This window comes from Aythya marila, assembly GCF_965140915.1.
Source record: "Aythya marila genome assembly, chromosome: 2".
Classification (NCBI taxonomy): Eukaryota; Metazoa; Chordata; class Aves; order Anseriformes; family Anatidae; genus Aythya; species Aythya marila.
This window is the reverse complement of record NC_139043.1, coordinates 80392171-80453118: the sequence shown is the minus strand read 5'-3', so window position 1 is coordinate 80453118 and position 60948 is coordinate 80392171. Positions and strand designations below refer to the sequence as shown.

Genomic DNA, 60948 nt, shown 5'->3' with positions numbered 1-60948 from the left:
TTATGTGCTTTACCAGCTTTTTGTTCATGTATAAGTATGTAAAAGATTTAATAATGAAAGTCTGACTAAACATGCTCTGTATAAATTTATCTCTAAGGTAAGGGGACTTAAAACCGAGATGTAGCTCTCTACTTTATCCAGGATACGATATTTACTTTAAAAGAAGAGCAACTTAGATTCTATGAATCAGATAGCAGCCCAATGGTAGAGGGGTTTTGTTTTTATCTTTTTTAATTACTGAGATTAAAGGGTTATCATAAAGAGTCTATGTGAACAGTAATACAAGTCAGTCTTACTCATCACATCGCAGTGAACATATATTGCTCTGAATTTTGAATTGGTATAAAGCACACTGTGCTTAGGGAGAGAACAAAATGGAGAGTGCAGTTTACCTTTTGTAATTCTCTTTTCCGTTGGAGAAGAAACTTGTATGTTGTCTTCATAAATTAGTAGCCCCTTGCAAATTGGTTTTGAACAGGGAAGTTCTTTCCTATGTATTTATCAATCCCCTCCTAGGAAATTCATCTGCAGTCAGTCTGATTTTTTCCTCTTGAATATTACATTTCCTTGGGTTAATATAAAGAAACTTCATATGGAAGTTGTTCTTGTATATTATGCATGCAGAGTTATGACTGCTACTGAAAAACTATAGTTAGGTTCCTGGTTTTTGTGTGGAGACTTATGATATGGCATTTATCTTTTATGTTTTATCTCTGTTTTATCTTTAGCTCATTAAAGTTACAATTTATTCTTTAGCCTTCAGTTAAAGCATACTGAAAGTTACCAGGCTTTGAATGCAGTGAAGCCTGAGTTCATTCAGTAGTTCTAAAGCTAAAGTGCATTGTGTGAGCTAGTTGTAGCAGCATTTTTCAATTTATTTTTTGGCCATGTGAATATAATTGATATTCCACTTTTCCCTTATACAGTCAGTCCTTGTCACTTGTTCTGAGGAGCATGTAAAAACACCCACCACTCTGTTATTGTGGGGCATAAAATACAGGAGGAAATTACCAGTTCATAGATTTGCTGGCTCTTTTAAAAATGGCCACATGTGAAGAAAAATGTACTGACATTTATTGAAATTCTTATTGCTGTGATTTGATTTTCTGTATCCTGCCTGTAGAAAGCCAAATTTGTCTCTGTGTAATACTTCAGCTACTGAATTCTGAAACCAAAGTAATAAATTAAGGTCTCTACATAAAACCTTGCGTGATAGTACGAAGCGGTGTAACTTTGTCTACTTTAATCTCCTGGTACACTCACCTTCAGAGGTCATGTGCTGACTGAGTTGACTGGGTTTAAACAGATTAAGATAAGGATGTAATATAAGTGAGTTTATGGTCCGTCCTTGATCAAAAATCTGTCTGTGGCAGTAGAATCTTTATTTGCCTGGCGGCTACAACCAAAGGCCCAGAAACCTAGAACTAATGCAACACCAAACAGTTTCAAATTTTTACATGGGTTTTGAGCTGGTGTTTTTACCCACTTACAAGACTTTTTACAGGCTTGGTGCAGAGTGGCTTGAAAACTGTGCGGAGGAAAAGGATCTGGGGATGTTGATTGATGCTCACCTGAACATGAGCCAGCAGTGTGCCCAGGTGGCCAAGAAGGCCAATGGCATCCTGGCTTGTATCAGGAATCAGGAACAGGGATTGAGCCCTGTACTCAGCTCTGCTGAGGCTGCACCTTGAGTGTTGTGTTCAGCTTTGGGCCCCTCACTACAAGAAGGACATGGAGGCCCTGGAGCATGTCCAGAGAAGGGCTACGAAGCTGGTGAAGGGCCTGGGACACAAGTCCTGTGAGGAGCAGCTGAGGGAGCTGGGGGTGTTTGGTCTGGAGAAGGAGGCTCAGGGGAGGCCTTATTGCTCTCTACAGCTACCTGAAAGGAAGCTGTGGGGAGCTGGGGGTTAACCTCTTCTCACAAGTAACGAGCAACAGGACTAGAGGGAATGGCCATGTTTACCAATGTGCTCATGTCATTTCACATAAACTGTTATTTTCTTCCTGTTCCTTGTGCTAGCAGATGGTCATTACAATTACAGGGGAAGCAAATGCTTCAGTTATTAATCTATTTTCCAGAGCCAAGGTTGTTTTTTCAATATTTCCACCTACTCTGAACAGGCCAAAAACTTCATATAGCTAAACATGCCTACTGGGCCAGCAATCTTCTTTGGAGCTAGCCTTCCAGCCACATAGATGGTTACTTTTGTACTCTGAAATAATAAGCTGTGTACAAAAATTTCCATTTTGAACACACACTTATAAAGTCTTTATTGGTTACTTAAAGACAAAATTATTATGCAGTTTGCAATTATGTAAGTGATTGTGTGCGCCCCACTTAGAGCTGAGGTTGTAAAGGTAAACATTAGAAACGGTACCCAGCATATACACGAAACAGGTAAATAATATCCAGAAATAAACACAATGTTAACAGTGTAATTACAGTGGTTACCCAGCAAAAGGCTGTTGCACAGTATAAAGAATTAATTAATAAAGAGGTAGTGGAATTGAGAGCTCAATAACTGTTGAATCCTTGTACATAAAGAATAAATGAAGTAACATCGGGTATGTGCTGCAGATTATTGGTAGTCATCCTCTGGAAAGCTGAGGAAGAGTTTTTTCTTTTGGAGATCACACAGGTTCTGGAGAGAAGCTATACTGTACTGAAAGCTTGCAGGAAGGTACCCTTTACCTCCAAGCATTTAAAGCTTCCTAACCCTGACAGGTGTTCACACGTCTTTCAATAACAAAAATGGCACCAAACTATGTATTTGAAAAATTGCCTTTATGTCGCCTGAAGCTATTACTTGTTTCTCCTCCTCCTCCACATTCAAAAGCTGTATTTATAAGTTTTCTGGGTAATGTCTGAAAGGGGTTGCTTTTGTTTAAATAGCTTAATCCTTTCTCTATTAATAGATGTCTCCAAACAAATGTTATCTGACCTTCTACTCCGTGACAGAACTGGGTAAACTCAGCTGTTCACGAGCATGCCTTTTGGTGCCTAGAAGTATTTTATTAATGCATCTCTGAAAAGCAAGACTTTAGGCAAGACATAGCTTTTCATGTACATGTGCATAAAGAATGACTGGACAAGTCAACAATGAAGTCAGGGGTTTGTCAGCCTTAAGAGCAAACACAGAAAAACCCATGGAAAGAGAGAGACAGGGTGAATGGGTGTCTTAAAAGTCACAAATTTCTTCTAATAATATTTCTATTTCTCATCCGATTTCAAAAGAAGATTTCTTCTGCCTATGGTTAAGTTTGTCTCAGTTATTTCCTAGTGACTAATGATGTTCTGAATCTCCAGAAGAAGAAAAAAGAAAAAAAAATTACGAATCAGGTTCTCTGGGATTGTTTTCACAGGAAATGCAGAACCTCTATGACAGTTACTAAAAACAAGATAGGAGCCTCAACTTTCTGTGTCAAAATCCAGCTCATTCATGAGCAAAGTATCTGTCAATTGCTGCAGGAATGACTCTGCAAATGATAGGTTATCTTTCACGGAGAAGCATATTTGCCAAAGAAAAGTATGCTTCGAGTTGGGTTGTGGCGAATAAAGAAAAGGAAAGGATGGTCAGCATTGAAATCCTCTTCCATAACCATGCAGAGCATAGCAATGCCAGCAGTGGCAGCTGCAGCTTCTGTGCCTTCCTCATTCACTTCTACAAAAGCCTTGTGGACGATTTTAGAGAGGAAAAGGTCACGTGCCCCTGACATTCCTGACAAGTCAGCCTTGGCACTCTCAAATACATCCAACAAACCCATAGCAACTAAATCCGATCTAAGGTCGTAGCTTTCTTCTAGCTTAAATTTTGGCAAGTGGACGTGAACATCAGTTGAATATAGATGCTCTGGACGCGTCCATTCTTGGAGCTTCTCTAAGGTGAGCTCCTTTTCCAGCTAGAATTAAGAACACAGAAATCATTACCTATCACCAGGGTAGAAATGTGTCACTTTCATTTAAAGCATTTAAAGGGCTTTATATAGTACTATACAACTACAAAATAACTATATAAAAATGACCATACCCTCATTTTTGATAGCTCCACATAGATCAAATGAATGCTAATAAAATTAAGTGGAGTCAGTGCGGTTTTTAGTTGATAAAGTAAAACAAATATTTGCTTCTTGCTGCTATGCAGAGAAGGGAAAAGCATAAAGCATACACTGATGGCAACCAAAACTAATCATTCTTCCTGTTTAATCTAACTGAGTGGAATTACATAGCTAAAATCAGTAACAAAACTAATCATCAGAGAGATTGAAGATGCTGATATGTTACTGGTTATTTAATGGAAAACAGCTTAACTGTCATAAGGCTAAGAAAATAAAGACTTTCAAAGGTAGCAAAAGGAGGGTTCTGTCAGAACAAAACAAACAAACAAACAAACAAACAAAAAGCAAAGCAAGTTAATTTTGTTTTCATAATCTCCCTTGTGGTTCTGTTCAGCAAGCTAAAGGACACAGAAACACAAGCTACAAAACCAGACCACAATTTCTCTCCCTGATTCAGTGTGTGCATGTGTTCCATATTGCAGTGTTAGCAGAGCATTATCTAAACAAAAATGCTTGATAGATTTGGGGCTCTAAGAACTCATTAAGGCTTTAATTTTGAATGGCTGACCTTATCCATTAAATAACTTTAGCTTAGCTTAGGTGGGTCACCTTTTGCAGTCCAGTGGAGTCATCTTCAATATCATCAGGTAACAGGATGATCATACTAAGTTCTCTTCCCTCATAAGGCAGCTCCAAAACACGGATCTTCACGTCAGAGATGTACCCAAAACGAAATTTCTTTTTCTGATACATCATTTTCACTGTTTTTCTTTCATTCTGGATTGTTAAAAGGTACAGAAAATGTTAAAATACTAATTTAAAGATCTGATAGGATACTGACAAGAATTGCATGCTTGCAAAAACCCTCCCTCAAAAAACGCCTCAAAAACCCAACCCCTCCCTCTTCCACCATATCAGGCAATTATAAAACAACCTTCATCAGACTCCTGGCTGCATGTTTAATAACATTTTTTTTCTAAAGATGTAATGAATTTTTGGTTTTCCTTTGGCTTTTATGCCATAGTCATTGCAGAAACTGAAAAAATAAATAAATAAATAAAAGAAAAAAAAAAGATTTCTTCAAGTTGCTGGACCTTTACATTGCTCTAGCAGCAAAAATGACTGGGGAGAGTGTTAAAAGTCAAAAAAGATCAACCCCGTTCAACATAAATCAGCTGATAGTATCTTGTAGATATAGCATCTATAGCATCTTGTAAAGCTGTTAACATAAGCAGAACATAGAACAAGAAAATGGGGCTCAAACAATATGTGCAATGACTTGAATGCCAGGCACAGTCAGGGTCCTAGCCTACACATAAGAATCACTTCTAATTTTATTCCAATAAGTGATAGAACAAAAAGTTTGCTGAATACAGAAAAATGCTAAAATCCACAAAGAACCTCTTTCAGGTAAACTGAAAACAATCACTATTTGCATTCTTTTATTAAATTACTTGTGAGTAAATCTTGTAAAGCTTCAATTTGAGACCTATATTTTTGGACCGTGTCATTAGATATATAATGCTAAAATGCATCTGTTTTACCTTATTCAATCGAAATGGCATCTCAACGGTGTTGGCTTCTTCGAATTTCTCTGCCCAATTTCCCTTGAAATAAATAGCATTCACCAGAACAAGCTTGGTTGTGCTATCAACTGAGCCTTCAGACAGCAGATCAGGGATTTTACCTTCAGAGGGGACAACAAAAGGAAAGTCACAATAAAACCTCGTAATACATTGATTGCGTACAAATCATCCATAAAATTACAGATGCTATAGAAATACTACAAGTATAAAACTCTAGCCCATTCCCATGATAAACCATTTTTTATTTCAGCACCTGTTGCTTTACTTCACACCATGCTTGTTACTAGTACACACTACTATAACTTTTGATATACCGTTACAAGAAAATGTAATATTTTAGCTTAAACCGTCACATATGACTCAGTATATCTCTCATGATTTGATTCTAGCTACCTAGATGAAAAGAACCCGAAGCAAACCAAGCCACAGAGAGCTCCAGCACATTGCTTCAGAGTCAAATTCCTCTGCAGTACCTGCAGTCAATTCTGCAAGGACTAGAAAATACACAGATTTACCCTTATTGGATTTAGAAATATAGAAGATATGGACTACGGTGTCATTTTAGTCAAATTTAGACTAATTCACCAATTCATTATTACAAATTTATGTTTATACAACTATCCAGCACCTGCCTGAACACAAAAAATGAAAATTACTTTGGATTTATGTAACTGTCGAAGTACCCTGCTTAGGTATTCTCTGGTTCTGTCAATGAATCAACTGAATACCCTGGGGCAAAACTAATTTACTCCGTAGGTGGCAGGAAACAAAGCCTACTCCTGCTCCTAAAGTATGAAAAAAAAATGTTTGTTACTTTATTAATGAAAGTAGTTTACCTTCAGTTTTCTCCTCTACCCACTGGTTAATTTCCTTCCGGGCTTCATCACATGCCTGAAGAAAATCAACTGTAGCCAGATCAGCTCCATATAATTTCTGAACATTATTCAGGAAATCCTAGATTTTGGAATGATAAGGACAGCTTTTATTTCATGTAGATAAGAAAACATCTCTTTATGATATAGACAACATGCAAATTGAACGTTATCACCTGCTCTGAGGTGGGGCTCTGACAGTGCACTGTCTGTTTTTTTTTATTTGTTTGTTTTTTATTGCCATTTCTGATTGAAACACCACTGAGTAAGCCTCGTGGAACATCCGCCACGTATACATCTGTAGTGCTTACTACAGGTGTTCCAGTATTCGTCTGTCATTCTCTTGAAACAGGCTCAAGCATGACTGGGGTGGGAAAAAAAAAAAAAAAAAAGTCCCAGAAAGGGATAAAAATAGCAATACCTGGCTATACACGAAGAGGCGTGTTGTTTAGACACACAGGGAATCCCCGTTAAATGTTTTCAAAAATATTTTAAGTAATGTGGTTCTCCTGAACAATGAAAATCCTAAAAAGCTGGTAGCAAAAGACATAGGAGAGGGATGTTGTTATAATTACTGTAAACAACCTAGACTTTTTGACTTTTTGCCTTGAGCCCAAAATGCAGCAGAAGTGAACAAGCAAACAAAAGGCTTGGCTGCCTAATGTCCTGTAGGCGCATCCTTCAGATTGTGCAGATGCCGACATATATGAAAATGCATACACATGTATGCAACACTTTCATTGACTGCCCAGTAACTTTTAGAAATATGCCAAGAAATATTTTTACCCCAAATTCTCAACTGGCTACATTTTCAGTGAAGACAGCAATGCCTACGTTGCACTGCTTACTAAAGCAGAAAGTCACAGGTTTTACATTTGGACTTACTCTAGTGGTGTTTTTGCCATAGGGCATTCTGAAAAGACAGGAAAGCAACTGATGACTGAGTTTCCACCACACAGTTATGATCTGCATAAACGTACCGGCAAAAAGCTGTAGGACTTCTCTCCAAAAAGCCGATTGGCAATCCGTAGGAGATAGAAAGCATCCCTTCTGTTTATATCTGCGGTCAGTCTCCGAAATCCGGAGTGAATGTCTTCAACTTCATCAAAATGAAGTGTCTGAAATAAAAGACACCAACTGCTGCTAATACTGTCTCTAAACAATATGCAAAGTATCTGTACAGTCTGCCTGGTTTGTTGAATTGAAGAAAGAAAGCAAAAGAAGCTTGAAGCTGCTTAAGAGACTTCTGTAGACTCCAAAGAATGAATGAAACTATTGCCTTGGGGCTATGTTGGCCGTGTCAGTCACTTGTGTTAAGCTACTGCTTTATATTTAGCCCCAGATGAAGCTGTTGACTGTAATCCAGAGTCCTACTCAAGTGATGTCTGTGTATTTCCCCTCCCTGGGCCACTGGGTGATAGGCCTTATTCCCAGGTGGGAAACTGAAAAGAAAAATGATGCCACAAAGACACTTTAGGTTTCTTGCCTCTGTCTTTGGCCATAGGGAGCTTGGGTTTTTGGTTTTCAAAAGATATAGTGAAAACTAGGACAGGGCTCATATGAACTCTTGAGGAAGGCGAGGTCTGGAGAAAATTTAGAACAATTATTTTTGATGGTTTCATGAAAATATAAGCACTTTCAAAAAATAACTATCATATTTAAATTAAAAGCAGTTATACTTTATATTATATATATAAACATATACACACACATGTGCATATATGTGTGTGTACGCACATACAGCTACCCCATATGCAAGTATATACCATATTATACACCAGTACATCCTTTCCTAGAGGGAAGCTGGCTAGCCAAGTCTTATAACAGGATCACAAGAGCTACCAGACCTCACTGACAGCAAAGACTAGACCAAAGCAGGGACATCTCACCCGCACTTAAATCAAGTATTTCTCAGTAGGGAAGACTACTGTGGAACAGCCACTGAATCCAAAGCAAAGCCTTATTTCACTTCACTGGGTTTTGGGTCAGGCCTTGCTGCCCGCATGAATTCAAGCTGCATTGCACATACAGACAGATCAGGAAGACCAGTACAAAGACAAATCACAATAGGATTATGACCACAGAAGCAAATTCCTATATGCTTGTAAACCGCCCTTCGTGCTTATCAGTCACTGTCTCCTTAATTAGCTGTGTTTTGATAAATAAAGCATTATGCTATGGGAACATGCATTACTGAAGGTTAGTGTGCCGAAACACACACAAGCTTCTTTTGCGTTATTTCTGATCTCAGTAGATTTATCCTGGGTGGGGCCGACAGTTGAATCATAAGAAATATATGTTCAAAGTCTGTTTGTACAAGTAGTGATTCAATTTTACTGTCTTATTCAGTAAGCACAGCACTGGTTAATAGTATAAAACAGTTCTTCCTAAAGTTCAGAATACAAAGGTGAAATTAATCATAAGCAAATACGTTACGAGGACTGCAGCGGCAATTCTCATACGCCCATTTGCACTAGCAGACATTTGCCTAACAAAGAGAGAAACAGCAGCAACCGAATCCCTTTTGTGCAGGAGACACAGGGGAAGTTGGTACACTCCTACCTACACCAGCTTTTGTAACTTGCACTCAGAGTTGTGAAACCACCAGCTCTGGAAGACTAACTTAAAATGCAGAAGCTGCTTGCCCCAGCTTTCATGGGGCAGGCTGTCCGACGTGGAAGGGCTGATGAGCTGGGTCTGCAGCAAAACCCAAGGTGAACATGCCAGACCACTGTCTTTTGAGCTCTCCTACCTAACCTAAGGTTACGGTACAAGTAGGCACATGGCCTCAGCTCCTCACAGATATCTGGGTGTCTAGCTGCTACTACGATATTGATGTTTAGGTAGCAGTGTCATGCATTATCATAGTTGTCATGCTTGAAATATAAAACTATATTATTATGTCTTACTTACAAAATACACTTGGTATTATTAAGCATGCTGTTAGTAGCCATGTATTACAAAGCAGTAGTTCTTGTGGAAATGTCTCATGAAAACTAGCAAGTACTTGCTGCTGGAAACTCCAGTCAATTTAAATGATGACTGATAAATTAGTGCAATTAGTTTACCACCTCAACAATTAACTTAAGTGGAATTAAGTGAGAGAAAGGGGTGATGGCAAAGATGGAAAGACAGCGCTGGAAAAGGACAGACAGATAGCAGAAAGAGACCCAATGAGTGTGACAAAAATTTTGCCCCACGCTCATAAAAATAACGCCCTCCTTTAATTTTTCCTGCCTTTAAAACTTAATGACTTTTGACGTTAATAAAATATAAAACAAGAGAGAAAATGTTGCTAACCTTCAGCACCTGTGCCTCTGTATTACCTTTGGCCCCTAAAAGGACCATAGCCAGGGCTGCAGAAACACTGACGGGTGAGAAGAAAACATTTGCTGTTGGGTTGGTCTCATTAACCCTCCTGAAGAGATCGAGTGCGAATCTGCTGTTTGCATTACTCAGGCTCTCCATGGCTATAGCTGAAAAATAAAGCATTTGGTAAGGGCTCCAGGAAGCACTCCTGAAGGACCTAACGCGACTCGGTGAGTCACAAAGGCTGGATTCATCTGGGTGCATCTGGGTGCAGAACCAGCAAAAAGTTCACTCTCAATTCACCTTAATAAAAAAAAAAAAAAAGAAAAAAAAGAAAAAAAAAAAAAAAAAAAAAAAGAAATGGAATCTGTCACATTGAAAAAGCATTTTTTTCTCCCCTATTTGCATTTGTACACCCCACCCTTCCTCAGCATGCCAACTTTAAGGACACTATTTAACAACGTGAGAAGAGCTGCATGCCTCGGTAGCACAAATTACGCTGCAAAAAGGTGCCGAGCCCACCAGAGGCATACTCACGCTTACCTCCTGGGACGTGTACAGCACCACTGCTTTCACCTGCTGGCTCTGCCGAGGCCAAGCTCGCACCGGGGCACAGAAGTACCTGAGCAGCCCCACGGGTGCAGGCGGGGAGCCCGGGACTGCTGTGAGCTGCTGAGAGCAGGAGCAACCCACAGAAGAGGTGCAGCTCCAGGGCGGGCACTGCACGGCCGGAGCCGTGACTCGTTTTAGCTACATCCCCACCAGGAGCCCTTAGGAAGCGGGGTGAAAGGTGTGAGGGCTGGGTCAGGTGTGAAAACGTGTTGAAAGGCAGGTGGTGGTACCGGTTAGTACTGTAAAACCTTCCTGCTGGAGCAGGAAGACTTCTCCTTCTCTTTGATTTTAGATTTGGTGGTTTCTAGCTTCTCTTTTCTATCAGGTTTCACTTCGCCGTGAGCATGTTGTGCTCCTTCCCCCCCACATCCAGGGCAGCAGCGCTACCGCCCAGACCCAGCTACGTGGAAAAGCTCGAGCTGAAATCTGGGGATTTCTAGCCCAGGTTTTCTGTACAAATTCTAAAAAAAAAAAAAAAGAAAAAAAAGAAAATACTGCTTCAGCTGCCAGACAGTCATGATTTTATTTTATTTTTTTTTAAGAAAAAGCCTAGATAAAAGGCAGACGGAAAAGCGTACTTTTACTTTCACTTAACAGCACCACACAGCGACCGTGCTTCAGTGGCGCCGAGTGTCTGCAGCCCACCAGCAGCACCCTACAGGGCGAAGCAAAAATTCCTCTTTTCCTTCCGTTATGGCCCTGTTCCTGCAGAAAACACCCTGGGGTGGGGGCTGCCCCATCCCCCTCCTGCTGCCTGCCCACCTACCTGCGCCGAAGCCCCGCTGTGGTCCAGCAGCCTCAGGGCGGGGAGAGAGCAAAGGCCAGGGCTGCAAGCAGCGATGTGCAGCCCACGCCTGCTGGTGGCTGCTGCTTCCCCCAGACACTAAATTATGGTTTCGTCCTCATCACCTGGCATGGCTGACGCACTGTGCCCACCCTGACAAGCAAGCACCCTTTAAATGCACTCCAAGGTACACGCAGCACTAGTATCCTGGCCAGAAATGACTGCTTGGCTTCGGAGCCCCTGCCTTAAAAGCTCTTTATAATGAATCCCAAGGCTGACCCCAAACTTGGCAGTAATTCCAGTCAGCACCTAGGGTTTGCAGCATTTGGCAAAGCCCAGGGTAAGGAATGAGTTCCTAATGTTAGGTGAAAGCTGATTGCCCTCCATCAAGCAGTATTTGTTTTCTTCCTACTACAGGTGAAAAGAATTGCATAACTTATGGTCACAAAAGAAAGGAACTCCCACGGCACTCACAAATTCATTTATTATTTCAGGAATAGCAAAACAAATCACTGTTAGCAAAGTCACTTCAGTTTTTGTCTTTGGCATTCAGTTAAAGTAAGAGGTTTAACAAACCACGAAGAGGAAAAATATATAGATAGAAAAAAATAAAACTTTAGCATTTAAATACCACAGAGGAACCATATGCTTTTTTATTACATTCTTTGTTAAAGGACTGATAAACTAGGTGATAGCTAATATACCCATCTGTCACATAGTGGTAAGACAACAATCTTTACCCCATGAAAACTTGCAAGGTCACTTGTTACAGAGACATACTTTTATTCCCACTCTTGTATAAGAGATATCCAGTTATCATCCAAAAAAACAAATCTAGTCAGGATGCTTAACAACATATAAAAGGTTGCCAAAGCCTCCTTTCACCTCCCTTCACCTTTATGAAAGTGTTAAATGTTCTGGAAGAATGATAAAAGACAAAAAATACTGGGGATTGGAAAAAAAAAAAAAAACAGAACACACACAACAGGGAACACAGCATGAGATGTCTTCCAACCTGTCAAACAAAATCTACTTCTTCCTTTTCTATGAGATGTCACTATCTGATTACTGTCTGGTGGCCACAAAAAGGAAAGTGTGATGGGAACTGTAAGCACAGATTCAAGTGTTCACTGAGCTTATTTCTTGTCAGTAAGAAGTTACAAAACTCTCTACTCAGGTGCACAGGATAGCAAACCTGTTTTAAACAGCAGCTGCTGTGTATGTCTAAGTGTCTCTGGTACTCTATTGAAGCTCAAATGAATGACCAGAGAAGCAGATTCAGGCACAGTTGAAAGAGGCAGTTAGTGCAAAAGAGTAATCCTATCCTAAAGGAACAAAGTTACTGTGTTAATGGCAGCACTTCTGTCGAGACATCTTTTTAGGGAGAGCAGTATCTGCCACAAAACAGAATGCTGGAAGTTTTGTTGTGCCGGATGAAGAAGAGGAATGGATGATCAGCAGTGAAATCTGGAACGATCATAGCACAGCGCATTAACATCACTCCTGCTGTGGCAGCTGCTGCTTCAGTGCCTTCTTCATTGACTTCCACAAAGGACTTGTGAACCACTTCAGAAAGCACTAGCTCGTTACCAGCTGAGATGGCTGAGAAGTTTGCCTTCCTTACGTCAAACGCATCAGGCATTCCCATGTTGCTCAAAAGAGGTTTGAGAGTGTAGTTTTCTTCCAATTTAAATCTGGGTAAAGACACTCTCACCTCTGTTATATCCATCATTTCTGGATTAATCCACTCTGTCAGCTTCTCAGATGTAAGTTCTCTTTCCAGCTAAAAAACAAACAAACAAGTTACATAATTAAAATAAGAAGAATCACAATTTTATGCAGGCATAAGTGATGATTACTCTATCTGTTTATATAATGCATAACATGCATCTTTTTCTGGAGCTTACAGGGTCTTAAACCAAAATACAAGCTTTATTACCTACCAGAGACTATGGCTTCAGCTGAGATCAATCCTGTATGCTCTCTGTGGTAGATACATTACTATGAGATAGTATCTCAAAGTTTACTTTTATAAAACACATTAGACTGTAAAAAACATTTTTACATATGAGAAGTAAAAGCACAGAAGAACTGACGACAAGGTCCCAAAGAAACCAAACCCAGTTCTTCCTTTTAACCAAAAGATCCTATTTCAGTATCTTCCAGCTGACAGGCTGGTGAAAAAGCCTGCTTACAACACACTTTGTAGTCAGTGTTAGAAAAACTTATTAATTGCTTGGCTAGAGCAAGAAGCAACCAAAACTTGTATCTCTACAACAGAAGAGACCACAGACTTCCCTGTGAGCATGCTTCTAAGTAGAGGGCCAGTGACAATGTGCCAGCTGTTCAGTAAGGAAGACCTATGGGACAAGCTATAGGAAGTCATAATTGCTCCCCCAAATCTCTCATCCGCTGCTTCCCCTACTAGGGCTTCACCATAACCACAGCTAACTCCTGCTCCTGATGAGGGCTACATCTTCTTCCAGAGCCTCTGACTTCGGGGGCAGGTGAAAAGAATACATGCCACTTTGGGGGCAGGGAGATATGGGACGTATTTCAGCCAATCCTGAGCACCAGTGGTATCCTAGCTTTGGGACTGAACTGCAGGTTCGCATGCAGTACCAAGCTCGCTTCCCTGGCCAGATACAAACTGTCTGGATTTAGCTCAACAGCTTACCTTTTCCAAGCCAGTAGATTCATCCTGGATTGCATCAGGGAGCAGGATGATCATGCTGAGTTCATTGCCAACATATGGGAGCTCAAGGACTTTGGTCTCCAGGTCTCCAATATAGGTCATTGGAAATTTATCTTTTTTGAACATCATCTGCACAGGTTTGGTCTCATTCTGAAATAAAGACATCAACGGTTACTACTGAGCTAGTATGCTGGTCTTAAAATACAAAACAGGTAACCAGTTACTTAAAGCTTTTTAGAATTTGACTGTACAGAAACCTGAGCACACTGCAGTGTACAGCCTTGTCACTCTTCCATAAAGAGAAAGATAAAAATTAAATCTCAGGACTCCTTAGTTTCTAATGGGGAAATATATGTGAAATTTGCTTTAAGGCAAAGAAGCAAGAACACATATTTGTTCACTAAGCAGAGCTGGCAAGAAGCAGGACCTAGGTTCCTTGCTTTAAATTAATAAAAAATAATTTCCATTTAGGTATTTTCATTTCACTCCATGTGGCTCTAGGCACTATAACAAAACAACTGAAATATCTTAATATGCTACTAAAATGCTAAGGCACTGAGAACATCGTTTTGAATTCTTAAAAGTCACAGGGGTAGTAAGAAGGTGTAAGATTTTTCTGTTTTATTTTTCACCATCTCCATTTACATACGGAGCAGCTACTTTTGCTTACATTTTCCTCCTTTTTAGTTAAATTTAATCACTTTTCCCCTTGCCTTCACAAGATAACCATGCAATGTGTTGCTTTCTTTTTTTTTTTTTTTTAAAAAAAAGGAAAGTCCATTGAAACAATGCCCTTAGATTATGCCAGAAGTGATTTTGCAACAGCAATCAATGACGCATGAAAAGGATGAATAAGCAAAGAAAAGGCCACACAGCATGCCAAAAATGATCCAGCAAGTCATAAGAAGTGCAAAAGTCCAAGATTTACTATCATAGGATTCTGAGAAGACTACTGGGATGTTAAAGTAACTCTAATCCTGGACAGACTGTAAAATAACTAGCTTAAAGCTTCAGGTTAGCACCTGGGATTTCCAACTGCTCATTTGAGCCTACTCATTGACTTCTGCAGACCATCAGCAGCAAGTCATTATCAGGATGAAATTATAAATTTAAGCCATTTGTTTGTAAGAAGGGAAGAGGTTTGCAGTTGTTTGCATATCTAAAAGTGAGTTCCTTGTCTGAGCCAAGGCAGCAATACTCAATCTCACGGTTACTTGGAAAAAGTTGTATCTCGATCTCAAAGACTAGAATCTTCAAAAACAAGCAAATAAAACTGTTTGCAAAGAAAAAGGTAATCTAAGAGCTAGGCTGGGCCTCACCCCCAGATACATCACTGGATCTGTCTTTGCAGAAGGGAGAGGAAAGAGCCCTAAGCAAATACATAAGCTTGGGCTTTGTTTCGTCTCTGGGGGGAAACTGATGGCAAGCCTTCCTTCCAAACAGGAACCAAGTCAGTCTGGTGGTTTCTAAAATGCTACAGTATGTAAATTGGGAGAGTAATATAATGCCCTATATGAGAAGTGGAGCAGTTTCAAGCATTTTTGGATACATTTCATCACTGTGAGAGTAACGGTTTGAAATCAAGCATGAGGGCTTTAATTAAACATAGTGCTTGTTTTAAGCAGGTGATTTCTTACAGAATTCACATTACCAGTTCATTTTCATCCTGGAGAAATACTTGCGTGACACTAAAAATCCTAGTAATTACACAAAACTTAACAGAAACTATGAAAGTTCTTTGCCTATCAAGGGGACAGGCAGTAAGAAGCTCCATGCAGCCAGGTAACACTGCCTGAATGATTTTTTTTCCTTCTAAGTTAGATGTATCATTGTATTGTCAGCATGTTAGTACATCATACCTTGTTAATTTTAAATAGCCTCTCGTTTGTATTCTCTTTGTCAAACCTTTTTTCCCAGTTGCCTTTGAAATAGATGGCATTCACCAACACAAGTCTGGTCATTGAATCAATAATTCCCTCTGCCAGCAGGTTTTTAATTTTACCTTTAGGATACATTGAAAGAAAACACAATTATATACACGTCAATGTTAAAAATTATCACATAATATCCAATGTGTATTAATTACTGGCTAATTAAAGGAATTACGTACCAATCAGAGAGAGTTCAATAATTGTGATTTTTTTTTTTTTAAAAGCATCACAATATGACATCTTGAAGTAGCTGTTTATGCAAGTCCTGACTGCCACTAAACACAGCAGGGAGCTCTGCAAAACACTCACCTTCAGTCTTTTCTTCTACCCAGCCATTTATTTGCTTTCTGGAATCCTCTGAAGCATTCTTGAAGTCAGTCTGTTCTAGTCCAGCGTGATAGAATTTCTGACTTGATTCTACAAATGACTGCCAGAAACATTCAAAACAGCTTTTCACCACTATACTTTTACTGACATTCAGTCACAGATTATTTTTAAATACACAGAATAATCTATTCCCTCTCCTCCCCCAGCTTCACATAAAGCCATTAATGTTTTGTATGACATATTCCTATTAATTGTTGTATCACCTGTTGGAGCTAGCAATTATTTCCCCATGTAAGTCAAATGGCTTCTTTTATATGCTACAAAGTTCTACAGACTCAACTGAGAAACGATGTGCCTAAGATGTCTGTTCTTTTTGCTTGAGTGAGAAAACATATTATAAGCTTGTCTCTACATAAACTTCATTGTCAGACTTCCCAGGCTAATGAAAACTTTTAGGGTAGAGGGGAAACAGATTTTTCTTAGAGAATAGAAAAATTCTCTCAGAGTTAAATAGTTAGATCTTTATTCACAGATGCAAAATTCAGAGTATAATCCACGTAATTCTAATCTGATATAGGAACAAAACTAACATTCTTCATTAAAAAACACCTGTAAATTAGGAAGTACTATAGTGACAACATAACAGCATTTGTTTTTCTGCAGAAGTTCTTAGACATAGAACTTCATCACTCCCAGGAAAAAAAAAAAAAACAAAAACACAAAAAAAAACTAGATGCATACCTTTATTTCTAGGAAAGCACCTAAAGAACCATACATAACAGTACCTATTATTCTTATTTACATATTCTGATAAGAAAAATATTAAGTCATGTACTCCTTTTAGTATGTTCTCTGGATGACTTACTTATCAGAGAAAAGAAACTCCAAATACTTTCCATGCTGGACAGCAGTAACAGTTATTTTTCACCATATTTACATATGATCAAAGGAAAAGAGATTCATAAACCATTTGGCCCATAGCACCCCCAAAAAGAATGGATGATGAAATCCAGAAGATTTAGAGTCTGCTGGATTTTATAGTGCTTTGCATCAGTTATGCATTCAGATCACAGGGTCACCTAAAAGGATCTGCTCCACCTAGTTCAGAACCCAGTCTTCTGCATTAACTTTCAGGTTGGTAGGTCTCAACCTAGAAAAACTTTAATTTAATGTTTACTTACTGAGAGAAACTCAAATGTCTTCTCTCCATAAAGTCGGTTAGCGGTTCTGAGGATATATTTGGTGTCTGGATCGTTAATTTCAGAGAGAAGTGACTGATACCCATTGTGAGCATCCTCAGCTCTGTTCAGAGAAAGCACCTGTAGAAAGACAAATATCCTCAGTGTGGTCCATGTCTTCTTTGAAGCAATTTCTTCACCACAACTGCGTTGTGGTGTGTTTTTTGTTGTTGTTGTTTTTTTTAAATGAGTTTTGGGCTTAAACACTGTGACTTGAAAACAGGTTTTTCATCGTATCTCCTATTTGGAGTTCATCATTGAAGTCACATATGATGTACCCACTCAAAAGTTGTGCAAGTAATAAATAAGGTTGCAGAAAAGAGGGCAGCATTAGGTTCCTTCACTCTGTCCGAGCATTAGAAGACCACTGAGTGGTTGAGGTTGGAAGGGACCTCTGGAGGCCATCTGGTCCAACCTCCCTGCTTTCTAAGGAATCCACCCAGTCCCCAAAGAAGTCTGAGTCTAGATACATCCTGCCTTTTTCTTAATGCTGCACAAAGTTCTTCTTGGAAAAATGGGTATTTATAATCCCTATCCTAGAAAACCTAGCAAAAACTCTGTTAAAATCCAGAGACCAAACGAACCTGAAGTTAAAACAAAGCAAAACTTTTTTTTTTTTTTTTTTTTTTTTTTTAAGTGCCTGGCTACATGTTTGAAACATGCACAGTCTGATAGTCTGATATTAAGCCCAAAAAAAGATGATAGAGGAAAAAAATATTTTATGTAGCTGGAGATTCACCTTTAGCTATACAAATATAAACCTACAAGAAAAAAAAATCCCAGATACCTCTTAATGACATATTAAGGAAGATTTCTATCTCCAAAACAAAACCCCACACACAACATAAGAACAGGAACCTCTTAATCTGCCCCCCTAGTACACAAGCACAATAAAATACATGTACTGATTATGTACATACCAAAGGATGACCTCTGCTCTCCAAGACCAGAATGATTATAACAATTTAACGTAAGTGGAGGCCACAGACTATAATACAGGTTTATTGTTCATATGTCCGTATTGTTCATCAAATTCAGTGCACTAAGTTTATAGAGACATACCTTTGCTATTTGGGCTTCAGTGTTACCTTTTGAACCCAGCAAAATCATAGACAAAGCAGAAGAAATACTAAAAGGAGAAAAGAATAGATTCTGTGCGCCGTTTTTCTCACTCAGCTGTCTTAAGAGGTCCAACGCAAAAGTGATATTTGCTGCACTGAGGCTATCCATGATTCAGAGCCTAGTAGATAAAACACAAAAAGAAAAGAACGGCTCAAATTTATTTGAATGCAAACTGATAATCTATTTCTGTGTTTTACGTTTCCCAATATAAACGATTCACAAAATATCTTGGTTAGGGTATAATATTATGAAAAACTGGTTTGGTGGAATAAACATCTTAAATCCCATACTAGGCACTAGGTGGATTTATTGCTTTTATATTTCAATCCAGCACTTGTAGTAGAGGGAACAATTCTCATTGGCATCATTGGGCTTATTCTCTGGCTAAATAATACTACATACATACTACTTTTGAGATATGCATTCATGACAGTAATTTGTTTAGCATTTGTTAGAACAACTCTCCTTTGACTCTGCAATGACAATTATTTGCTTTACAGAATAACCAATGCAAAATGACATTAAAATGGCAGAATTCCAAACTTACCTTCTCCAAGTCTGTGTATCTTCAGTAATACCTTTAGTGTACTTGTTTGTGCAAAAGCTGTATTCTATACCTAACAGCAAGCCTGGCAGAAGTCAGCTGAATGACTTGACCTACAAGATTCAAATGAAATTTATCTGCTCAGCATGACAGATTAGTGCAATTTCCTGCTGCAGTACAAAGAAAAAAAAAATCAAAGTCCACTGCAGCTTGGCTTTTATTGTCTACAACACGGAAATACGTGCGATAAAATAGACTGGTCATAGAGAACTTGATGGTACCTGCATGCTCCAACACATGCAACTCAATACCTGTCAGACTTTACATACATCAGCTGCACAGACTGATAACTAACCTGACATTAGATCACACACCTATAGAAGGAGTATTAAATGCCAGAAGTCTGGGTTAACTACAGGTACGTACCACCAGACTTTGTAAGATATCAACTGATAGTAAATTGCATGCGCATATGTGTTTTTATTGTTATTGAGGCAGTGCCTAGTGTTGGTATGTTGCTACAAAATACAAAACCAACCCCTAATCCATATTCCTGATTCGTCGCATCAAATAAATAGGACAAGTTTGTGTATGTGTTCTCTTCCTTCTATAAAAATATCCTTGCTAGCAGCTTTACTACAGACAACAACAGGAACTTTCTGGTCTCTCTCTTCTCCCACAAATGGAAAAAAACAAAACAAAAAAAAAAAAAAACAAACAAAAAAAAACAACTTGGATTGAAACAATCCTCTGATTCTGCCTGAAACAGAAGTGATGTAACCATATGCGCTTTACAGCGTGTAGGAGGCACTCTGCATTTTCAGTTCACATTGGTTATTCCAGGGACCAGAAGTTTTGCTGTCAGACTGCCAGCAATGAGGTTTTCAGCCTGCAGGCGCCAGAAGTTTGTGCAGGCTTTCCACGACAGGCAAACCTTTACAGACAGAAGACTGCATCTCACACACCCTTTGCCTCAAAATCTGTGCTTTTATCCAAACTGCAAGGAACAGCGCAACAGCTGAGACACTGGGCATGGAGCGGCAGCTTTAGTTATCCACACTCTCCCCACAGCTCAGGAACTGTAACATAACCCAACAGAGGGCTTTTGGAGACGATGCAGACAGGGTAAGGAACAAGAACACCCAAGAGACAAGCGCGCACTGTCCATTTCCACCTGCCTGCCACAACCCCCTCACACACCATGCCATTGACGGGCGGCTGGGCACACAGCACCGTGCCGGCAGCAGCGATTTTGGGGTGTCCTAACCCCAAATCGTGTCTCCTGCGCTTTGGGAAAGGCTGCTCTGAGCTGACAGGGCTCCCCAGGGCGCCCAGCCCCAGCAAGCTGCGGCTCTGCCCCGGCCACCGCCCTGTGGCCGCACCCCGGCGACACCACGGCACGGCCACCGGTACACAACCGGCCGCCCAGCCGCAGCTCCCCGGCTGACACAGGCATCCATGAGAGGAAAGAAGCTTCGTGGAGGCGCCAAAAAATCCCCTTTTCCCCTCAAAAAAACAATCCAACGCACGCTGCCCGTAGCAAGCAGTACAGCGCAGCAGCCGCCCCACTCACCAAGCCGGCCGGCCACCGGCGTTTCCCCAGCCTCCGCTCCGCCCTTCCCCCGGAAGCCTTGCCCGGCCACGGGCCGCCCATCGACGGGGAAAGGGGCTGGGGCTTGGCCCCGCCATGGCTGCCTCCATGGTCCCCTTCATGGCCACCTTCATGGTTGCTGCTGGGGGCTGCGCCGCTGCGCCCCTTCCCCGCTCTGGCCGCGGGCGGGCGGCGGCCATTTTGGCCACAGCCCCCCTACATCTCCGCAGGCTTTGACTTGCTACTTATTTCTTACCTCCTCTTCCCCTTCTTCTCGTATAACTGACAGAAAACACCATCAGGCTATGAGCATTATGCGATATTACTATTATTATTATTAATAATAACAAAGGCGTGCTGTTGCTGTAGCCAGAGGCTGAGCGTGGTTCTGGCACGCCCGTAGCTCTAAGTGAGGCAAACAGCCCTTACAGGGGTGTGGTTTTTTGTAATTATTTTTCGAGGCAATCTGTGGAAGAATGTGTTGATGCAAAATTCAGAGATGACGAAGACTTAAGTCTGGGGGTGTGTGTAAGAAACAAGAGGGGCGGCTAGCTTTTTGGGGGGAGGGGTGCCCATAGCTGCAATGCAGGGACCTAATCAAGGGCTCAATGGGCTAATTATAGCAAGGTGGAAGTAAGTGCAGACCACATCTGAATCAGGATGTAGTCATGAGGGCGAGGACTGGGCCTCACGTTTGCATGCACTACAGTGAGGGAAAGGGGGATGGCAATGCCACGGCTGATCGTGGCTGAGGGACAGAGCTACCCCAGCAGGCTAATCTGAGTGCTAACCAGGGTTGCTCGGTCAACACGAGGCATTGTGTGCTCCCCTAGACACTGTCATGGCTATCATTTTGGTGTAGGAGAAGCAAAAGGAGAAGCTTTGCTTCAGGCTGTGGGGTGTGTGGTCTGATAGAGGAAGTCCAGGTCCAGGTATCCCTCCAGCTGCAGCAGAAGTATCAGGTTTTACCCTGAGTTGGCAAACCACTATCTGCTGCTCTGCAGGGCAGGGAGTAATGCTGACTAGGGTGAGCAGAATCTGCCAAAGAAGAGGATGGTTTGGGACTTGTTGTGCCTAATAAAGAAGAGGAAGGGGTGGTCAGCTTTAAAAGTTACTTTAGGTGTTCTTGTTCTCATCACCAGGACACCTGTGGCAGCTGCTGCCTCAGTACCTTCTTCATTGACCTCCACGAAAGCTTCGTGAATAACTTTTGAGATGAAGAGGTCCTTCTTCACTGACATCCCTGTGAAATCAGCCTGAACTGGATCAAAAGCGTTTCGTATGCCCATGCTGCTCAAAGTGGATTTAAGATCATAATTTTCTTCCAGCTTCAGTTTGGGCAGGTACAGTTCTACTTCAGCTTTCATCATATAGTCTGAGTTGGACCATTCAACCAGTTTCTCGTAGGTCAGCTCTCTTTCCACCTGCAATGAATTTGGGAAGAAAATAGTCATAATGCAAAGGACAAAGAGAAGACATGCACACCAGGGTGTAACACTCATCAAGATGTAAAATAAAGTCCAGCTATCAGCTGTGTACGCAGCTGGGATGCTCTCTGTATTCTTAGGACGTGATCCTGCAAAGTGCTGCATGACATACAGTCTTGTCTGTTTCCTTAAAGGTGGTAAGGTGTAGCAGTGAACCTGCAGAATAGTTCCTTATTTTTTACGGATGTGAAAAGCACTACTTTTTTACGATGTCATGGTGATACTAATAGGCTCTTGGTATATTCTCTTGGTGCTAAGTAAGTAGGATGCATGGGACCTTGGGTACAAATAAAAATGTTTGCTCTGATCTCTTTAGAGTCTGAAACCGATCCTGGCATGACCATGAGTGGCTGCTGATACCTAGTGGGTCAGGATGGTCAGTGCTTAGTTTGAGAATCCTCACCACAAAGTATCAGGTGCAAATCCGGACTGCAAATGACATAAAATGATTAATGCAGCTTTCAGAAGAAGATTAATTCTATGGCATGACGTTTCAGATCTGTTTTTCCCTTTCCTTGTTCTGCTATTCTGGCAATAGAAAAGAGGATACAAAATAGGCTAAGACAGTAGTGTGGACATACTTTTTTAGGTGTATCAAGTATAATATTATGATCGCATCATTAACAGATTCCCTGAATCCTAGGCTGAGAAATCATTGTATTATAGCTTACGAAACAAAGTATATACACAGCAAATCCCTTTCTGCCATAATTTTGAAGCTCATTCTTCCTCGCTATTTTCATCTGTTTCCATTAATGTCTCATAGTGTATGTGATGCAACAGTATGTCAATTTTACCAGCTCCAGACCAGTAGTGTTGTCACTGATGTCGTCTGGTAGGAGAATGAACATGCTGACTTCATTTTCCACATATGGCAGCTCAATGACTTGGAATTTCATGGTTGTCTCTTGAAAGATTAAAAATGTATCTCTCAGAAACATCATCTGTACTGGCTTAGTCCTGGTCTGTGAAACAATTAAGACATAAAAAATCAGTAGTACTACCTCATTCCTTAGAAGTAATGAAGAAGATTACTTGCTTCTTTGAACTGAAAGCAAAGATTTGGAAACAAGTGTAAGACTCAGCAACATTTGAATATTTTTCCAGTACCGTTTCCTTCAGACAGTATCACATGTGCCCCTGTTCCAAAATCAATGGAATCTTTGAAAAAAAAATCCATATAGACACATATGCTAACAACGTTCTAACTTAATTGCATGTAATGTATTTCTCACTCTTAAAAACAAGGAGTGAGCTTTGATAAGCAAATAATTACTCTGTATTTCAGGTTTCCTCACAGACTGTACACTGTTGGAGTGAATGTGTTGATTGAGGGTAAGGGGTGAAATGTTGACTTCCTTTCCTTGGATGCCATCAACTCTTTTGCATACTCCCAAACAATACTGATTTTCTTAATTTGCCTCTAAACTGTATCTGTGACCTGTGCTGGCTATTCCTCTTCCTCAAACCACAGAGGGTTTGATTAGCAAATGGAATAAAATTACCCAGCAATTTTCTGCATTCCCAAGCTGTGGTTATGTTCACAGACCTTTGCTGATACATCCACTCTCTCCTTTCCATTGTTACACAAGTGCAAAAGTTCATCTGTTTGCAGGCTTTTCTATCAGATACGCTGTGAATTAAACCCTCTGTGCGCTGTGTACCATGAGTAATCCTAAAACCACATGTGTAGTGTAGTAGCTGTCAGATACACAGCCACAGTATCGACACGATTGCTTCAAATCACCTGGTATACAAAAGATATTTGCACTCATAATCTATGTCAAACAAGGTATGTGTTTCGATTGACAAATCCTTTTGCTCACCTTTGACATAATCCAGAAATACTCATCCATGAGCTACCGTGAATTGTCAGTGCATGAATGTTTAAACAGTTAGCTCAATCATATCCTCAGCGTATACCAAACACATCGTCCACACACACTTGGCTAAAATGTTGAACCCTCATGAAACTTCCACATCAGGTTTTGCGCAACCACAAGGGTACATTAGGAAAGAACAGTTGGTTCAGATTGCTTGAACTCAGATTACAGACTATCTGTCTCAAAAGCATAAAAGAGACCTAGGTGTCTAAACACTGCTCTCCGAAGTAGCTCAGTCCCTTTTGAAAATGGCACCTCAACACTTAAGAGAAATTTCTTCTTATGCTTAAGTTACTTAACTATAGTGTTTTGGCAGCAAGGAGCTACTGATTAGAGAGAAAATCTTATTCTCATGCATCTGTGTAAATAATTCTGACTTCTTTTTACAATTGCTCTTCTCACTGCGTTTATACCATGTGCCTATCTACAGGTAGTGTTGCAGTGGCGTATGAAATGCAGGTGAAATATTTAGAGGTTTCTTGCTCTTCAATAATAGATAGATTGAAGGAATTTACCTTGCTTAATCTGAATGGTGTCTCAGAAGTATCTTTTTCAGGAAATCTCTTTTCCCAGTTTCCTTTGAAATAAATGGCATTTACTAAGACCAGTATGGTGTGAGAATCAAGAGATCCTGCAGGCAGCAGATTCTGGATCTTCCCTTCAAAATCAGACAAATAGGACTGTTATTTCAGTGTGACAGTGTGAATTACTAGTTTTAGTTGTGCTTTCTCTGTGCCTATCTATTTAACAAAAGTGCACCTGGGAGACTTTTTTCCTGTACATTTTTCATAGTACACATATGGTAAAAAGTATCTTATTTTTAAATATATTAACAGCAGTTTTTATAGTAGCTGACATTGGAAATTGGTTAAAGTTTGGACATTCTGTGAAGCTGGTTGCATGCAGCTTAAAACATTCAGAAGAGAAGACTTCATTAATCAGGGTGGAGCCATTCAGTATCTATTTCTGCCTCCAATGAACAGAAATAATTCAGAAGAGGCCATGGCTGGAAGGATGAAAGGAAGGACCTTGTAAAGAGCAGCAGTTAGGTTTGGAGGGAGCCATTCTTCAAGCCATTTAACTGCACTTTGCTTGTCACCTCCCCTGAGTTTCCATCTCTTATGGATCCCTGGCTGCAGGAGAAATACAAGTGGAAATGCAAATGATTTGGAAATGAGAAAAGAAAAAGCCATTAGAGTGGTACTTAACTTACTCTCTGTTTCATTTTCAACCCAGGAATTGATCTGTGCTCTGGCTTGTTCCGCAGCTGTCTTAAAGTTTACAGCTTGTGGTTTTACTTTGTAATACCTTGTGATGAGTTCTAAGAATTTCTGAAAGATAGAATTGGAAAATTAATGCTTAGGTAGTAAAATTTAATCTACAAAAGTGGTGGAAATAATCACTTCAACAGATTATACAATCTGCTAATACACAGTTGGTGAAAATGTATTTAATTTGAAATTAGATAACCCTTAAAATAAGGTCTGATACATTTTTGTGCTAAATATTAAGTAAGAACTTCTGTCTCATGGAGAGTGATACGTCATGTTTTTGTACTTGAAATTCAAAATTTGTAATTTTGAAATATCAAATGAAATAAACATTCTTCACCTTTTTATCATTGTTATTTCTCAGAATGACCTTTTCATATCATTGAAGTATTTTCTGCTTTGTGATGTAGAGTTCAGTACAAGAGGGAAGAGTAGCCTCATACAAAGTTAAAATAACATTTTTAGATTTACTTCAGAGTCAAGGAACCTGCCAAGAGTTTGTGAGGACAACAGAGGGTCAGGCATAAAAGGAATGTTCTGGTAGGATAACATTGTGGCAGAAAACTAGAATTGACTTTCACATTGCTGTCTTCTCTGAGACAGTTCAGGGAGATTCCCAGCAGGAAATTCTCTGATTAGTCTTAAAGGGTAGATACATGAGATTGTGGAGAAAATGAGCAATATGCATTCATCAGGATTTATTTAGTTTAATGACTGAGTAATTGCTAATTACTCAGGAGATGGAAGCAAACTCCAAGATCAAAGAACCGTAATCTCATTTAAAACCACCTTCCAAGAAACTGGATGATGATTAATGCAATGTCAGTTCTTAAAAGGATGTCAAAGATACAGGGAACTGCAAACTCATGAGCCCACAGGGCACATGAATAAATAGGTTTAGTGGGCATGTGGATAAGCATGATGTATCGGATCAGCATTTTGTAATAGGAAGTTCTACATTACAAATCTGTTGGAGTTTTTTTGAAGGTGTCAGAAAGCCTGTGGGTAAGAAGGTTAAGCTATGACAGCCTAATTGGATTAAAGAAAGTCATTTCAGAAGATTTCCCACCAAAGGCTTTTGAAGAAGCTGAGTATCCATGGGACTACAGAGAAAGATCTCATCCATTTAAAAAAATGGAAACCAACAGGAGGAGGAAATAGTGTTCATGGTAAATGGATATTGCTATTGGAGCTCTATAGGGATAAGTGATGAGATTTGTGCTAAAATATTTAATTTATAGAACATAGATCTAAATATTTGCATTCCAATATACACGTTGAAACATCTGTAAATAATGCAGTGGAGGGTAGTATATAGGGCATGATTACACTTCAGGAATGAGGTGTTGAAGCTGTAATGGACAGTTATGTGAAAAATACCTGCCCAATAATGGTCAAAATGGCAAATATAATTTGAAGACTTAGAAAGAAAGAAGTAATAAAAGGACAAACATTAATATGCTGCTCCGTAAGGCCATGGTGTGCCTATGGTTTGAATTCTCTGTGCAGTTCTGGCCTCCCCATCTCAGAAATGCTGGAGTATAAGTACCACTGACAAGGGGAACAAGGATGACCAGGGATACAGAGAAGCTTCCTTTAGAGGAAAAACAAACCAACAGCGATGCTAACAAGAAGCAGGCTGAAAAGAGACAAGGTGGACCTCTTGTCCATGTAAGACTAGCCCAGTACGGCTGTCCTCACCTTCTTCCTAGAACCGCAGTGCTATCATTTGGAAAATTTTGATTTCCTTTATTATTAATACCTTTTAAACTCAGAATATTTTTTAAGCAAAAATGTTCAACTCACCGGCAGTAATGGGTAGGTCTTCTCTTCAAACAGTTGGTTGGCACTTTTCAGCAAGTAGGTGTTTCTGGGCTTCTTGATGGCAGACAGGAGCTCTTTGAAGCCTGCATGGATGTCTTCAGCTTCCTCATGCTCAGGACCCTTGGAAAGAGACATCAATTAGTATGGAAATATTTTTTCTCTCTGGAGCATTGCACCTTCCGTGGTCATTTGAAAAGCCTCAGGTCATTTTAATTTAAAAGGAATGCCAAGGGCTGGAGCTCTTTTTTGAGTATCTAGCATATTTGCAGCACTATGTACAACTGGACAAATTGTTTCTGTCTGTGGGGTGAAGGTTTGATTCTCCAGAGCTGCCTAGACCTTTGGGGTCATCTGCTGATGGTGCAGCAAGGAGGTTGGATCATCTGTTTTCAGTCATAGGCCTAATTTTGAGTGTCACGAGGACCACTTAAGGCAGCCTTGCAGCTTTTGAGCTTTTTGAGCTTTTGACAATGGGAATCTATGCAACTGGTGCACGGTGACTTAACCTTAGGTTGGTGAGGCAGCATTCCTTGCTCTGGTCTTCTTTCACTCGTGCTGAGACGTGGGCTTCTAGGAAGGACACACGGAAAAGAACTTGGTGATCAGAGGATAGAAGAGGTTGAGTTTTGCAAAGGAATGGGGACAGGCTGAAGAGGTAACAGAGAGAGATGTCTGGAGGACCGCATCAGGCAGACCTTGCTACAACTTAGAAAGTCAGTGAATTACTAAAATGAACGCAGACATAATGATTTATCCTGAGGATTCATCCTGGGCCAGCTAAAAGGAGAATGATATTTATTCCTCTGAGTCTTTTGTTGTAATACATACCATTTCTCTGTTCTTTGGTCTCCCCAGAGAAGGCCTTGTTGTCTCAGAAGAATCTTCTTCTCTTCCAGTCTGGTTAAAATGAAGCACCTGTGACAATGACAAATTTTCATAAAGACAGCTTGTTTTAAGAAGATAAATGTGCTCAAGTATATGTATTTGTATTAGTTTTCTACTTAGGAAAATTCACCGGTCATGCACAATATTAGTTAGTCTACTGAAGTTAATGAGGACAAGACCTTACTCTCGATTATACTCTATAATTATATCATAATTATATCTATTTTAGTCATATTTACTACTTAATAACAGAGCAATATCATGGCTCAGACATGAATTTATTTGGAACAATGGTCAATTCATGCTTAGTTATGTGGAATTTATTTTCAGATCGTGACTAAGCAGAACAAACAACATAGTGCAGTTCAGAGTCTTACTACTGGGATGCCAATGTAAAACTCTAAAGTTAACGTATGTACATAAATAAAATAATGTATGTACATAAATAAAACAGTACAAGACCAACAAGTTCTGTAAAAGTGATCATGAGATCCCTTTTTCAGTTCTAGTGTGTCCCCATTATGCATGGGAGGAAAATTCCCTGATTTATGGACTAACCATGTTACAAGCGAAGACATTTGTACTGCTCCTGTGCAGTCAGGCTTGGAATCAGGAGAGCTCACTGGTTTGGGTTTGCAGAATGAGAACACAGATACACCACTTTCAGGAATACCTGGGGTCTAGAAGCAGTGATAGTATCTCTGGCTTTCCTTTCTCTAGAGTGTCTTAGTTGCATATTAATTTTGTTAATAAAGATGTCTCTTTATTACTACTTGAGCACAACGTCAGGTGAATTATTCTCTTCAAGGGCAATTTAAATAGAAGGTAGATTTCCCAACAAGAGTGCAGTAGTCTCTAATGTCAATAACTTCCCTCTGGCAACTGTTAAGTGTAAGCTAAATGTAGGGGTAGTAGTAGAGCAGGGAGCTCTTGGAAATAAACTGGAAGAACAGTGGCCTGCAGGACTGCAGGCGGCGTGGATGAGATTATTTCTTGTACCCAACACAATGACAAATCACTGTTTTCCCCATGTTGCTCCTTTCTGTTTCACATAGGCAGGTAGGTAATGCAATTCATGTGGGAACCAGCTTTAATACTGCTAATTTCACAGTTTACCTTAGCCATCTGTGCTGCAGTGTCACCTTTTGCACCCAGATAGACCATGGCGAGAGCAGTTGCAATACTCCAAGGAGCAAAGAAAATGTTCTGGCCTTTGGAAGTTTCATTCAGCTTTTTGTAAAGGTCCAGAGCAAAGCTGTTGGTTGACGCTGAGAAAGACTCCATCGATACAGCCTAAGGTAAATGATTGGCAGACAGAGGTGATGACTGCTTCTTTATGATTAAAAATAAGAAGAAGAAAATAAAAAATAAACACAAAAAATAATAAAAAGTTAATGGTCAAAATACTGCATAGATACCAAATACAGTCAGATAGCAGGTCTCTTTTCAAGACCTGCATTATTTCTCCCTTTCCCGTCACTCCTAAATATATATAGTCTTGTTTCAACCCTTTTACTTAGCCATCGTCAGATAAGCACTATTTTAGCTAGGAATGTTTTCACAACCGAAAATATTAAAAAAAAATAAAAAGAAAGCATTTGCTTAAGTTTCATATAATTATTCTTTGGTTCTGATGTTGTGAAACAGAAGCATTTCCCACTGTGCTTCTTTGAGCTCTTCTCCTTATTTCTTTAAACTTCCTTAACTGTTATTTTCCACTGAAAGAAGCGTAGTGAATTCATGCAATTCCTTACTCGTATCTAAAAGGGTTCTAGAGATCTGTACATTGTTAAATGTTCTTTGTAGAGATAGATCTACGTTTGGTACCTGTAGCTGGATTTGTTAATTACTGTTTTTCAAGTAAACTCCTGTATTTTACAATCCCAGAAATTCAGAAATCTCCATTGCCTTCAACAGTATGAGGACTGCTCATACCAAAGACAGTGCACGGTTGCATCAGGTGCAAGACTAAGCATTAGATCAACAAAAACAACGAGACGTTTTAATCCATCTTCACCCACAATTTTCATGCTTAAATCAAAACCAGCAGTCCTTAAAGACAGTTGCCATGCAGTGTTAGAGATACCTGGAGCCTCCAGGATCCTTGAATTTGGATTTCAAAGCTTCCCAAGGCTCCAAAACAGCTTCCAAGCCTTCTCAGGAGTGTTTCAGAGGTGGACACCCTGCAGCCTTGCTCATACCTTGTCCTAAATATGCTGAGGTGTCTCTTACTACTGTGCCTGGAGGAGCTGATCAACTAGATACTCTCAGAGCATATCTAGTGAACAGGGATGGGATGGATGTTTTTGCCTGAAGAATTTCAAACCAATCTCTCTGCTATTTCCAGCATGTGCCTGAACTGAATCTGCACGCAGCAATCAGACATTTCTCAGGCTTGAGAGAGAGAACAAGTGCAGGTTTGTGTGAAGTTCATCAATCCACTAGACAATTTGGTCATCTGGGAAAGAAAAAATCTGGATGCCTGATCTAGTAGCTTTTTTTATATGAATGAAGCAGAGGCTTGAGCCAATACACCCAATACTGTGTTACAGAGTCATGCTGTCATGTGTCTCTAAGAGAGCATTCTGTCCTTCAGTCTATACTCACTCCCCTGATCCTAAACCAACTCATAGCCTGGTGATTAAGGTAGGCACCCTGCACACTGTGAGGAAACTTTCTGCCCTCTCAGGCTGCACAGGTTTTGCACAGTCTGGGTTTGCATCCTGATCACTGCGCCCTTTGCATGGTGTTTTCCAAAGCGCTGCAGTTTGTACTAAAAAACGAACAGCCCCTACCCCTGCATGACATTTATGCCATCATTTAACTGCTCAGTTCCAAGGAATTTATACAAATTTTTAAGACTTCCAAAATAAAGCTGGTTATATAGATATGAATGTTTACACTACCTGAATCCTGCGAGAGAGGGAAGAGTTAAGATGTCCTCAGTCAGGATCTGTTGGTGGTATGTGAGGCAACGAATACTTTTGGAAATGTAGAAATGGTTGCACCTCCCTTTTCTTCCCTACATCCTCCTCTTGTATTAACGTGCCCGTTCCCTCATTTATTCCCATTTCTTCTCTCCATCACCAGCTTGCAGAATTTACAGAGAGGGACAGAAGGAGGGTGAGGTTCAAAACCACTGTTAGTTGGTGTGCGTCCTGAAACATGAAGGCCAGTATGCCTTTCTCCCAGTGGTGTCTGGCCTGCAAAACTATGGGAATTGCAGAAGAGAATAGAGACACACTGCATTGATAAGGGACACGCTGAAATAATTTTATAGCTTCCTTTTCTTCTTACTCTGCGAAATTGTGAAATTAATATAAACTAATCTAAAAGATTTGACTGAAATGGAGTACTGAAGTAGGTTGTTATTGCTGTTGTCAGATGGCAAAGTGTGACTGTTGTCAAATTTCAGAGGAGAAAGGTTTGAATACTTGTGGCTGTCAGGTCACATAAAACCCTTATTTTGTGACGTTTTACACTTGTCCTCTTATGTCTCAGAAATCAGATCCTCAAGGGAGCTCAGAAGGTGCTACCACAGTCACCTAAAATAAATGATGAGGTGTAAGTGAACACTGGGGTCACTTGAACTGTTGGATGGTGCTTTAACAGAATGTGGCTCCTAGCAGAGGAGGTGAAGGTGGTTTAGATAACTAAAGGCCCTGCACCATACCAAGCTCCTTATTCCTCTGTTACAAATGAAGGGCGTTTGGATCATCCACAAAAAACTGCTTGGAAGCTCTGCTTGTAATGACTTGTTTTACTGAAGCTGTTTGTTGTGTTGGAGTAGAGAGTGAAAACAGCAAAATGTGTAAAGTCAGAGATCAGTAAAGACGTAATACAAGGCAGTTATCTGTATACAAATATTTTACTTTAACCAACGTAATTAGCAATTCCAGTTTTCCTCTGCTCTTATCTGTGTGGCTTAGATTAACTGCATTGATCCATTTCCTTCACGATTGTTATTTATCTGTTGTGCTACATGTATGGTTACTTAGGAGTGCTCCCTGCCCACAAGTATGACAAATGCAGAACAAACAGATTACCAGCATGCGGTCAACCTATATGGAAAAATCATCAGTATAAAGAGTTCAAACGCATATTTAGAACTAGAAATACAATTTTGTGTTTATATCCACTTTGAATCTGACTGATATGTATGCCGTACAAGGTTTCAGGAGCGATACATGTGCCTCTCTTTTTTTATATTTTATTTCTAAGTGTCTGCATTTTTCATAGGAATATCCATCTTGTTTTCTTTCTTCAGAAATATAGCAGACACTATTATGTTTAGTTATGTGCTTAAGAAATGTTCTTGCTACATATCTGAAACTGCTGTTACCTATTTTTTAGCTAAATGTATAGGAGAAGGAAAAAAAAAAAAAACCTGTTAGTGATGATAATTACTGTACTACACGCTACAAAGATTGGTCAAAAATACAGGAAGATTAAGAAAGGTTGCCCAAATTGTGTAGACACCCTTTGTGGTATCCACTGCAAGATCCTGTTAAGTAAGAGAGAGCAGAGTTTCCAAGGGGAGCAAACACGTGAAAGAGAAGGTGCCCTTGGTTTTGCCATGCCACGTAGAGGAAATAGTGACTTGCTGCAAACAATGCTGGAAACAGTGTTTTGCAGCATCAAACTCCTGACATGTTGTCTGCAAATACATCGACCTCTGACAAATGGTCATAAGAAGTCTTCTGATAAAACTAGTCATTTTCCTCAGGCAATCCGATGAAGTGATTTTAGACTTTTTGAAGCCATCTTTCATCCCCAGCTTGCTCAATGTGAATGTGAGGTTGCGTCTTTCTACCTGTAATTGGCTTACTCAGTAATTTGAGTGGACTCTTTGGGCATTTTTTTTTTTTTTTTTTTTGACAATCAGTTATCTTGTGGTTGCATCTGTTTAAAAGCAGCACAATTTAAAATCAGTCCTAGACTAAGTCTGGTTATGTTTTGTTGTTGTTATTGTTGTTTTAACGCTGTGGGAAATCCCATTCAACTGGTGGAGATACTCAAAACCCAACTAGACACAGTCCTGACCCCACCTGAGCAGGGGAGTTGGACCAGATGACCTCAGGTGGTCACTTCTAGCCTGAACGATTCTGTAAGGGTTAGCCTCAACTGTGGGCCAGACCCTGGTTACCATGAAAGCAGTACAGAGAGTCACAAACAAAACTCTTCCAACTCCCCTTTTCCCCTTTACTTGTGGTATGAGTGAAGGGATGCACAACATTCAGCATGGAAAGACCTTTCATTGGGTTTGGCATGGGACTCTTCCCATCTTTCTTTGGGCAACTTCTGCTATTACACAGCATGACTCTGCAAACAGGGTTAGTCTAAGACAAGTTTAGTCTTTCCCAGTAACTTTTTACTGTTGAATACGCACAGCATAGACCTTGAACTAACATGCCATAAGGCCAAGAATTTATATGCTTACCACTCTGAGGAGCCTTTGCTGGCCAGGCATTACTCAATAGAGGGAGGTCTTTGTTGCTCCCCAGAAGACGCTGAGCCTTGATGGTGCAGGTTGTTGCCTTCCAATTACTGAATTTTTTTAATTGAGGTTTCAAAACCTCTCTGTGTTAGTGTTTCTCCTTTTAAATCCTTGCTATGCTAACTATTCAATCCTGACAATAGCTCCTCTATTTGTGGTTTTACTTGACTTAGTGTGTGTGGCCATTACTTACAAGCTTTTTGACACCTTAATGATACGTTTCTTAATAAAGCTGAGTCAATAGTATGCAGTTGGGCTGCACCACGGCAGGTCCGTGATGACAGACAGCTGAACCCTGTTCTGGGGGTTACAGGTAAGGGAGGGCACTGATTTTAGAAGCAGCACTTTGTACAGGGAAGATGATGCAGGTGTACTTTGTTGGGTGGAGGCATATTTCCAAACAGACTGCCTTTTGTCGAGGTGGAGGGTGAGCTGTAATTATAAGTGGAATTTTGCTGAGAGTGTATGTTTTTACAGTACTTTCCTCCTCAAACCTGGTTGCCTGATATAATGTTCTCTGATGTGTGGTTGCTTTGTACTATAATGGCTACAAAGCTTTGCGCAGTTCCTTATAGGCTTAGGAAAGCACAGAAAGAGATATTTGGAAGCTGCTTTTGAGGGCTATAGGCTCAGGTTGGACTTCTTATTTCGAGTGTATTGTGACAGGCAGATGAGCCTTCTCGGTAGGTTCAAATGGAGGCAGGTAGTGCAATAAGCTGTGGTCAAAAAGGGAAAAGGAATGCTTACCATGAAAGAAAATTCAGATGCTTTGAGTCTCTGAGTGAAAAATTGCTCACCAGAGTTTGATTTGATTTGTTGTGTCTAGTAAATGTGTAGAATAACATGTTCAGTGTAAAATAACATTTTACACTGTGTATGTGTAAAATAACATTTTCAGTGCTGTTTGATGCCTAGAGGAATTAAGACACTGGTGTATTAAGACACTGACCCAGCTCTTTGTCTTTTGGGGTGATGTGGTGGTTGGTTTGGAATGGCATGGGTAGAAATGTGTGTCAGCCATGCATTGTAAAGGATGCTCTAAGAGAGCCGGTAAGTCAGTACCTTGAGTAGCACAAACACAACTCCGAGTTCATTTATTGATTAAATGCAGATCACGGCAAAATTATGAAGTAAAGCATCAATCAAATTCTCACTGGTGTTTCTCTCAGAACCAGAACGATCTTGGCTGAAACGCACTCTTAACTTACAAATTGTACATTTATCAATGCATGATATCTGATATCAGGAAACTGTGCAGGTATTACCAAGAAAACAGGTATAATTACATTAAATTAAAAAGAGGAAGCAGATTTGGATTCTGGAGTTTTTTGATTGCATATCAATAAGAGGCAGCAAGCAATAAGACATGTTGCTTGTAGTTTTCTTAGCCTTTATGCTGGTTGGAACTCTTAGCAACCTTATCCTTCAAAGTTTAGAGAAATTAGGATGTACTGCAAAACGAACAGAAGTCGGCAATTAAATGTTAAAGGCTGGACTGTTTTCCCTCACTGCCTCATTTTTTCATGAAGCTGCAAGGGCGATATAGAGAATGCGTGTGATGTACCTGTGTATATGTGGTGAGATGGGGAGATAAGGGGCATTTTGAGATGAATTTGGGTTTGTATTAAGTATTTCATTAACTTCCAACAATCTTTAAAACAGTGAAGATAAGGAAACTATTTTAATGCAAATGCAGGTTTCCCAGTAAGGAAAAGAGAGTATAGTGTATAGATTTCTAAATACTTTTTATTATTATTATTATTTCTCTTCCTTAGGGGATTTTTTCCTCTTTGAGAGGTCTAAAAGTATAGGCTGCATTTCCCTTGAAGTCAGCACCAGGCACGGGGCTAGATGATGGGCTGCATGCAAAAAGCCTTTATGACTCCTCCTTACTCTTGAACAACAAAGCCAGAAAAGCAGGTTTGATGCAAGGGAGCAAAATTCAGCATTCTGCTTTCTGTGAAAAGCTGTCTCATTAGCACAATGGAAAGCAGCTGTGGAATGACAGTCTTTGAGGCACAGGGTGGTCTCTGGGTGCTGCCTTAGTTGGGGGCGTGTGGAAAGAAAAAGGACATAAACTTTCAGTACCTATGGCTATATGGCTTAAGGCTGAGCTTTGAATGCTGCAGTTCACATTTTTCTATTGATAAGTGAACTTTAGATGCTGCCTGGGAGCAAGGAATAACTCATTCTAAGGGGAGCAGAATCTGCCAAAAAAGAGAATGCTCTTGGATTTGTTGTGTCTGATGAAAAAGTGGAAAGGGTGATCAGCCTTGAATGTCAGAACATTGCTGATAAGTGAAGTTGTGGCTATGACAACAGCAGTAGCGGCAGCTGCCTCAGTGCCTTCCTCATCAACTGCAACAAAAGACTGGTGAATAACTTTGGAGATAGCCAAATCCTTCTTAGTACCCATTCCACTGAAATCAGCGTTGCTGGTGAAGGCAAGGCGCATTCCCATGATGCTCAGATAATCACTGAGGTCGCATTTCTCCTCCAGCTTGAACTTAGGCAGCTGCAGATCCACAAGAGTTTTTGTCATCTTCTTTGAATCAGCCCACTCAGACAGCTTCTCATATGTCAGTTCTCTTTCTAGCTGTTGTTCAAGAAAGAGGAGAAATTTGATAATTGCAAGGAAAAAGCAATTGATTATAAAATAATTTTTTCACCAATTGAATGAGATTTTAAGTGGCAAACTTAACATTTAGGTGAAAGCACGAAATACAAATTGGTTTCACTGATGATCAGAGACAGAGTGTAAAGCAAACAAGGGACACAGCGTTGCAAGTTTTTGAGCACCACCTCTGCCAAATTCATTGCAGAAAAAAGACAGGGCACCCAACGCCTGCAGCTGCCATCCTCTGAGGTACTTCTGTCCTCTCTTTTATTTCAGTCATCACATGAAAGAAGTTGCTGGGAGATTCCCAGCTGTGTGCCACATGGCTTGGTCCAGTTACGTACAGATGTCAAGAGCAGGATGAGATAGGTATTAAAAGAAATTAATTCAGTTAACGGGGGAGATCAAACGGCATGTCCTCAGAGGGGGAGATATGGTCACTGGTCTGTCCTTTTTGTTTTAACATCTGGGTGGTGATACAAAACGGATATAGCTTTTTTTTTTTTACCTGTTCCAGACCTGTAGTACCATCTTTGATGTCATCGGGAAGTAGGATGAACATACTGAGTTCACGTTTCACATACGGTAGCTCAATCATTTTGAAGTTCATTGTTTCCATGATAAGAACTGGAAATACATGTCTCATATACATCATCTTCACAGGCTTAGACTTGTTCTGTAAAGTATTTATTTATGGGTTACAAATTATGCCTTGAAAAGAAGAATGAAGATGACTTATAAAGTAATTTGTCATAATTTTTCCACAGCTCTTCTTGACTGGGAAATATTGTAGATCTTGGCATTTGCCCCAGAGCATTTTTCTGGGGACTGAGTTGACTGATTTTCTCTTTGCCCCAGAATATACACAGCAGCCCACAGAAGGAGGAAGAGAGAAATGTCTGCAAAGATTAAGGGGGACAGAGCAGGCATGGCATACAGCCACCCAACACTACAGCAGAGAAACAGCTTATGGTTTAAGAGAGCAAGTGTTGTGCAGTTTTTCTTCACATCACAACCCTTAGAAGACAACACTCGTTTCTGTGCCAAAGGGCTCATGATGAGGGGAATTTTAACCCTGTTTTGCAAAAAGGCCTTACGTGACTCTAGTTAGTTTTTGGAAACTGCATAATCTATCTGGATCTAGTTATCCTTTGCCTGAGCAGTGTCTTGACGTTGCATAAATGTTGGTGAGCTGACCACTGCCACGTTTTGCTGTAACCAGCTTTTCAGAGAGTCTGTTTAGTGCAGGGATACGTAAGGACTGATGAATGGAGATAGTGCAGCAGGAGGTGCTGTCACCAGGCTGTTCGCTGCAAGGAAGGCAAAGAGGAACTCACCTTGCTCAGTCGGAAGGGTTGCGTGTTTGTTATTCCTCCGTTAAATTTCTCTTCCCATTCTGCCTTGAAGTAGATGGCATTTACCAGGATCAGCTTGGTGTAGCTTTGCACATCTTGTGAATTCAGCAAATTCTTGATTTTACCTTTTGAAATCAGAAAAGTCAGGTTTTATTCCAGTGTAGCATGGTGAGGGCGTTTTGTTTGTCTTTCCTTCAGTTCAGCTTCGTAGTGAGAAAGTCCATGCCTCAGTTCCCTACCCCCTAATTCGCTTCCCTGGCACAAATCAATGAGTCTGTTTGCTGTTTCCAAAGCTGCCACAGCTTCATGGCAAGCAGCAGGGAGCAGAAAGCTGTGTGCTGCCTCTGCCAGCGGGTTAGGCCAGGCATGAGGAGGCTCACACCTCTGGGCAGTGAAGGAAAGTTCCTCTAGGCAGGCACCCATCCCCACCTGCCTTGGAGGAAGTTCCCCAAAGACCTCACTGAGGTCTGCATCAGGTATTTCGGGCTGTCCCAGTGCTGCTCTTGCTCTGCCTTCCCACTGCATCTCTGCTTGCTGCCCATTCAAGGGCACCTGCCCAAAGGGAGCGTCAGGCTGACTTATTAGCAGAGGGAAGATGTTGGGGTCAAGCTCAACTTACCCTCAGTTTCCTTTTCCACCCAGGTGTTGATTTCCTTCCTGCATTGTTCAGGTGCTGTTTTAAAGTTAACCTTTTGTGGCTCTGCCTTGTAGTATTTCTTGCTGAGCTGTATGTATGTCTGGAAATTGACAATAAAAAGAAAAAAAAGAAAGAAGTTCTATAATGTACTGTATATTTTCAGCCCCAAAAAGGAAGTTGTTAGCTCTTGGACTTCATGTTAACTTCTTGTGCATAGAGGGCTGTGGGATCTAGTTTTTTGCTCTCTATTGGATTGTGAGTTAACAGTTAAGAAATAAGGACAGAAAATTCCCTGTTCTTCTTCCCAGTTTAATTTGGAGAAGGGAGAAAGACAGTGCATATCCCATGGATGTGCTTATTTTAATGTCCCATTTACAATTGCATGTGTTGCAAATCCTAATAATAAATTTCCTAATAATAAAGCCATACTGCATGAAAAGAAATCCTGCATTACTGTCAGAAGATCCTTATATACTGGGAGAAGGCAACTGGTATTTTCCAGTGAAGCTTATCACTGGAAGTCAGGGCTTTTTATGTGAAGTACTGGGGGACAGCTTCAAACCTGTTCTATTAATGACAAGTAAATACAATGAAAAACTTTTATTTTATTTTTTTTTTTTTTTTACAGCTTTTCTTAATCCTCTCTGAGATAAAACTGTTCAACTTACAGGCAGCAATGGGTAGGTTTTTTCCACATAGATACGGTTGGCACTTCTCAGTGAGTAGGTGTTTCTGGGTTTGTTCATGGCAGCCAGGAGCTCCTTGAAGCCAGAGTGGATATTTTCAGCTTGCTCATGCTCAGGGTCCTTGGAAAGAGAAACCATACATTTAACAATTACATTTTTAATGAAATTTTAAGTGATGCATGTGGGAAGAGATTTGTGTTCCTCTCTCTTATATTTTCTCTCTCCAAATTTACCACCACTGCAGTTTGCAGGGCTCTGTTAATGACTGATTTACCATACAGTAAACCTTCCAAAATATCCCAGCGGCTTGTCCTTCTTTTGAGTCTGAGTGAAGAGAACTGAACTTGAATGTGTTGTGAAGCATGTTGGGTTTTGTACTTCAAATATAATGAGAGATACAGGTGAGAAATACTGGACTGCCAAAGCTATATCTGGACATTTTGATTCTGGAGATTCTTTATCTTATCTATTATCTCTAATAGATACCATTTTTCTTCTTTTTGGTCTCCCCCGAGAAGGTCTGGCCACAGAAGATGACCCAGCAGCTCCCGCAGCTTTAGTGAAATGAAGAACCTGCAGACAGAGTTTCCAAAGGTAAGAAACAGGCATGAAGGGACTTGCATGACCTAAAGCTTAATGGAGATAAAATGGTTGTTTTGTTTTACTCCTTACGATAATTCATTCTGCTTGGGTGACTAATCAAAGGGATGCTGAAGTTGTAGAATGTGTAAATCCCACAGAGTAACAAAGGACAGCACTGCTCCCCTCCCAGAACATCAGCGTTCATGCAGGCATGCCACAAAGCTGAACTCCCTTCCACAGCAGTTGCACTCAGCAGTAGCAATGCATTTGTGTAAAGCCCAATGGTTTTCCCCAAAGAGGAACACTGGGCATTTCCCCGAGTCTGAACAGGAGTGCTGGGCAATGCTGGGCACCACAGCAACCTACCTCTCCTATCTCTCTCGCTGTATTGCCTTTTGCACCCAGGTATGTCAGGGCCAGAGCAGATGATATACTCCAGGGGGAAAAGAAAATGTTTTTGTCCTTGTTGGTCTCATTCAGCTTCTTGAAAAGATCAATTGTAAACTTGCCAACTGCTTCTGAGACCTGTTCCATTGCTACAATCTGGAAAGAGGCAACAGAAGGAATTTTACTGTTTGAATGTTTAAAATGATGCATGCAATGCATGTTAGTGAGACATGTTACATGTGCCACACAATGCGTGGGCACCTACTAAAACTAATAGCCTAGTAATATGTTTTATCTTCCATGCAGATACTGTTTGCCACCTGTTAGGAGCAGAAATTTGTTAGGTTTTTGTTATTCAGCTGATAATTCTCTATAATTATAGATATGTCCTCTTTTACAGAGCTGCATTTTTCTTTGTGTTTCTTTCTGCCTTTGGTTTTCAAAAGGGTACAGATTTTTAAGCTGCATATTTTTGTTTCGTTTCATTCTTAAATTATTTATCAAAGTAATGTTCTCAGGGGAATCTAAATATCTCTATGGTTTTAGTACATGGAGTCATAACACATCTAAGCTTCCTGCTACCTCATTTTTGATCTATATAGAATTAAGAGCTGATACTGAGAATGTATTTATGCATAATTCTTAGGCTTACCGGCTTTCCCTGTCTAGATACCCATTTCGACTAGTATCATATATGGCTAAGTTGTTATTTGCTTTTAGATTTCAGTATTTTATTAATGAAGTCTAACTGACACCTCTTCTGTACATTCTGACAGTTTTATTTCCCCCAGAAACTGGTGGATTCCTTGAAGCTAGAAGTATTCCAGACTTTGGGATATTTGCCCAGTAGTACCTGCTTCATGTTTTCCAATCAAGAGACCAGAAAATGTTGTTGTTGTTATTGTTGTCATCATTATGTAAAGAAAGATTGATACCTATGGAATGGCATTGCAGAAATATCTCAATTCTACAGGTAATTATGGAGTGGTTAGTTACCAAACCACTACAGCTCTTCTGGCAGTCACTGTGAAATCTATACCAAATCTGTACCACAGTGTGATTTCCTTTGAGAACTTGGCCAAATAAGCATCAGGATAGAAATCTCTCTGCTTATCTCTAATGTATACTCCTCTGAGTCCCTGGCCTGATAATGCACAGTGCTGTGCTGTTGCAGAATGAAAATGGCCTTTACTTCACCTGAAGTATGGGACTTCTTTATCAAACTAAAGATTTTAATTAATAAGACAGTTACTGCCCTGAGAAAATCTTCCTTCTTGTGATTAATTCTGCCCTCAACTAACTCTTTTCCTTAGCCAGACAAGTTAATTTTCTCTAAAACTTGACACCTAGAAAAGCATATATCAAGAGCAACGATTGCAGTATAACACTGGTATGTTACAATTTACTTATACAGCCATACAAGGTACAGACCACCTTTTAAAAGCATCAGAAAAGTTACTTAAATTGGTTTAAATATTTACCTGTGATCCTGTGAGAGAGAAGACTTAAGCCTTGTCCTCAGCCAGGTTCTGTGCCCGTGTGTTAAGCAATGAATAAATTTAGAAACATGGTATGGCTTGCACCTCCCTTTCCTTCTCCCCTACATCCAGGCTGTTCCCGCCTACACAAAGCTGCTCTCTACTGAACCCCCAAAAGTTGTCATGCAATTTTGTCCTCCTTGTTGACCTTGTCACATTTTAATTTTAGGCATTTCAAACAGACAATGTAGATTATAATCTCAGTTTTGCTATTCCACGGCAGTAGTCTACTGATAGGATAGCAAAACTGTTCATCTACTCCAATGGTCTCCTGATGTTGTGTAGACAGCTTGTCTATTTTTAAAATAAATGAACCTAGTAAAAGGGTTATGGAACCAGAATATATGATTTTAGTTTCTGAATGTAAGAAGTTATGGTAGGCCTGATTCACCTCTCCAGCTTTGCCCAGCTGTTACTCTTGGGTTTTGAATAAGGTACATCAGCATTAAATGGCAAGAGATCAGTGACTGAATTAGACTCTGAGAGTCCAGCTTCAGAGTCAAGATCATTAGGAGCACAGGCAGAGGCAAAGCCATGAAAGAGGTAAGGCTGGGCACCCCTGCTTCTTGTGTTGGTGAAGAAATCTTGTTGCCTTCTTGGCTGGGAAACACCTATGAGAAACACTGCAAAACATTGAGCTGGTGCGCCGTAGTTGCATGTCCTTGAAGAACAAGGACTGAAACAACCCCAGTGGCAGGTCTCGAGCAAAGATGGAGTGAAAGAATACAAGAGGGGCAAACATGGCATAGTGGTCATCACTCTGCTGTCCCAGGAGAGAGCAGGGCTGGTGTTGGGTGGTGGGAGAAGAGGAAGGTGGTGGCAACATCTGTAAGAGTCTGGGGGATAGGGGAAGGGGAATGGAGGAAGGGAAGGAAACTGTACTGTGTGCTAAGCATTTTGCTGCAAGCCTGATTACAGGAACAGAATGGGTCAAGCCTTCTGAAAAGTAGCAGAAATCAGTGTTGTGCAAGGCAATGAAGAAATGCCAGAAATTAAACAAGTGGTGGTTTTAGTACGATGAGCAGAGTCATCAAGAAATCAGGATAAGATAAAGGCTCACTGAATGGTTAGGTGGTGAGAAAGGCCACGCTGGAGAGACTCCAAGTTCCAAAGAAGTATGCTGACAGCAAGCAAGCTGGCTCCCTCTGCTAGTCAAGACACAAGAATCCCAGAGAGGATGAGAAATGGAGATGAGAAGGCAAAAGGGGTGTTGACAGCAAAGGAACAAGAGAGAGAATCACACAGGTTGGTTGACAGGGATTTCCAGAGGCCAACTCCCACTGAGAGCAGACCCATCAGTAGATAAGGTCAGCCACAGTCCTTCCAAGGGTGGAGTTTCCCCAGCTTTCCTGGGCAACCTGCTCCAGTGCTGTGCTGCTCACCAGGGGAAAATGTTGTTCCTCAGCATGCAACTCACCCTCCAAGTTTTGTTGCCATTTGCCTTTGGTAAGGATCCAGCACCGCCAAGAGGACATTAACTCTGTCATCTTTGCAACTGTGCTTAAAATAGAAAAGGTGACTGATATTTCCAATGACTTTAAAGGCCTGTGCCTGAGTTTGGATGCATGTTGTCAATGTTTTGTTTCTCCTTGGCCTCCTAGACATGGCTTTTATATGTTCCCGAGGAACACCAGAAAGTGCTTGAGAGGCTTGTCCATGGAGACATGAAGCCATTCCATTGGGCAAAGCACAACATTTTGGAAATGACACACAGAGATCCTGTGACATGTTTCACAGCTGAGACAGAATGCAGCACTTGTGAGGCTGGATGGGGATGGAATAAAGCACTTGCTTTACAACACTGTCCCTGTGCTCCTTCCCATTTGGGAAGCAGAGCCAGAAGAAAGCAGAAAGGACTCGCTGACAGCCGCCAGTCTAATCTCTGCAAGGAAAATGGGGTCCTGCCTTCCCAAGAAGGGATATTTCTAGTGAGATCCTGTTGGTATGTGCATGTGCTCTAACAAGACCCAGTCCTTCCCTCTCTGTTCTAAATTCAGAGAGCTAGGAGTATCCTCTACAGATGTGCAAGACTGTTTAGGATGCTCTCCTTTTTAGGAGAAAGAGCTATGGCAACAGTGAACACCTAGAGGGGGATTTGCGTGTAATCTTCCAGAAGGTGCTTAGAGAGTTAGCATTACAGACTGAATTCTCCAGTTTGATCTTGCCTGCAAACAGTGAAATAAGTGCCAAAGGGAAAAGAAAATAAAGCAGTGCCGTGCTGGGCTGGCAACCGATGAGTGAAGGAAAGGTTATGACAAAGGAGAGGTTTTCAAGGCACATGTTTTATTTTCCTCCAGTTCTGTGTTGTTGTTTCAGTATTTGCCAATTGATGTAGGGCAGAGATTAGAAAGTCCATGTGTTAGTCCACACAAGAACAAATCACCAGTATCAGGAACACAGAGGAATTTGCAGTTTTATTTCATTACCAGCTGTGCTAGGCTGTGAAGTTCTTACAAAACTGAGGAGGAGAAGGGCTGTGGTTGAGGTGACCCTCCTGGGTCAACCAGCTTAGCAGAGATGTAGCAGCTTTCTGCAGGAAGGAGTTTTTCCTGTTTCTTTCCTTCTTATGTGCCAAAGCAAGTGTGTTGGGAAGTACTCTTTTAGATCAACCTGGTCTGTTGTGCATAGTGACAATTCTGGTTTGGAAAGCACTGAAAAGACACATCAATGTTGTTCTGCCACATTTTGGTGCTTAGAGTACCATTCTACAATTTTGGGGTTCTTTGTCCAGGAAAGTGAGCCAGAGGCTTTAATTTATTTTAAATATGTGCTCTCTTCTAACAGAGATTGTCAACAGTACAGGAAAATGGTAAAGTGCACAGGCTGTTAAGAAGCTCTTCATGCTGTGGATTGTGTTTGTTATTGTTGTTGCAGGGGCTGGCTTAGTAACAGTCAGTCTTTTAGGGGGAGCAGAACCTTCCCAAGAAGAGGATGCACTTGGTGCTGTTGTGTCTGATAAAGAAAAGGAAAGGGTGATCTGCTACAAAAATAATAGCAGCACCAAGGCTTCGTGATGTCAGAGCTGCTGAACTGGCAGCTGCTGCCTCTGTACCTTCTTCATTGACTTCCACATAACACTTGTGAAAAACTTGTGACAAAACCAGATCATCTTTCTCTGACATTCCTGTGAAATCAGCTTGACCTTCAATGAAGGCATCTTGTATCCCCATTTTGCTCAAAGCAGATTTGAGGTTATATTTCTCTTCTACAGTGAACCTGGGCAGATACAGCTCCACTTTCATTTTCTCCATTAATTCCGGGCTGGTCCACGCAGACAAGTTTTCAAAAGTCAATTCTCTTATTAGCTGCAGTTAGTTAAGAAGAGAATCAGAAAATTAGACAGTGTTCAAAAACCTGGGCCCTAAAGCTTATTTCTTCTTTTTTTTTTTTTTTTTCTTTTTTTCTTAAATTGAGAGCTTTTCAAGCTGTTACAAGAATATAGAAAACAGTAGTGAAATACCAACTGTGAGATCTTTTCTACTAGAAGGGAGTATATTGCTTTATAGTAGGTCAACGCAATATTTGAACAGTTCTCAGTAATTGTCAGGGAATATAGCAGGGTTATATGTTTATAAAACAACAGTGTTAACAATAGCCTGGTTGATTTACAGCTCACATTTCTGTCTTTTGTACAGCTTAGAATTTACTGAAAACATTTTTTTTTCCACTCTATGAACACCCACTAACATAAATGAGAATTTAATGAGTTTACTATCTGGAGGCAGGATCAGTGTCTTTACAGAAGGTGGCAGTGTATATATATGTTAGCTCTGGACATACTTAAAAGTAATGGAGGCTGTTCAGTTTGGGCTTTTCTTTTTGAATGAAATCACAGGTCTGAATTGGTACAGACAGTGAATCTCAGCCCGGCTGGCTTTCTGTCCTCATTGCTCTTCATCTGGAATTAGAGCCAGTCTTGTTGGGTTTGGGCTGCCTCTTTCCAGAGGCCATGAGCAACGTTAGGAACCACACAAATGCCATATGCCAAGAGCTAAAAAGATCTCCAAGAGGTCCAATTTCACAGCGTTGGGCAAAGTTTGGGGTTTGCTTTTCCTTGAGTCTGATCAGTGCCCTCCTTCTTATAAATAAGACTGCAGCCCAATCTTTTACCTCGGATGTGCATAAAATAAGTAAATAATGGCATTCTTGTTTCTCACATTATTTGAGTTCTCTGCCCCTTACCTTTTGTAGGCCAGCGATGTCACGCGGTAGGAGGATAAACATGCTGAGGTCATTATTGACATATGGAAGCTCAACAACATCAGTCTGGACTGATTCTATGTAGGTAAAATTAAATTTACCACTCAGGAACATCATTGGCACTGGTTTAGTTGTATGCTGCAACAAATCAAATGAAATGTTTGAAATTCGTACTCTGAACAGCAAAGCACTAAGTTGAAATAGCACAGTGAAGGTACATCCTTGTAGCTCTTGGAGGTGGGACACAGGATCTACAGACAGCCCCTGGTCTTCTGGGAAGGTGCTTGGAGGCTAAGCAGGCTACCTGAGCTGTCTAGGATGACACATATTTATGGGAAGTTGTGTTCCACTCTGATTTATTGTATAGTTAAAAATGAAAATGTATAGAACTAGTCTGTACGGTTTTGTTCACCTTGTTTTTCCTGCCTTAAGAAGAAAATAGAAGTTTGTTTCAGGTCAGCTTCTGACAATTATACTTGTGCTTCTGGTGCTAGTATGTGTGTGCAGTCTTTGTACTGAAGATATAGTAAGGAAATTATACCATATGATTTAAAAGAACTAATTTTAATGCTCTTTGAATTTAAAGAATGACAGGAAATTCTTTCCTCCATCTTTTTCACTGTTTTTTCCACATGCAGTCTAATATATAAGGCATTATATTCACATACCGTGTTTATTCTGAAAGGCCTTTGCCTGGTAGCTTCAGCTTCAAACTTTGTTGCCCAAGTTCCTTTGAAGTAGAGTGCATTTACCAGGACTAGCCTGGTGAGTGAATCTATGGATCCAGGAGGCAACAGATTTTGAATTTTACCTAGAGAAAACCAAAAGACATTTACATGTTTATGCAGCTTTACTGTTTCAGAGTAAATGTTGGAACAATTTCTGCAGATGTAAGCCAGGGAAATTATAATTGCTGATATGGCATGCTTTTAACTTGAGATTATTTGTAAATACACGCTAACCTTGATTTATAAAGAAGAGTAAGCCTCGTTCCTCTCCCTTTCAGATAGAGGAAGAATTTTAGTAAGGGCTTTCCAGCAGATGACTACTTTAGGAAAAATAGTGATTGATTTACATTTCTGAGATGAGTTGTTTATCTGCCTTGGGCCCCTGGGGTGCAGACACATTGTTCAATAGTGAAATTGCCTCCTTTAGGACTAGGAGAGGAGAGGCTGGAGCTTACCTTCAGTCTGCTCTTCAACCCTGGAGTTGATCTCTCTTCTGATTTCATTTGCTGCTCCCATGAAGTCAACTGCTTGTGGCTCTGCATTGTAGTATTTCTTGGCTAACTGTAAGTATTCCTGCATTGCAAGAGAGACATCTGTTTGTTGCCTGCCAATGTGAATGCCAATAAATAACTAGCCAAGTGAAAACACCATAAAAATGACATGGGCTACAAGCAACAGCATTTTGTCAAAAGAACAAATTATTCTTTTTAGTGGAAAAATGCAATTTAAGTGTTTTCACCTAACCACATCTGTGAATCATATTGAAATTAGATACACACCCCATAAAAGTAAAATTATAGTGTCTGAATTCTCAGGAAGAGTCTCACAGGAAGTATGTATGTTACCGATAATAATGCAATTGGCATATGTAATGAAAATATTTAAAATTATATTCTTTATGGTTTGTTGTCATAGATAGAACATAAACGTTGATTAGCACTTTATATTATGAATAAATGGCGTACATACCTTACTGAAAGGCAGTGATTTTTCTCCATATAACTGATTGACACTTTTAAGCATGTAATTTTTATTGGGTTTGTTGATTTCCAAGTTGAGTGCTTTAAACCCAGTGTGGATATTGCCTGATTTGCCAATTTCTGTCTTTGAGAGAAGGGAAAAAAAATGTTATTCATTTGTTCTGTAAAGCTGTTCAGATTTCTAATTTCTCTCGTCTTGCAGCTCGGTATAAAGTATTGCCTGTACTGCAATGCAAAAGGTGTACTAAATTGGACAGCTATGAAAAGAATCATTTGAAATTACTAAAAGTTTTAGGTATGCTATAGGCTCTGTAAGAGCCTTGGAATGCAAGTGGTAAGAGCCTGAACTATGTAAAACATTAAAGGGTTTCTAAATGGAGGTTGCAAAACTAAGTATATGCAGAGAGTGAGAGACAGAATGTAATTGCTAAACTATGCATGCAGATTTGGCTGTGTGACTCCTGATAAGATTTATGAAAGTCGAGTTGCATGGGAAGTTTGCCCCTACCTTTCTTAGCCTTCCTCTAAATGTTAATATTTTGTAAGTTCTTTATGTTGTAGCAATTGTGGTAAATTGTTTATATGGAAATAACAGGATTAAATGAATGTGGACTCAAACTCTCAAACCACCTCAAGGAAATCAAGCTGTGAAATAGTAAACTAAACCTCTGAGTCTGTACTGTATTCATCTTGTCATTACATCAGAGTAAGAGGCATGAACAGACATTTAAATTTCTAAGCTGTTAGAATGGTCCCTTTGCCCTGCCTCCAGTGCTCCCTATTTTTTACAGTTTGGATGAGCATTAATCATGAGGAACAATCCCTCCCTCCCCTGTACATGTAGAATAAATAGGTTGTTGACATAGGCCCCAGAATAAGACTTCCCACTGTGGGATTTGAGTGTGGGATGCAGATTCAAGTTCCCATTCATCAAAACTCACTGCCACTAGGGTTTTGTGGGCAGACTTCAGGGAAATGGCTCACTCCATGAAGAATAAGTATGACGGGAAATAGCAGGGAGAACTTTAGACCACCATGGCTGAATTGTCAGTGAGGAAAAACTGCTTTTACTGACTCAGAGGAATTATGCTTGATTTCCAGATTTTTCCATTTTCTTAAATTATAGTTAATTTGATAAAAGATGCCTGCTATTCTATCAAAGAAATGTCTCAGGAATACGTCAGTTTCCATTTCTCTAAGATTTATGGCAACTATTGGTCTACCTTGGGAAATTCCAATATGCCAATTTATTTTGCTAACTTATAGAATGAAATGGAGACTAATTTCTGAAGTGTATCAAGCATAGGTAGCCTGTAAAAATTAATTCTATTTATTTTATTTTATTTTATTTTATTTTATTTTATTTTATTTTATTTTATTTTATTTTATTTTATTTTATTTTATTTTATTTTATTTTATTTTATTTTATTTTATTTTTTGTTATGTTGATGCTGCAATCAAACACGTGGGAGACTAGCTCTGTTATTGTGATTTGTTCTCTCAGACAGGGACCATGCCTTTTCAAAAAGATCAAGAGATCTATTGACAGGGAACAGCTACGTTAGATTTTAAAATTTGCACATTTGAGGTTAGATTTTGCAATTCTACCTAAAAATGGGAAGTATGTCGTAAGTATTGCATTAGGTGAAGGTACCATAGGATGCTGTACCAATTAATTGTGTACTCTGCATTTGAGGAAGGCAAACACATGCAAATGAAAACATGGAAGGAAAACAAAATGTTACAATGCCCATAGGATGATAGCTAGATTTGGTGAGATACCTTCTGGAAACAGGCACGTCGATTTGATAGATGTTCTTCTGTTCTGGAAAAGACTTGCATTCTTATGGTTGTGGTGACATTTCTGGCTCCTTCAACTTCATTAAAGTGAAGTACCTATAGTGGAAATCACAATAATAAATGCAACAACAGAAATTTTGCTGTTTCAGTAAAATATTTCAGTGATGTCATAGGATTGGTGATGAAAAGAGCCAAATTCAGATTTTACCCTTGCATCCGGTCCTGAATGAATATGGAATTTGGTTAGGCTTGAGGCCCATGCTTTCAAAATGGCTTGAACTCACTAAGCTGAGGGTTGCAGGGCAAAACTCTCATGTGCCTGGCATTTCTAGAGGAATTTGCCTGCTTTGAGTTAGCCCCTGGGCTGACAAGACAATGACTGGGAAGAGGCAGTTATCTCCAGATAGGGACTAGCAAAGCAAAGTCTAAATGGAGAGCTGCTACATATCAGAAAGCAAGAAAACACTGGGGGCAGATTCGTGCCCTGAATACCTTGCTCTGGGCACGTGGACCTTACTCTGGCTGCAAAGGGGTACATCTAAACTTGGAGCACTTCTCAGAAGACACATGCCTTTTTGTTTTGTTCTGTTTTCCCTGCTTCCTAACAGGAGATCTCTCCTTTCTTTGAGACCATGCTGCCCCTCTTTTGTCCTGTAGCTCAGTAGTTAGCTGCTGCCTTAGCAGGTGGGACAACTTCTTTTGCCTTAGCAGTTGCAAACTCACCAGCTCCCATTTGTTGGGGGCCTCTGTTTGAGGAAGCTACAGTAGGCTCTATCTTTTGACCTGCACAATAGAGGATGCTATTCCAAGAGATCAACCCTCTCAGACCTTTCGTGGCCCAGACTCACCTTTGCCATCTGATCTGCAGTGTTACCTTTCGCTCCCAAATAGACGGTAGCCAGGACAGATGAAATACTCAAAGGGGCAAACAAAATATTCTTGTTGCCATCTTCTTGACACTGATGTTTGAAAAAGTCAAGAGCAAAGTTTGTGTTTGCTTTATTTAAAGCTTCCATTATTCTGAACCTGCACAGAAAGGGAAAAAAGATGCTATTAGGTAAGCATTAGTTGTGACTGCTATGTATCTACAGATTTCTTTTCACTTTTTTTTTTTTTTTTTTAATATATATATATATTTTTTGGTGATTTGAAAGCTTTCTAAAAGTATTTTCAAAATTTGTGTCCTTTATAAGATTGCTAGTGCAGCACAGTGATCCCCTGCATGACTGAGATTCACAGGTAGTGTATGCAAATTAGACCAAAGGCAAAATCTAGACTGTGCCAGGTATTTTCTTCATCTCTCCTATGACCTCAGGGAACTGAGTGAAAGTGTGCTGGCCTGTCAGTACTGCTACACTATTCGTTTCTGCCAACTTTGCTATTCATAGTGTATGAACACTCCTTCATTCAGCAGAAGTTCACGTGGAGAGACAGATATCCACACAAAAGACAATCAGGAGGAACAAATGAAAACTCATTGAATCGGCATGGTTACACTGTTGCACCACCCCAACTTCTGCATGGTAAGAATCCTAAATTCCCTTTTGACTTTCAGTAATTTCCTGAAACTCTGTCTTATGGTGCTAGACCAGGTCCTAACTTCTCAATCTTCAGCATGACAAGGTTTCCTTAATCAGTAGACCACATGTGCTGCTATTTACTGTCTGCATTGTGGTCATAGCTGAAAGCCCTAGGCATGGACTAGGAGCTATTCTGGTTGGTATAGGATGGCCACAGAATAAATTGTTCTTGACCTCAGCAGTTTGCAAACCAGGAGCTGTCCGCATGTACATGAGAACTGAAGAGCACAGGTATAAATTAGCCAATTTAAGCAAACACAGTAGTTCTCACTTTGCTATGACATATATGCTAGCCAGTAAGCTCTAGAAATTACACAACTATGTAAAATAAATTGCTCTTCCTGTATATTTCTAAGACTTTGCCTCTTCTAGACCATACCTGTACCATCTTAGTAAAATATTTTCCCAAGCATTTGGGAAAATGTTTCCCATTCAGATCCCTGTTGCCTTTTCTCTATGCATTTGTCAACAAATTAACATCATCCAAGAGCACATGAAATAAACAATCTCTAGAAATAATGACAGTTACCTTGTTTTGTGCAGGGAGGAAGACTGCTGCTCTGGGTGTCTCCAACGTTTCTGCAGTTCACACGAAGGGTAGGCTGAATTTATACTCTGCCTGGCCAGTTCTGCAAAGGTTCTTATGACTCATAAGTATGCAATTTATTTTGCCCTAAAGGCCACATCCCTATGGAAGAACTGAATCATCTCAGAGTAGGATGTGAAGTGATGGTGAGAATGATACCACAGAAAGACCTTACAAAACCAACTGCAGAAATATTTCTATAAACATTTTTGTGGCAACAGGCTAGTAGCAACTTGAACCATAACTACTTGAAACAACATTTCTTTTGCAATTTGGAGGATAAAAAAAAATAATCAGTAGCTGACCTGCTTTTATGATTCCTTTAATAGAAAAAAAAGTCTGAGGAACAGACAATGACATCATATTTGTGAGGTTTTTCTATTGTCCGTTTCCTACTGATAAAGTATTTGTCACTTCTGGTGGGTTTTTATTTTAGCAAAAGGAATTTTGTTAACCTTGGAGAATTATAAAATTGTACAGCCAGGGAAGTATTTTCACTGTGAGACACTGAAGGTTGAGAAACAAGCATCAGACTGTTGGTTTTCTTATCACTGGCAATGTCACTAGAATATGATGTGGGTTTTAGATTAGACTTCTCTTTTCTCCTGTCTCAGTTTCCCTGCTCTAATCTGAAAGCTGCTGTTTGACCTATATAACACCTAAGAGATGTATTCCTTACTTTCAATTCCAGAAAATTTATATTCTGTCAGATACTCTTTTTCTTCTTGCCCTGGCTACTAGAACATCTCCTTCCCTGACTCTTCGCGCAGTCGTGTTGTTGTCTGTCTTTGATGTCCTGTCCATATACACTCTCACCTCTGACTGAAAAATTCTGTGTAATCCTACCTTTGCCCTTTATTTTATTCTTTATCTCCCTGTTCTGTTGATATTATCACCCGGAATACAAAGATAGGAACTGATTGTATTTCCAGGGCTTCCTCCTCAACACTGAGTAACACTCAGTCCCAAGGTCTGTCCCCTAAGCATAAACTGCCTTCTGAGACCTTTATTCTGCCCTACTATCCATCAGTATTTAACATAGGCTTATGTTATAGGAAGGTAGCTGGCACAGAGACTCCTGTGCTAAGGAACAAGATGTGGGAGTTCTTGCAAAATTAGTTGTAGGGCATAAGATGTTGCTGCTGCAAAGGGCACCTTGCCAGTGGTGAACCTTCTCAATGTACCTTGGGAACTGAAAGCTTTGCTAAAGTTGTTTTCCTACTCGTGAGCAGCCACATAACTTTATTAGGATGGTGTTTTCCTGCCCCTCGGGTGTTTTGAAATTGTAGCTACACAAAAACAGCATGTTTCAGTGTGGGTTATAATTAGATGCATCTGTTACGTTTTCCAGAGAACAGGAAAGGTGTTCACTGCAGAATTAATTGCTTCCATTGCGCCTGAGAAAGTTGTAATTTGTTTATATTGGCTTTAAGTGATTTCCAAAGCCTAAATGATTTGAGTCATCCTTGCAAATTTAGCTACGTTGTTGAACAAATTATAGATACAGTGGATCAACTTCATCCCTTGGAGCAATTCCTAGGATTTTCTGGTTTTAAAGCGGGGATGAATTTAACTTGTAACACTGATTGCTGTGTTGCAGGAGGCGGCTGAGGTGTCCTGTATGTGCAGAAATGCTGGATAGGACTGAATGAGGGACACCAGAAGGCACGCGTCTCAGTGGGTGGTGCTGCGGCTGACTCAGTAGCAGCAGCTCTCCCACTCTATGTTAAGTCAACACACCAGCACACTCCAAGTTTTATATTTGTGCTGGTAGTATCCTTCCTGTGGGAAGTAAACCAGTAGGCTCATTCACTGTGGTCATTCATGTTTCCACTCGGGCAAGACATCAGCGCCCTGGCTAGTTCTCAGCTGCATAAAAGCATTTTGTTTTCCTCCAGTTTCAGTGTAACTTAGCACAAGTCAATGTGACTTCTTCCTCACACAGTGTGCTGTTCTGTTCATTGGCACCTGGGCTCAGGAGTAGGTGAAATTCTTACTGTCTATGTAGAACACTTATAAACTGCTCTAAAGGCTCTTGTGGGTCTTGAGAAAAAGATTTGGTAGCTTCTGTTTTCACGGAATTTTAGGATACAACTTGCCACAGCTGGTTTTTGTGTTAATCAGTAGGTTATTTTAGCTACCAGCTCTTCGTAGTTCTTAAAAATCTGATTTAAATCAGACCTTAGGTGTTCTATATTTCAAAAGAAAAAGTGATGTTGGAAGTAAAGCTATTCAATTTCTCTGGCATCTAATATTTTTTTACCAGCAACAGCACTATTTATTTACTTGGGAGGGAATAATTTCAGGTTCATCGAGCAGAGCACTCTACCCACATTTCTGGCTCAGGCAGAGCCAGCCAGTAGGTTTTACACGTGAAAGAGTTTTAAATGTCCCCAAACCTTTCTAAGGATTTCAGGCACGGGGAAAAGAAGAGTTCTGAAATCTGAGAACACTGGAATCCCATTGGAGGTCTGATGTAACATTTCTTTAACCTCTGTGTGATTTAAAATTAAAAGTTCGACATTTATTTTCATAACAGCTCTCTTATTGGCAGGGACCAAAACTGTAACAAGGACAGGGGTACAGACACTGAGGAGATGGCAAGGGTGCTGGATGATGGGGTGCTGAGACTCCCCTATGCTAAGGAGGTGCCTCTGTCATAATGTCATTGAGGGTGCAGCATGAGCTTTTCCTAACCTTGTCAATTAAAATATAACAATACCTCTATGTTTCACCTAGAACGGTTGTCACAGGTTTTGCTTTATGTTCTTGAAGATTTTTATGTGGGATAAATTTGTATCATCCCGATAGGTTTTTTAAGTTTATAAGAGTATCTGTTTTCCCTATAAAGCTTTGGTTGGGAACACGTGTCTTTATTTTAAAATAGGGTAGATAGCTATCTGTTATGTACATACTACACGTAAGTTTTCAAGCCTTCCCTTGCCAAGCAATCTTTGCTGACATATTCTAACCGTATTTAGACCTTATGAGTTGCTAGAGGTGTGGCGATGTTCCTGTATAGGTATTACTGAGGCAATTTGCTCCACACCTGCAGAAAGCAAAGGTGTGGTGAGATTTGGCACATGGATTAAGCACTGGCACAATTCATCAAAGTGCTCTATTACTTCTGTGTGCTTTGGCTTAGAACACTGCTATAAATAAAGGCAGTGTTTTTCCTGAGAAATTCAGTTTGGTTAACTAGCGCAACACTACTGAGGAAGGACCGGTCTCTGTATCTGAAAAGAGATAAGTTTATCAGATTATGAACAAATACGCTGTTTCCACATCTACAATGGTGCAGTATTCCTTTGAATGATTCAGATGGTGAGCATTTTTAATGTAACCCAGGTAGTAGTTAACATCAAAAATATGAGGAGCAGACTGAATTTCTCAATCGCAATGCATGATACTGCATTGTGAGTAATGACGTACATATGGATTGTATGCACTTTAGCTGAAACTTGTCGCTTTTCTGAAGAAGTTTCTCAAAGGGCGTAACTGTACATCAGCTGCACAATTGCTGAATCAGAAAGCCAGTTCCTCCTTGGTGTTGCTGAGAGTTTCCCAGGATGCAGTGCTATAGTGCAAGGTGTACATGCTGTGGGATGAAGAATACAAATACCAAGTCAATGCATCCTCAAAATACAAGAGTTCGTCCTGAACAGGAGTCTTGCACTGATGTGCAAGAGCAGGATATAGAGAACGGGTTCTATTTTAAAAAATCCATTTAAACATTTGCTATTTTTTCATTCAACTTGATTACAAATGCTCTTGCCTGGTGGCAGTCAGTTTTCATGAGGGAAATTTCCCAAATACTCACTTGTGGAAATGTACTGGCAATCTTTGCTATTCCCTGATCTGCTTGGCACCTGCTTTGTATTTTCGCTTTTTAGGCTACTATTGGGACTGATGTGCAACACTTGATTAAATGCATATATGAAGGCAGCAAGCCTTTGTCCTGGAACACAGTAACCCCCAAAAGGAGTCTGGGAATAGAATTTGCCCCTCAGAAAGACAGGCACCTTGGGAAGCTGGATTGTAATTTGTTAGCATTTGCCTTTGTCATTGCAAGATCCTTCCCCCTTTTCATCTCTCACATTCTCTCCCTGTTGCACAAAGTAGCTCAGTCCCTTGAGACCTGATGTGCTTTTACATGATTCAAGCTAGCAAGCTCTGCATAGTAGTGACCGAGTAGAAATTAATGATGTGATACACACCAAGTAAGACAAGATGATCTCATATTCCCTTCTGCTTTCAGACAAAATGAGGTGCAAAGTTTTGATTTTGCTCCTCAAGCCTTTGTGAGAGATGCATTTCTTTGTCTATTGTCCTGCAAAAGTATGGACTTCCAGGGCATTGCACTGAGGACTTTCTTTTGAAATATTCTGATGATCACATACTCTTCTTTACCACAGCATTTCTGAACTTTTTGCAGTTGGAATTCAGCTATATGCAGACTTCTGTGGCTCCATTATCTTTTGGACTGCTACATTTTGAGTCTTTCATGTCTTTCAAAGCCAAAAGCATAACACCCAATGTGTGGTTTAAAACTAGTGTCCCCTTGAACTGCTCTAGACTCTTCTTTCTTCTTGATTTAGCTTCACTTACCAGAATTATGACTTTATTTTCAAATGCTTTCTTAATATCTCTTCCTTTCGAGGTTGCTAATTCCTTGTCTGGGAACACAGACAAAGCCTGTTTAACTTGGACTCTGCATTACAGAGTCAACGTCTGGCAAAGAAATATTATCAGAGTGCATTCAAGGAGAGGCAAAGTAGTTGCTCTCTGTGGCTGGAGGAACAGCATTCATCAGCCCCCATCCCATCTTCTGCAGAGGCAGCTGAGATGCAGCTTGGCCTCTGTAGTTGAGCAATACAGGACTTTATTGCGTGACAGATGGTCCCTCCAGGCAGTAGGAGGAGGAGAAAGGCTCTCCTCCCACTCCATTCTTTAGTCCAAAACCTTTCTCTCCCTGGCCTTTTTCCTTAGAAACAGGGCTTGGCCTCAGCCCTGCCTGCTTCCTTCATTGCCCCAAGAAGCAGATAGATTGCTGAAGGGCAAGGAGGAAAAAGGAAGATGTGGTGAGGATGGGGGTAGGTAACAGCTTGGGGAAGGGGAGTTACTGGATAGCAATTAACTGTGCCCATGGGAAATGAGGCAGAAGAAAGAAAGAGAGGAACTACTCTTACATCCATCCCTGTGAAGCTTCATGGTCCCTCTTCAGTCTTCCTTGGCCACCTTTAATTTTCCATATCTCTGCTTTCCTTACAGGAAAATGTGTTACTGTGACATCTTGTTATTCTCCCTCTCCCATACTGACCTTTATTCAAAGCTGATAAAAGCTCTGTGTACTTTGTCACACAGGTAAAATTCTAAATTTTAGAATTTAATTTTAATTCTAAAATTTAGATTTTTACCTGTGTGACAAAGTTGGCCTTCCAGTGTAAGCACTTGCTCCCTTCTGGGATCACATTCCTGTTATACGTAAGGTGCCACTGCTAGAAGTTCATTGCATTGACTTCAGTCTGTGTGTTGCTATTGCTAACATTTAGCAAAAGTAGCAAAGTGTGTGAGTTGAAAAAATAAAAGCTCAAAATAAGTTTGGGATACTTTTTTTTTTTTTTTTTCCCCAGTAGTACCATGCAATTGTGAATGTTTGCTCATTTCACAGGACAGTTAGACTGTATAGTATTTATCTTGTGATATTTAAAAGCATCATAGGGAGGAAAGGGAGGACAGACAAATGGATTGCAAATTGATATTCACATGACAGAAAAATGGAGTCAAAGTATAAATTATGCTATTCAGACTAAAAATGTGTAGCATGCAGCTACATATATCTGACATTTGCACCTAAGTGCTGTTAACCATCCCAGGAATTTGTTGTTCACATGGTGACTAAGCGCTGTTTAGGATTTGCAGAGATAATCTGTAGACTTTGGTTCAAAAGGGGTTAAAAGTCAGGCAAGACAGTGAGAGCTTTGTGGGCTGCAGGAGAACCAAAATGCAGGAACTGTCAGGGCTCATCCTCACCTGTGACCAACTCTCATTTGGTCTTCTTTGGAGAGAAAGCCAAGCCAGCCAGATGGCTTCCACTAATTCTATGTGAGTGACATTGGGATTTATCTTTAAAATGAAATGAAGCAGAAGGCTGTGGGTTCTCCAGCCTTCAAGATATGCAGCACTTGGCTGGGAATGTTTCTTACATTCCTATGTATTTGAAGAATTAGGGCTGAAAGAAGCAGTAGGACCCTAAGGCCATATTCTGTCATCTCTATGGAAACTCATTACGTGAATTACCTCCCTACTGGTGTCAAACTGCAGGCAGGCAAATGGGTGTGGTCTCCTCTCTGTGCAACTCACTAATCCATGGTGTCTCTTTGCATGTGTGAAATTGCATGTGTATATGGGGTGTGGTGGCAGAACAGTGAAAGCCTCTTCTGATGGATCCTAAAGCTGCGAGTCTGACCCTTCTGTGACTGTGCTGAAAGCGATTCTGGGGACAAAAGGGAGAGTGATCCAGCTGCACATCATGAGACAGGGGAGAGACAGAGGCTCTGGTGTGCACTGCTGACTGGTTTGCCTCTGTGGGGTTGGAGTGAGGAAGCTGTACCCTCCTCTGTTAGCACAAAGGAGAGGAGTTATTCCATGCTATCTTTCCTCCTCTGTGTATGAATGGACAGACTGCACAGTTGGTTAAGGCCGTAGCTACTGAAGACAAGAACACGATTGTCTGCTGCTCTTCAGGCAGGAGGAATCAAGAGACAGGACTGGCTCTGTCTGCATACTGCAGTAGACGCACTTCTTTGCATCTTCTGTGCGTGAAAAAGTATGTTTTAATTGATAAGAATCCGAAGGGCCTAGAAATAATGCAGTTTTAGAATAAATCTGGTATAAACTGAGTGTCCTGAGGGTTTTGAGTACTCCATTTCCATGGCCAGACCAACAGAAACTCCAGGGCAATAGTAAACACAACTTTATCTCTCTTATCATGAATTTCTCCACTTGTTATCTCCTGACCAGCAATTTACAGGAAAGTGAGGGAAAATACTTGAACTATTTATACACCAGTGAAGGTGGTGCCATGTTAACTTCGTTCTTTTGCAAGATCCTGCTTGCTAACAGCAAGTTATGGCCCCTAGGGATGTTTTACCTTGAGGGAGGGAATGGGGGCAAACTAAAACAAGTAGAACAAGCAAAATACTGTGGGGTGGAGCTGACAAAAAAAAAAAAAAATAGAAACAAAAAAAAAGAAACAAAAACCTACCACCACAGACCATCCACCACTGGTGCCACGCTTTTCATACTGGAGTGAGGAAAGAGCATAGCATGCTTGCAGTAAATTCACAACTCAAAACCCTCCTCTGTCACTCTTCCTGCACTTCTGTAATAGTTGCTTGCAGGTCTGTTTCCCTTCTTATTTCAGGACTGGAAGAGGACTGGAGGATGGCTTCATGGACAAAACAGACTTGGCTTGGGGAAGAGTAATTGAATTTATTGCCAACTGATCACAAAGCAGAACAGTGAGAATTTAAAAACTTTAAAACAAACAAACCAAACAAACAAACAGAAAACCACCTCCCCACACTACCTCCATCCCAGGCTAACCCTCAGTCTATGTTCTTCTGTCTATTTCCCACAGAGCAGTGGGGGGTGGTTGGAGGATGTCGGGGAATGGAGGTTGCAGTCAGTCTACAAAAATTTGTCTCTGCCGCTCCTTCATTGTCACTCCCCCCAGACCCCCTGCTCCTTGCGGGGGCTCCTCTGCATGGGCTGCAGCTCCGGCCAGACCCCCTGCTCCTGCGGGGGCTCTCCATGGGCCGCAGCCTCCTCCAGGCCACATCCACCTGCTCCACCGGGGGCTCCTCCACCCACGGGGGGGCTGCAGCGTGGAGATCTGCTCCATGGGGGACCCATGGGCTGCAGGGGGACAGCCTGCTCCACCGGGGGCCTCTCCCTGCACAGCCCGCAGGGGAACTGCTGCTGCCTGCCTGCAGCACCTCCTGCCCTCCTGCTGCACTCACCTGGGGGGGCTGCAGGGCTGCTTCTCCTCTCTTTCTCCCTGTGAAGCAGCTTTTTTTTTGTTATTTTTTTTCTCCTTTCTTAAATATGCTCTCACAGAGGAACAAACGACATAGTTTCTTGGCTTGGCTCTGGCCAGCAGTGGAGCCCTTATCTAACATGGGACAGCTTCTAGATTCTTCTCACAGAAGCCACCCCTATGGCCCCCTGCTACCAAAACCTTGCCACGGAAACCCACCAGAGCAAGTCTTTCGGTGAAGAAATTTTTCGTAATAACCAACCGAAACGTCCCCGGTACAACTTCAGGTTTTTTGTTCTTGTCCTGTCACTTGGGGCTTGGGAGAAGAGAACGATCCCCACCTCTCTGGAGCCTCCTTTCAGCTTACTGTAGAGCACAGGAAGGTCTCCCCTGAGCCTCCTTTGCTCCAGGCTGAACAACCCCAGCTCCCTCAGCCGCTCCTCACCAGACTTGTTCTCTAAACCCTTAACAAGCTTCAGAGCCCTTCTCCGGACACGCTCCAGCACCTCGAGGTCTTCGCTGAACACAGTGCTCGAGGCGCGGCCTCACCAGAGCCGAGCACAGAGGGACAACCGCTTCCCTAGTCCTGATGGCCACTCTAGTTCTGATACAAGCCAGGTGTATATCTATTTATGTGCATATATATGCAGCACTAGTACATGTTCCTTGGAAAACCGGTCAAACTCTCTTCAAACTCCATAAATTGATGATTTCCTCTAGCTTGCACTGACGCTTATCTGGATCCTCTAAATCCCATTTTACTGCTTCTGCTTCCTAAGCAGGTGACAGAAACTCCTAACCGGAGAGCAGAGGAGTTGTAGTCCTGTATACAGAATCACAGAATCACAGAATTTCTAGGTTGGAAGAGACCTCAAGATCATCGAGTCCAACCTCTGAGGCAATATTTGCAAGTTTTGCAGATGCTTCCCTTGCTCAGCTGCCATCCCTATGTTAATCAGTCACCCAATCTTTGGCCTTCCAGCAAAAGTCTTGATGCAGTTCTTAAGGAAAGTTATTTCTGAAAATCCTCAGCCACCTCTGTGCACGCCAACCCTTTTTTCATGGCACCGTGCAATGCGCGGATGGCAGCGATAAATCAGGTTGTGGAATGAATGGCAACGTGTGGGGAAGGCATTTGCAGGTGGCTTCGCGCTGTTTCGCAGGTCCCTGAATTAGAGATAATGAGGAAAGGAGCGGGAGAAACAAAACCTTGAGCAAGGCTGAGATCAAGAATTGGCTACAGTGTTAAAGAGGACCTTTGGGCAGTGGGCAATTGCTGGCTGGCTCCAGGCGCGTGTCTGAGGGTCTCTGACCAACTGTATGATAGATTCGGGCACGTGGACAGCACGTGGGGCTACGGGGAGAGGACTTGTAGGAGTGAAAAAGGGCAATAAACGCCTCCTGTTCAAGAGCTATCAGGAGTCTGTGTCTTGCGTCCCTTCAGCAACACAAAGATTTGGCTCCAGATCCAAAATGGCATGTATTTGGCAATTTTATTTATTTATGGTAGCATTCCCCACCCCTCCCATCCCCTCTTTTCCCATCCCCCCACTCCCCTCCCCTATGCTCCCTGTCCCTACACACCCCTACACTACCCTTCCCTATACTACCCTACACTCCCCTTCGCTACACTCCCCTTGTCCACACTACCCTACACTACCCTATGCTCCCCTCCCTTACGATCCCCTCCCTTATGCTCCCCTACACTCCCCTCCCC

At 40.8% G+C, this 60948-nt stretch overlaps 3 protein-coding genes across 3 annotated transcripts; all 3 read right to left on the bottom strand.

Annotated features, from left to right (window-relative positions):
- Positions 1–2245: 2245 nt before the first annotated feature.
- LOC309875701 (uncharacterized protein) lies at positions 2246–20686 on the bottom strand. The gene is made up of 15 exons (XM_082755375.1): positions 20650–20686; positions 19080–19189; positions 18473–18650; positions 17354–17491; positions 16155–16272; positions 15774–15916; positions 13897–14064; positions 12600–13002; positions 10367–10690; positions 9815–9990; positions 7495–7632; positions 6479–6596; positions 5601–5743; positions 4666–4833; positions 2246–3900 (listed from the first exon to the last, which is right to left on the bottom strand). Exons 3-15 carry the CDS (start codon positions 18638–18640, stop codon positions 3499–3501), a joined length of 2607 nt encoding a protein of 868 aa, XP_082611501.1. The 5' UTR covers positions 18641–18650; positions 19080–19189; positions 20650–20686; the 3' UTR covers positions 2246–3498.
- On the bottom strand, positions 20687–41324 carry LOC309875700 (uncharacterized protein). The gene is made up of 15 exons (XM_082755374.1): positions 41260–41324; positions 39758–39934; positions 39296–39382; positions 38792–38929; positions 38106–38223; positions 37469–37611; positions 36640–36807; positions 35712–36110; positions 29134–29310; positions 27961–28047; positions 27115–27252; positions 25251–25368; positions 24553–24695; positions 22952–23119; positions 20687–22091 (listed from the first exon to the last, which is right to left on the bottom strand). The coding sequence occupies exons 2-15, from the start codon at positions 39923–39925 to the stop codon at positions 21690–21692; spliced, it is 2454 nt and encodes an 817-aa protein (XP_082611500.1). The 5' UTR covers positions 39926–39934; positions 41260–41324; the 3' UTR covers positions 20687–21689.
- Positions 41325–43710: 2386 nt separating this feature from the next.
- On the bottom strand, positions 43711–51149 carry LOC309874647 (serpin B10-like). The gene is made up of 8 exons (XM_082753031.1): positions 51134–51149; positions 49873–50050; positions 49007–49120; positions 47214–47348; positions 46700–46817; positions 46185–46327; positions 45499–45654; positions 43711–44621 (listed from the first exon to the last, which is right to left on the bottom strand). Exons 2-8 carry the CDS (start codon positions 50038–50040, stop codon positions 44217–44219), a joined length of 1239 nt encoding a protein of 412 aa, XP_082609157.1. The 5' UTR covers positions 50041–50050; positions 51134–51149; the 3' UTR covers positions 43711–44216.
- Between the last annotated feature and the right edge of the window lie 9799 nt (positions 51150–60948).

Excerpts from the sequence above, each read along its gene's own strand:
- LOC309875701 (XM_082755375.1), bottom strand. The coding sequence starts at position 18,640 with ATGGATAGCCTCAGTGCAGCAAATATCACTTTTGCGTTGGACCTCTTA. Across the intron at positions 4,834-5,600 it reads TGCCATTTCGATTGAATAAG|AATGAAAGAAAAACAGTGAA; the intron begins GTAAAACAGATG and ends TTAACAATCCAG. Across the intron at positions 3,901-4,665 it reads ACTCCACTGGACTGCAAAAG|CTGGAAAAGGAGCTCACCTT; the intron begins GTGACCCACCTA and ends TCTTAATTCTAG.
- LOC309875700 (XM_082755374.1), bottom strand. The coding sequence starts at position 39,925 with ATGGAACAGGTCTCAGAAGCAGTTGGCAAGTTTACAATTGATCTTTTC. Across the intron at positions 29,311-35,711 it reads TTTTTGGCAGATTCTGCTCC|GCTGTATCGATGGAGTCTTT; the intron begins CCTTAGAATGAG and ends CATTTACCTTAG. Across the intron at positions 25,369-27,114 it reads AGACCTACCCATTACTGCCG|AAATTCTTAGAACTCATCAC; the intron begins GTGAGTTGAACA and ends TCTATCTTTCAG.
- LOC309874647 (XM_082753031.1), bottom strand. The coding sequence starts at position 50,040 with ATGGAAGCTTTAAATAAAGCAAACACAAACTTTGCTCTTGACTTTTTC. Across the intron at positions 49,121-49,872 it reads CTGCAGATCAGATGGCAAAG|GTACTTCACTTTAATGAAGT; the intron begins GTGAGTCTGGGC and ends TTTCCACTATAG. Across the intron at positions 46,328-46,699 it reads GGTTGAAGAGCAGACTGAAG|GTAAAATTCAAAATCTGTTG; the intron begins GTAAGCTCCAGC and ends GGTTTTCTCTAG.